Source organism: Mytilus edulis, chromosome 6, assembly GCF_963676685.1.
Source record: "Mytilus edulis chromosome 6, xbMytEdul2.2, whole genome shotgun sequence".
In the NCBI taxonomy this organism is placed as follows: domain Eukaryota; kingdom Metazoa; phylum Mollusca; class Bivalvia; order Mytilida; family Mytilidae; genus Mytilus; species Mytilus edulis.
The window spans coordinates 86,989,391-87,061,479 of NC_092349.1; the positions used below are offsets into that span (position 1 = coordinate 86,989,391).

General features: G+C 31.9%; 2 protein-coding genes and 1 long non-coding RNA gene across 3 annotated transcripts; 1 reads left to right on the plus strand and 2 right to left on the minus strand.

Annotated features, from left to right (window-relative positions):
• Window positions 1-8,874: 8,874 nt before the first annotated feature.
• On the plus strand, window positions 8,875-10,436 carry LOC139526718 (adhesive plaque matrix protein-like). Its single transcript, XM_071321881.1, has 3 exons — window positions 8,875-8,887; window positions 9,323-9,465; window positions 9,756-10,436. Exons 1-3 carry the CDS (start codon window positions 8,875-8,877, stop codon window positions 10,434-10,436), a joined length of 837 nt encoding a protein of 278 aa, XP_071177982.1.
• Window positions 10,437-11,600: 1,164 nt separating this feature from the next.
• On the minus strand, window positions 11,601-19,253 carry LOC139528775 (uncharacterized). The gene is made up of 7 exons (XM_071324978.1): window positions 19,126-19,253; window positions 18,490-18,670; window positions 15,866-15,951; window positions 15,027-15,113; window positions 13,878-13,898; window positions 12,697-12,714; window positions 11,601-11,806 (listed from the first exon to the last, which is right to left on the minus strand). Exons 1-7 carry the CDS (start codon window positions 19,187-19,189, stop codon window positions 11,682-11,684), a joined length of 582 nt encoding a protein of 193 aa, XP_071181079.1. The 5' UTR covers window positions 19,190-19,253; the 3' UTR covers window positions 11,601-11,681.
• A 22,826-nt stretch (window positions 19,254-42,079) lies between these two features.
• Window positions 42,080-44,865, minus strand: LOC139528777 (uncharacterized). Its single transcript, XR_011665675.1, has 2 exons — window positions 44,723-44,865; window positions 42,080-42,178 (listed from the first exon to the last, which is right to left on the minus strand). It is a non-coding gene; the product is annotated as an uncharacterized lncRNA (long non-coding RNA).
• Window positions 44,866-72,089: the final 27,224 nt, after the last annotated feature.

The window sequence follows — 72,089 nt, forward strand, 5'->3', positions numbered from 1 at the left end:
ACAGCAAATCAAAAATGATTATATTTGAATTTCCTCTTACGTCCCTCTTCCTGGTACATTTACTTCACTACTATTTTCATCATGTTCTGTTTATGCAGATATATTCAAATTTAAACAAGTTTTTTTTTCAAATCTGAAACAACATTTACAGATGTGACTAAGAATACAATTAGTCGATAAATGTTATTTTCCACAAAATACTGTGATATTATACTCAACGTGGCCACCCAAATCATAAGATAATAACACCAGTTACATCTGAAGTAACAACAAATTGCCAACAGTTTCACCCCATGTACCATTAATAATTCTAAGTTACCATTAATCCTCAAGTATATTATCCGTAAGAGGGCTCATCATATGGCCATCAACAATGAGCAAGCCTAATACTATATATTATAACTATACAAAACACGAAATATGTGAATGAAAAAGAAATACTTCAAAAAAAATAAAGCAGAAATATATGACAAACAAGTGTTTTGTTTTGATAGATACCAAGAAACGCTAACCACAGAATAACAGGCTCATGGGTTGGGAATGAAAACACAGAAAGGGCGGGGTTTAACATGTTTACCATTGCCTAGCCTACTATAGTGTTTAAAGAGAACAACATATGAAATATCTGTAAATCTAGTTCTGGTTGTGGTGAAAAGATTGCCCTTTCAAACTGCTTACAAATATAAAACACCTTGTTCTCAGATTGATTCGTTTTGTTCATAATATATTTTAAAACTTGATGTTAATATATGTGCATTCTCTTAAAAAGAGTTTTTAAATACAAGTTAATGGAACAATGTGTACTACTTTTACAAAATCTTTAAACATGAAAGTTGTCCTCATGCAAATAACAGGCATGGTAGTTCAAACATTTATAGTGGATTGGGAAACACGTTTTGCAACTTAAATTAATCCATTTCCACTTTGGTGCGAGTGCTGCCTTGTAGCGGCATTAGCCTACTCTTTTTCGAAATCTACAAGGGTGTCTTTTACGTGCATGAGATATGGCTCTCTCTTTACACGGGTCGGCCATTTATCGTCCCCGTCCGACGGACTATCATCGTTTCCTCAAGACCAGACTCCTAAATGGTGTCAAGGGAGAGCCGAAAATTCAGTCCCTGAAATCATCATCCCGTAACGGGAATTGAATTAGGAGTCTTTGTGTTAGTAGTCCGATGCACTAACCACTACACCATGGCTCTCCTTTAAAATGATAATAGTATTTCCTTTACAATCTTCCAACTAAGCCCTTCAGAGTGAAAATTTCATATCTTCTCTCAATTATAAAATGGTTAAGTAGAGATATAAATATGTCATCCACTACACAAAGACACTAGTCAACAAAGTGAGGAAACCATATGATGTCCATAACAGGCATAGCAATGCCACTTATCTTTTAACGAAGCGCCTTTGAAACATAACGCATTTGAAAAGTTTGATAATCTTAGCCTCAGTTTTACGATTCTTTAATCATGGTTTTTGTGTTTCGTCTGATTACAAACACTATAGGCAATACACCAAATATATCTGGTGAATGGAAAAGTTTAATGGTACATATTTCTATCCTTGACCTCATGTTAATGGTTCATTAACCAATGTTAAGTTTTGGTAAGGTCTCTTTTTAAAGATACTATAAGCAAATCATCAACTATATTTGGAGTTTGGGTTGATTGTTAGATGCACATGTCTGTTTGGCAGGGTCAATCTTTTGTTCTTTAGTTGGTGTATTTAACAATGTTTAATTGTTGTTAGGTGTGCTATAATAATATACAATTCATATAAATGTTCATAACCATGTTCATAATGTGTACAATTTGGAAATTAGTATGGCGTTCATTATCACTGGACTAGTATATATTTATTTAGGGGCCAGCTGAAGGACGCCTCCGGGTTCGGGAATTTCTCGCTACATTGAAAACCTGTTGGTGACCCTCTGCTGTTGTTTTTTATTTGGTCGGGTTGTTGTCTCTTTGACACATTCCCCATTTCCATTCTCAATTTTATCATAACCCTTCATTTCTAACGGAAGATTCACTATACTCTGCCATATTCGAATTTACATTAGCAGTACACAACCAGGCTAGTTATCTGCCTAAGTCCTCAGATAAGGCTAGCTATCTGCCAAAGTCCTCCGATCAGGCTAGTTATCTGCATAAGTCCTCAGATCAGGCTAGTTAACTGCCTAAGTCCTCAAATCAAGCTAGTTATCTGCCTAAGTCCTCCGATCAGGCTAGTTATCTGCCTAAGTCCTCAGATCAGGCTAGTTATCTGCCTTAGTCCTCAGATCAGGCTAGTTATCTGTCTAAGCTCTCAGATCAGGCTAGTTATCTGCCTAAGTCCTCAGATCAGGCTAGTTATCTACCTAGGTCCTCAGAACATGCTAGTTATCTGCCAAAGTCCTAAGATTTACAGACAGATTTGCATATGTGTATAAGAATTTTTATCGATATTAAAAAAAGTAAGCTATGTATTGCATAACCCAAAATGTTTAAACAAATGCAAAATATTTGTGTTTTAAAAACATTTTTTAACTTAGTAATTGTGAATTTCTTTTTTTATATACAAAAAACCAAGTTTGGTGACACTATTTTTCCATTGTACTTTCTTAAAGCATATTATGAAACCTATCTTTTCATATTTATCTCAAAATAATATTTTAAAGTTTTCTTTCAAATCACAGGTGTGTTTTGTTTTTGAACAATCTACGCATTCATAGTTTGTATAACTTTGGACTCGACTTGTAGCTTTAAACAATTGTAAGATGACCAACACTTATTATTATATCTTTTACAAAATAGTTCAATCCTAATTTTAGCAAAGTACAAGAAAATTCTATTTTGAGGAAACTGATACCGATGATCCATCTTAAATCAAACATATGTAACCAAAGTTTTTTTCAACCGTTTATAAAAAAACAACCAGCAAGAAATAGCTGCATAACTCCACACAATTATCCATTAAATGGAACGACGAAAAAATGTTGAACATGCATCTATTGTACATTTTTGTTATTGAAATGTTTGGTTGAATATTGGGAATTTGTGTTTTATTTTGAAATCATAATAAGTTGTATAAGATATCAAATTTGAAGAAGTCATGCATCATCTTTTATCAACTCCTGTGTATATTCTCCTTGCAAAATCTGTCAAGTAATATTTGTAAATTGTATTCATATATTTATATTTGCTATTTCTTCCATGTTATTGTGTATATCATGGAAATGACAAATTCCTATCAGAATGAAAAAATAAACACAGAGCCTGTAAATTGTTTGTTTAACATCTGCATTAAAAAAAGTCTTTAAATTATTATTTTATTTGCGATTCTGTAACACACACTTTTACATATATGTATTTATAAATAAGAATTTGAGGTATTAATCCAGGACACAACATGAATGCATGCGCAACCCAAAAAAAACCCCACAGAAACCAAAGAAACAACGTTTTATTACTGTTCTTCATTTCAAAGTCACACTGAGACCTTGAACACGGAGCAAAACATAATTCGATAAAATTTAAAACAACAAGCTATGATAGTTACAGAAAGAAATTACTTCTATCATAACAGTGAACCTCAAACACAACAAAAACGAAAAACATTTCCACTGAAATTTTCATTTTCTGTTTTCTTATTTTGCTATAAATTACACTTGTATTCTCTTTTTAAAAGACCCGATGCAGTAGGGAAAGTGTGTTTAAAAAAAAAATACCGTTTAATACCTTTTTGTATAACAGCAAATCAAAAATGATTATATTTGAATTTCCTTTTACGTCCCTCTTCCTGGTACATTTACTTCACTACTATTTTCATCATGTTCTGTTTATGCAGATATATTCAAATTTAAACAAGTTTTTTTTCAAATCTGAAACAACATTTACAGATGTGACTAAGAATACAAGAAGTCGATAAATGTTATTTTCCACAAAATACTGTGATAGTATACTCAACGTGGCCACCCAAATCATAAGATAATAACACCAGTTACATCTGAAGTAACAACAAATTGCCAACAGTTTCACCCCATGTACCATTAATAATTCTAAGTTACCATTAATCCTCAAGTATATAATCCGTAAGAGGGCTCATCATATGGCCATCAACAATGAGCAAGCCTAATACTATATATTATAACTATACAAAACACGAAATATGTGAATGGAAAAGAAATACTTAAAAAAAAAATAAAGCAGAAATATATGACAAAACAAGTGTTTTGTTTTGATAGATAACAAGAAACGCTAACCACAGAATAACAGGCTCATGAGTTGGGCATGAAAACACAGAAAGGGCGGGGTTTAACATGTTTACCATTGCCTAGCCTACTATAGTGTTTAAAGAGAACAACATATGAAATATCTGTAAATCTAGTTCTGGTTGTGGTGAAAAGATTGCCCTTTCAAACTGCTTACAAATATAAAACACCTTGTTCTCAGATTGATTCGTTTTGTTCATAATATATTTTAAAACTTGATATTAATATATGTGCATTCTCTTAAAAAGAGTTTTTAAATACAAGTTAATGGAACAATGTGTACTACTTTTACAAAATCTTTAAACATGAAAGTTGTCCTCATGCAAATAACAGGCATGGTAGTTCAAACATTTATAGTGGATTGGGAAACACGTTTTGCAACTTAAATTAATCCATTTCCACTTTGGTGCGAGTGCTGCCTTGTAGCGGCATTAGCCTACTCTTTTTCGAAATCTACAAGGGTGTCTTTTACGTGCAAGAGATGTGGCTCTCTCTTTACACGGGTCGGCCATTTATCGTCCCCTGCCGACGGACTATCATCGTTTCCTCAAGACCAGACTCCTAAATGGTGTCAAGGGAGAGCCGAAAATTCAGTCCCTGAAATCATCATCCCGTAACGGGAATCGAATTAGGAGTCTTTGTGTTAGTAGTCCGATGCACTAACCACTACACCATGGCTCTCCTTTAAAATGATAATAGTATTTCCTTAACAATCTTCCAACTAAGCCCTTCAGAGTGAAAATTTCATATCTTCTCTCAATTATAAAATGGTTAAGTAGAGATATAAATATGTCATCCACTACACAAAGACACTAGTCAACAAAGTGAGGAAACCATATGATGTCCATAACAGGCATAGCAATGCCACTTATCTTTTAACAAAGCGCCTTTGAAACATAACGCATTTGAAAAGTTTGATAATCTTAGCCTCAGTTTTACGATTCTTTAATCATAGTTTTTGTGTTTCGTCTGATTACAAACACTATAGGCAATACACCAAATATATCTGGTGAATGGAAAAGTTTAATGGTACATATTTCTATCCTTGACCTCATGTTAATGGTTCATTAACCAATGTTAAGTTTTGGTAAGGTCTCTTTTTAAAGATACTATAAGCAAATCATCAACTATATTTGGAGTTTGGGTTGATTGTTAGATGCACATGTCTGTTTGGCAGGGTCAATCTTTTGTTCTTTAGTTGGTGTATTTAACAATGTTTAATTGTTGTTAGGTGTGCAATAATAATTGTGCAATAATAATATACAATTCATATAAATGTTCATAACCATGTTCATAATGTGTACAATTTGGAAATTAGTATGGCGTTCATTATCACTGGACTAGTATATATTTATTTAGGGGCCAGCTGAAGGACGCCTCCGGGTGCGGGAATTTCTCGCTACATTGAAGACCTGTTGGTGACCCTCTGCTGTTGTTTTTTATTTGGTCGGGTTGTTGTCTCTTTGACACATTCCCCATTTCCGTTCTCAATTTTATCATAACCCTTCATTTCTAACGGAAGATTCACTATACTCTGCCATATTCGAATTTACATTAGCAGTACACAACCAGGCTAGTTATCTGCCTAAGTCCTCAGATAAGGCTAGTTATCTGCCAAAGTCCTCCGATCAGGCTAGTTATCTGCATAAGTCCTCAGATCAGGCTAGTTAACTGCTTAAGTCCTCAAATCAAGCTAGTTATCTGCCTAAGTCCTCCGATCAGGCTAGTTATCTGCCTAAGTCCTCAGATTAGGCTAGTTATCTGCCTTAGTCAGATCAGGCTAGTTATCTGTCTAAGCTCTCAGATCAGGCTAGTTATCTGCCTAAGTCCTCAGATCAGGCTAGTTATCTACCTAGGTCCTCAGAACATGCTAGTTATCTGCCTAAGTCCTAACATCAGGCTAGTTATCTGCCTAAGTCCTCAGATTTTCAGACATATTTGCATATGTGTATAAAATTTTTTATCGATATTAAAAAAAGTAAGCTATGTATTGCATAACCCAAAATGTTTAAACAAATGCCAAATATTTGTGTTTTAAAAACATTTTTTAACTTAGTAATTGTGAATTTCTTTTTTTGTATACAGAAAACCAAGTTTGGTGACACTATTTTTCCATTGTACTTTCTTAAAGCATATTATGAAACCTATCTTTTCATATTTATCTCAAAATAATATTTTAAAGTTTTCTTTCTAATCACAGGTGTGTTTTGTTTTTGAACAATCTACGCATTCATAGTTTGTATAATTTTGGACTCGACTTGTAGCTTTAAACAATTGTAAGATGACCAACACTTATTAGTATATCTTTTACAAAATAGTTCAATCCTAATTTTAGCAAAGTACAAGAAAATTCTATTTTGAGGAAACTGATACCGATGATCCATCTTAAATCAAACATATGTAACCAAAGTTTTTTTCAAGCGTTTATAAAAAAACAACCAGGAAGAAATAGCTGCATAACTCCACACAATTATCCATTAAATGGAACGACGAAAAAATGTTGAACATGCATCTATTGTACATTTTTGTTATTGAAATGTTTGGTTGAATATTGGGAATTTGTGTTTTATTTTGAAATCATAATAAGTTGTATAAGATATCAAATTTGAAGAAGTCATGCATCATCTTTTATCAACTCCTGTGTATATTCTCCTTGCAAAATCTGTCAAGTAATATTTGTAAATTGTATTCATATATTTATATTTGCTATTTCTTCCATGTTATTATGTATATCATGGAAATGACAAATTCCTATCAGAATGAAAAAAAAAACACAGAGCCTGTAAATTGTTTGTTTAACATCTGCATTAAAAAAAAGTCTTTAAATTATTATTCTATTTGCGATTCTGTAACACACACTTTTATATATATATATTTATATATAAGAATTTGAGGTATTAATCCAGGACACAACATGAATGCATGCGCAACCAAAAAAAAACCCACAGAAACCAAAGAAACAACGTTTTATTACTGTTCTTCATTTCAAAGTCACACTGAGACCTTGAACACGGAGCAAAACATAATTCGATAAAATTTAAAACAACAAGCTATGATAGTTACAGAAAGAAATTACTTCTATCATAACAGTGAACCTCAAACACAACAAAAACGAAAAACATTTCCACTGAAATTTTCATTTTCTGTTTTCTTATTTTGCTATAAATTACACTTGTATTCTCTTTTTAAAAGACTCGATGCAGTAGGGAAAGTGTGTTTAATAAAAAAAAAATACCGTTTAATACCTTTTTGTATAACAGCAAATCAAAAATGATTATATTTGAATTTCCTCTTACGTCCCTCTTCCTGGTACACTTACTTCACTACTATTTTCATCATGTTCTGTTCATGCAGATATATTCAAATTTAAACAAGTTTTTTTTTCAAATCTGAAACAACATTTACAGATGTGACTAAGAATACAATTAGTCGATAAATGTCATTTTCCACAAAATACTGTGATATTATACTCAACGTGGCCACCCAAATCATAAGATAATAACACCAGTTACATCTGAAGTAACAACAAATTGCCAACAGTTTCACCCCATGTACCATTAATAATTCTAAGTTACCATTAATTCTCAAGTATATAATCCGTAAGAGGGCTCATCATATGGCCATCAACAATGAGCAAGCCTAATACTATATATTATAACTATACAAAACACGAAATATGTGAATGGAAAAGAAATACTTCAAAAAAAAATAAAGCAGAAATATATGACAAAACAAGTGTTTTGTTTTGATAGATAACAAGAAACGCTAACCACAGAATAACAGGCTCATGGGTTGGGAATGAAAACACAGAAAGGGCGGGGTTTAACATGTGTACCATTGCCTAGCCTACTATAGTGTTTAAAGAGAACAACATATGAAATATCTGTAAATCTAGTTCTGGTTGTGGTGAAAAGATTGCCCTTTCAAACTGCTTACAAATATAAAACACCTTGTTCTCAGATTGATTCGTTTTGTTCATAATATATTTTAAAACTTGATATTAATATATGTGCATTCTCTTAAAAAGAGTTTTTAAATACAAGTTAATGAAACAATGTGTACTACTTTTACAAAATCTTTAAACATGAAAGTTGTCCTCATGCAAATAACAGGCATGGTAGTTCAAACATTTATAGTGGATTGGGAAACACGTTTTGCAACTTAAATTAATCCATTTCCACTTTGGTGCGAGTGCTGCCTTGTAGCGGCATTAGCCTACTCTTTTTCGAAATCTACAAGGGTGTCTTTTACGTGCAAGAGATATGGCTCTCTCTTTACACGGGTCGGCCATTTATCGTCCCCTTCCGACGGACTATCATCGTTTCCTCAAGACCAGACTCCTAAATGGTGTCAAGGGAGAGCCGAAAATTCAGTCCCTGAAATCATCATCCCGTAACGGGAATCGAATTAGGAGTCTTTGTGTTAGTAGTCCGATGCACTAACCACTACACCATGGCTCTCCTTTAAAATGATAATAGTATTTCCTTAACAATTTTCCAACTAAGCCCGTCAGAGTGAAAATTTCATATCTTCTCTCAATTATAAAATGGTTAAATAGAGATATAAATATGTCATCCACTACACAAAGACACTAGTCAACAAAGTGAGGAAACCATATGATGTCCATAACAGGTATAGCAATGCCACTTATCTTTTAACAAAGCGCCTTTGAAACATAACGCATTTGAAAAGTTTGATAATCTTAGCCTCAGTTTTACGATTCTTTAATCATAGTTTTTGTGTTTCGTCTGATTACAAACACTATAGGCAATACACCAAATATATCTGGTGAATGGAAAAGTTTAATGGTACATATTTCTATCCTTGACCTCATGTTAATGGTTCATTAACCAATGTTAAGTTTTGGTAAGGTCTCTTTTTAAAGACAATATAAGCAAATCATCAACTATATTTGGAGTTTGGGTTGATTGTTGGATGCACATGTCTGTTTGGCAGGGTCAATCTTTTGTTCTTTAGTTGGTGTATTTAACAATGTTTAATTGTTGTAAGGTGTGCAATAATAATGTACAATTCATATAAATGTTCATAACCCTTCATTTCTTACAGAAGATTCACTATACTCTGCCATATTCGAATTTACATTAGCAGTACACAACCAGGCTAGTTATCTGCCTAAGTCCTCAGATAAGGCTAGTTATCTGCCAAAGTCCTTCGATCAGGCTAGTTATCTGCATAAGTCCTCAGATCAGGCTAGTTAACTGCCTTAGTCCTCCGATCAGGCTAGTTATCTGCCTAAGTCCTCAGATCAGGCTAGTTATCTGCCTAAGTCCTCAGATCAGGCTTGTTAACTGCCTTAGTCCTCCGATCAGACTAGTTATCTGTCTAAGTCCTCAGATCAGGCTAGTTATCTGCCAAAGTCCTCAGATCAGGCTAGTTATCTGCATAAGTCCTCCGATCAGGCTAGTTATCTACCAAAGTCCTCAGATCAGGCTTGTTATCTGCCTAAGTCCTCAGATCAGAATATAGTTATCTGCATAAGTCCTCCGATCAGGCTAGTTATCTGCCAAAGTCCTCAGATCAGGCTAGTTATCTGCCTAAGTCCTCAGATCAGGCTTGTTATCTACCTAAGTCCTCCGATCAGGCTAGTTATCTGCCAAAGTCCTCAGATCAGGCTAGTTATCTGCCTAAGTCCTCAGATCAGGCTAGTTATCTGCATAAGTCCTCAGATCAGGCTAGTTATCTCCATAAGTCCTCCGATCAGGCTAGTTATCTGCCTAAGTCCTCAGAACAGGCTAGTTATCTGCATAAGTCCTCCGATCAGGCTAGTTATCTGCCAAAGTCCTCAGATCAGGCTAGTTATCTGCCTAAGTCCTCAGATCAGGCTTGTTATCTGGCTAAGTCTTCAGATCAGGCTCGTTATCTGCCTAGGTCCTCAGATCAGGCTTGTTATCTGCCTAAGTCCTCAGATCAGGCTTGTTATCTGCCTAAGTCCTCAGATCAGGCTAGTTATCTGGATAAGTCCTCCGATCAGGCTAGTTATCTGCCAAAGTCCTCAGATCAGGCTAGTTATCTACCTAGGTCCTCAGATCAGGCTAGTTATCTGCCAAAGTCCTCCGATCAGGCTAGTTATCTGCCTAAGTCCTCAGATTTTCAGACAGATTTGCATATGTGTATAAGAATTTTTAACGATATTAAGAAAAGTAAGCTATGTATTGCATAACCCAAAATGTTTAAACAAATGCCAAATATTTGTGTTTTAAAAACATTTTTTAACTGAGTAATTGTGAATTTCTTTTTTTGTATACAGAAAACCAAGTTTGGTGACACTATTTTTCCATTGTACTTTCTTAAAGCATATTATGAAACCTATCTTTTCATATTTATCTCAAAATAATATTTTAAAGTTTTCTTTCTAATCACAGGTGTGTTTTGTTCTTGAACAATCTACGCATTCATAGTTTGTATAATTTTGGACACCACTTGTAGCTTTAAACAATTGTAAGATGACCAACACTTATCAATATATCTTTTACAAATTAGTTCAATCCTAATTTTGGCAAAGTACAAGAAAATTCTATTTTGAGGAAACTGATACCGATGATCCATCTTAAATCAAACATATGTAACCAAAGTTTTTTTCAAGCGTTTATAAAAAACAACAATGGAAGTTAAACCAGGAAGAAATAGCTGCATCACTCCACACAATTACCGCAGTGTAAAAATCTAAATTTAACTCAACGACTAAAAATTATTTGATCATTTATAGTGCCGTCATTTAAAAGATTTTCAGATGAATTTTGAACAGGGAATAAAACCAGGGTTCACTCCGAATAAATTAGTATACTTTTTTTGTTGAGGGCTCAGTTGAACCTCGCTTCCGTCCGCAATATTGAAGACCAATTGGTGGCCTTTGGATGTTTCTTTCCTGATCATATATCGGATTGTTCACCCTAAGAAACATTCTTTATTTCCATTCTCTATGTTACTTTATTTATGTTCTTGTTGAATGAAATGGCCAAACAATAGCATTTGACGATTAAAGTTGGATATAAGAAGAGAATGTATAGCAATCATTTAGATAGTTGGCCGTACGTGTTTTGTGTGGCTCGTGTTGCTCAGTCTTTAGTTTTGAGTCTTGCGTTTATGCATACTGCCTGATATGTTCAGAGATTTTATATTGATGTTGATAGTTTTGTCAAACGATCACTTCGCTTTGTAATGGAACCTAGCCAAAATGAAGACGCATCTAAAAGAGACAGTCATCAGTTTTTTTATCCTGTGTTCAGGGTAATATTTGTTTTTAATTTGTTTCCCATGGTATATTTTGCCTCTCTTTTTTTCAATATAATCCAATCATGAACGTTTTGTTAAAAAATAGATAAAACAGACTCGTAAACTTTATTAATTCTTTTTATATTCGTATACGTATTACATCTTTGCTTTCAACCTCGCAGAAGCTTCAAGATCATGAACAAGCATTTGGTATGCTTCCATTGTCTCTACATCTACGACAGCGTCCACATTGCTGTAGTTTGCAACATTTACAACCTTTCGGTATAATACATCCAAACTTGCGTGATTGCTTAGGTGCTGCAATGAGATTTAATAAATCTTTTAAAAGCATCTAACACTTCAAATAATCAACCATACACTTTTTCTAGTAAGTTTGCGTTGTGACCCAAATAATTCATACACCAAAAACATACAAGGTGCAAGACACATTTAAATTTAAATACTTATTATAAAACATGGCTTCTCATATTTGCCAATTCCTATATTTTGCTATTTTGAAAGAGTGGACGGGTAGACTTAATACCATACAACTCAAATAAAGACATGGGGAAAAACAAAAATATTTTTCTGAAATATCGAGTAACAGCAAAGACGGGAAAGTAGTTGTTAGGCCTTTTAAGACAACAGAGTATATAATTGTCTCGGGTCAAGAACCAAGCCACTTAGCTGTAAGTTTCTTTTTTCGTTTTTGGTTTTAAAAATTCATCATTCCATTGTACCTTTACTGTTAATAAAAAAAATTTAATCTACTTCCTGAATTGCGTATCCCTATATATTTGTTTTTTAAATATCTAGTGGAATTATAAAATAAAGTAGATCTACAAAGTTAGTTGTGGTTCGTTTAGGGTGGAAACATTTTATTGATGGTTAATCAATCGATATGATAGCAAATAAGTTAATGTAAAGTAACGCCTACCAGACACAAAACCACAAGTATCATATAACAAATTGCACAATTCCGGGAGTTAATTGTTAAACACCTGTGGATACACGGTGACGCTCATGTGAATTTTTTATATTGTAATGAGTGGATCTAATAAGGTACAATAAAGAGCCAAATTGGAACTTAACTCGAATGTTTTTCAAAATATTTAGAATTCGCTGAATTAATGTGGGATATAAGTACTTCAATTGAACATTACAGATTTGTACACGCAATGGTTTCCATATAATGTTAGACTACTTACGACGTCGGTAGGCATATCCTAAAACAAAAAACAAAAATGAAATATCAGATAATAAGTGCACAATATCAAAATAAATCAAATATATGTGGAGACCATTGGCATATTGATGATGTTCGATTCTATCACATTGTAACATGATATGTATATCAATAGCTTTCTTTTTAATGCCAAATCATATACTTAAAATTCGGCCACCAGTTAAAATTTTTAACTTTGATATGAATATGTCAAAGTAATTCATTTGTTGAGACTCAGATCAAGTTATTATCTATAAGTGATACAATGGTCTTATATTGATGATCTTATCTTTTATAAGGTCAAGGAACGATAACGGAGGTATGTCACAGATTTTACTAAAACTCTGAATACACGTTTGGCTAGTTGCAATGTCAAACGGAAAACAGAAAATCGATAAAAATGCATTAATATCTTTTATTTCTTGAATTATTACTGATTGAATTTTTTGAATGAAGGTTAACATTTGTCTAGAAAGCATATAAAATTGGCGAACATTTTTCTTAATTTTTTCTTTAAATCATCAAATCTTCACTTTTGAATACATGTATATTTCTTTAAAGACGTATATGGTGTTGATACACACATTTCCGTTCTATTGAAGTAAAATGATTGAATGAGCCAAAGTTGTATGCAGATTTGTTTTTTGAAAAATCTTCGACATAGCCAATTTACCATAACTTCACCTTGAATGTCTTTTCTGGATTAATTTAATTTTTAAGAAATTAACCTTGTTGCTCACACACCTCCGTAACTAATGGCAATTCAATTTTGGTATATTCATATGCGGTAACCATGAATCGCAGGGTTTCAAGTAAATTAAAGATATCAAATATTACACGAGTGGGACAAGCTATAAGTACATGAAGGAATTTTTAAAAATGTTTGATTACCATTTGCAAGAACAAATCCTGTATGAGCGATGTATTCGTTTATTATTTTTTTTGTCCTATCATTCTTAAGAAGATAACGACGTAGCTTTTGAAAAACTGTAAACTGCAAAAGTATTCAGCAACACAATTTATTATTTGACATTTGAGCATTTCTTGGTCTTCAGATAGTCTTTTTCTGTTGTGTTATACGCGGGGTTTCATAGCGGAGAGGTATGCATTTTGCACATAGATATCTTTAACCACCAAATGTTTCAGTACAATTAAACAACTTACTGTACGAATGTGATCCACGTTCTACAAAAAATCATACACATATTGATACATATATAAAATATAGTACCAAACCCCAAACCAATCATAATGTTTAAAAACGTTTATGGAGACTCTTTCAATGGTTACGATGATCGAATTTAGATCCTATAAACAATATTTACCCCTAGATGTATAGATCAAAAGAACACGTAATATACTAGTACTTTACAATATGTCTTCCATCTGAGGTATTAAATTTTAAATGAGTTTTATTTATGATTTTTGTGTGAGACATTAGTCTAATTTTTAATTTTGATTCAAGAATTGAATGCTTCTTTTTGTAATTTCATGAGGGTGTAAAAGCGTTGACCGAAGTACATTTTGTATGAAGCGCGGAAACGTACGCTCGGTCAACGCTTTAACAACCCTATGCAATTACTAAAAGAAGCTCTTCGTACTTTATTTGGCCTTTTAAACATTTTTTGATTCGAACGTCACTGATGAGTGTTTTGTAGACGAAAAGGGCGTCTGGCGTAAGTAAAAGTTTTTAGTCCTGGTATCTATATGATGAGTTTTTTTCAACAATTATAATTACAGTTCTGCACTATGATCATGAAAAGACGATTACTATCATTTTTTGTTATTTACCTGTGTACTTTATTGTAGTAGCACGTGTCAACATGAATGTTATAATTCATTTTGAAATGAAGTTGATTAAGGAATAACGCGAGATTGTAGTTAGCCAATCATAATAACGTATTATAATGAAACATACATCTAATGAAATTACAACAGTATGTTGCCCCTTACAAAAGATTTCGGTCTGTTCAACACAAGCTAGATTAACCTCCCACTTGCATGATGATTTTTAATAGTGCCGATTAATTAAAACAATCAGGGCATAATCTACAAAGACAGATTAGGTTAAAAGCTGAACATATATTATATTTAATTATATATTATGATATGAGACTTTAAATGGATTAGAGAGCCATGTCAATTTCGACACTTCACGCTCTTTGGACTTTAAATGTACCTTAGATTTCAAGTAACATAATAATTCAAAGATCATAAATCATTAATCTTAAGATATGACGTATTGTCCGATATAGATTCCAATGTCGAGGCCACATAATAAAATATCTAAAATAACACTATTCTCGTACTTACCTACAGCTGTGAAAAAGTTCGTGCCTGGATATGCACAGACTTCGCAAATTTTAAATGCGTCTTTTTTACCTGGAAAATCTCCTACTACTGCAATGAAATAAATATAAGCACGTAATCGGGACATTACTTTTTTTAATCCGAAATTAAGGATTCATTTCCAGTGGAAGTACAGTGTTTATCATTTTTGTAAGTCATATATAAGTTATTAAGGAGATGTGGTATGATTGCCAATAAAACATACATCCAACAACGTTCAGCCGAAGTTCAACGACTTATAGGCTACCGTGTTGTCATTAACAATAAGGAAATCAGTACCGTATAGTATGTTTTAAAAGGTCATGACATGAAACAAGTGAAAAATGTTCATTTCAATTGAGAAAATAAGTTGTTGCAGTTCAACTTAGTTCTCAAAACTGTTCTAGTTATTGTAAGTCTACGTTTACATCTCTCTATGTTAGAAACCATGTCATTAGTTAATGTGTTTTGTTTGGTTATGGTAACTTTTTTTCAACCATTTTGAAACCTAAACTATTTATAAACTGTAGATGTAATGTCCATTGATAGTGCAATTGTTGTTATTCGGAAATATGCAATTTTGTGGTTTGCAAAATTTGCAAATAAACACATGAAACATTTGTATTTTGTTTAGTATTCAAATTTCGAACAACGAAATTAAACAAATTGTTATGAGGTAAAAAAAATAGTGATTCGCCAGTAGTTTTCAAGACTTGTATTCCTATATTTATCTTTCATGGTTATGTTGCTGTCTTGTTGAAGTGAACCCAACCTTTACCTAAATTCATTTATTGGTTTTGTGTTACAAATGGTCTCAAACTTACATCCATTGTGAAGTCTAAAAGTTGTCGGACTTTTGGTTCTGTCATACTGTATCTTTACACAAAACCAGTTGTCTTCTCCTTTCAATCTATATAGGACGAGAAATTTCAGTTATAAAAACCATTTTTACATCTGCATGTTTATATTAGAAATAAAAAAAACTGTTTTGTATATATTAAAAAGAAGATGTGGTATGATTGCCAATGAGACAACTCTCCACCAAAAAGAGACCAAAATGACACAGCAACTAACAACTATAGCTCATCGTACGGCCTTCGACAATGAGCAAAGCCCATACCGCATAGTCAGCAATAAAAGGCCCCGAAATGACAACGTAAAACAATTCTGGTATAGCATTTTTTGTCTATTGTAATTGGTTATCTTTTTTCATTCCCTAAAGCTTACTTCATATTCCCTCAATGATGCCGAGGAACTTAAACAAACGTCAAAGAGCTTATTAAACTTTAGATCACAAATAAAAGGTAGAACTCGGGCTATTTTCAGAATATTTGTTCTATACATATTGATTTCAAGTAATTTTGTATTCGGTTTTGACACACTAAAACGAAATATGTTTTGTAAATAAAGGCAACAGTAGTATACCGCTGTTCCAACTCATAAATCCATGGACAAAAAACAAAATCGGGGTAACAAACTAAAACTGAGGGAAACGCATAAATATAAGAGGAGAACAACGACACAACACTGCAATGTAACTAACACACACAGAAACAGACCAAGCATCAGACAAAATCCCACGAGAATAACAAATATAACATCAAAACCAAATACATGAATTTGGGATAGACAAGTACCGTGACACGTCTTATCGCAATGTCAATTTACACTCAAAAAATAAGAGAAAACAAACGACGCAACGTTAAATTGTAACACACACAGAAACGAACTATAATATAACAATGGCCATATTCCTTACTTGTAACATGGAAGCAATAAATGGTAACTCGCTAGACCACTGCATTTCAGTCAAATAGGATTCAAATGATCCCGATTTGAAAGTATCCCAGTCGTAGTTCTTAACGCTTCTGATATGGTCATTTGAGTATTATGATCATGCTTTTTGGTAAAAGTACCCTTTGCATTAGCATTGTCATGATTGTAATTTGGTTGCAATGCTCTAGTCCGTTATTGTCGTTATGAATTGGCGTTCCAACTGTTTTGATAGTCTTATAACAATTGCCATTAGTTATGAATTTAAATACGCTCTTCCATGAATACAATTTCAACGAAGTACAAAATAAATGAAGGCATTAATGCGTAGTGCTGTACATGGTTTCAATACATAGTCAAAACGTTTGGAAGTCAAAGATATGTATGCGAATGCATTGGAGCAAAAATAGGCTAAACATGATCACAATCAAGTAGTAATGGGGAGTTGCAACCAACATGATCTATGTCTGTGTACTTTGAAAATTTGTTGGAGGGCTTATTGACTAATCTCGAATACTTTACAGCCAATATTCCATGCATTTAAGTATTTTAAAACTTACCCTAAACTTATAATTATATAGTTATCAAAGGTACCAAGATTATAATTTAGTTCGTCAGACGTGCGTTTCGTCTACATAAGACTCATCAATGACGCTCATTTCAAAATATTTATAAAGCCAAACAAGAAAAAAGTTGAAGAGCATTGAGGATCCAAAATTCCAAAAATTTGTGCCAAATACGGCTAAGGTAATCTATGCCTGGGATAAGAAAATCCTTAGTTTTTCGAAAAATTCAAAAGTTTTGTAAACAGAAAATTTATAAAAATGACCACATTATTGATATTCATGTCAAAACCGAGAGTGTTGACTACTGGGCTGGTAATATCCTCGGGGATGAAACGTCCACCAGCAGTGGTATCGACCCAGTGGTGTAAATAGTTATCAAAGGTACATATGTTCAAGAAAATTGTAAGTTTAGTAAACAATATAAAAAAAAATATACAAACATAACTGGGTAACAGACATTACCCACAATGTTACACAACATTTTATCTCAAACATAGCTCTGCATATATATATAGGCATCTGTCATATGTATGTCGCTTAGCTTTTATGTTTTTGATTCATGTGTCAATGATGAGTCTTTTGGGAGAAAAAAAACACATAAGGTGTACACAATTCCAAGACTGTGTTCTTTGATAAGTTTTTTTTTGTGATATGTCTTCTCACACAAGTTACTCATTTCAATGATGATTAATAAGTAGTTTTAGAGTATGTTTTCCTTAACACACTTGTTATTTTTTCTTACGAACTTAAATCCTAGATTATCGTTTGTTTATCTGCCCAATAGTCAGCACTTCTGTGTTGACTTGAGTTATCATTGATATGTTCATAATGATAAAATTATTTTGAAATACTAAGGCTTTTCTACCTCAGGAATAGATTACCTTAGTTGTATTTGGCAAAACTTTTAGGAATGATTGGTCCTCAAAGCTCTTCAAATTCGTACTTTATTTGTCCTTTTACACAGTTTTTGATTCGAGCGTCACTGATGAGTCTTTTGTAGACGAAACGCCCGTCTGGCATATATATTAAATTTTAATCCTGGTATCTATGATAAGTTTATTTTCATTATTTGTTTTAAATTGAATCTGTAACACGACCTTAGTATTTACCTGAACACAATAAACCCGTCTAATATCTGATAACATTCATCTGTTCTACCAAATGACCACTTGATTCTCCTTCCATCCTTCGAAAACTTTCCATAGATCTCTGATTTTGATTTCCCAATTTCCCAGAAATCGAAGGTTTTCCCTCTCCATGGACATGGGAATTTACAACTAGGTGTTCTACCTGAAATCATCAACACAAAATGATATGGTATATGGTTTGGTTTTATATAAATTGTATAGAACAAATGAGTTTTCATGACACTGTCTTTCTTAAACCAAATGTATGACCTCGTTAGTTACATTATCATTCATAATTATCACAAAGATGTCTTACTGGTAGGAGAAAATGTAGAAAATGATAGCATTCTCTGTTTTAAATTTCAGCGCTTTTTGATTTATATATAGTATTATATATATATAGTTGTTTCTTTGATAATAGTCCATGTTATTATTTGCATTATAGTGATACAGTTATATCCCAATTAAAGTATTTATCATATTGCCGGTACATTGTTGTGTTAAAGCTGCATATATAAAAATGTTTAATTTTACAATAAATTTCCGATTCTGTTACAAATAGCTATATTTATTTGATATAGAACAAGACAATAATACATACATATATAAAGACATTACCTCTGTCATAATAATGCGCTTCCACCACAACAAAAACCAATAACAGTACCACTAAAACTTGCATTTTCTATTATTTTCTAGTTCTTAGAATTTTTTTCCCTTAATAACATCTGATGCAGTTGATAAAAATGGTTTTAATCAATAAAAACACCTTCTTTTATACCTCTTTGTATATCAGCAAATCAAATCATGTAACGTAATGTTTTCCTTTAAAGTCCCTCTTCCTTGTACTTTACAATTTCGATTTCATGTTTCGTTTATGCAGATATATTTAAATTTAAACAGGAATACTGGGGTTTTTTGCTTTACACAACAGTTACAGATGGTACTTAAAACACCATTTGTAGATAAATTGTATATATTTGTAAATCTAAGAACACAACATGCGGAGGTCTAAACGTGTAGGTGTAGGTGTATTTGCTATATTCACAATTTATGAAAGAGTGTAGATCATTAGTTGACTTTTTCCTAAAAGTCAAAGAATTTATCGTTAATTAAACATCCCTAACGATTCGCTAAGAAATATAAAAAAACAAACAAAAAAACAATACCACCTTGTTTTTACTATTTTGGCTGAAAACCGCATGATAGAATGGGGCCTCTATTTTATGTTAAAAAAACACGGTAAACAACTACGTGATATATAATTACTGATTCAACGTGTTTTACAAGTTAAATTCTACATGTTCAGTTTTCTATCACATGCAACCCCACTTTTGCATTTCTTGTACAACACGTTCTCAGCTTAATTTGTTTCAAGAAAGACTTATAAAAAAACATGACTGACCCTCCGGGTGCCGGAATTTCTCGCTACATTGAAGACCTGTTGGTGACCTTCTGTTGTTATTTTTTTCTATGGTGGGGTTGTTGTCTCTTTGGCACATTCCCCATTTCCATTCTCAATTTTGTGACTATCAGTTTAGGCTGTATCTGTAAATTTTCCTAGATATAATACTCCGAATTATAGTTAACAAAATAGTTGGTAAATGGGAATAACTGTATAGTTTTTTAACACAAACTTAGCATTTAAAAGTTGACCTCCGCATGTGTTCACATACCGGGCCCTTTCATTTTGTATGTCAGTCATTCCGTGCATTGCAGACATGCTTTAAATATGAAATGATCAATTTACATTGAAAGGCCACTTTAATAAAAATACTAGGGTACTTATCAGAGAACAGTATAATACATATAAACCTAAAAACATTACATATAGAACGTTGAAATTGCAGTTATGGTTGCAAAAGAGGGTAATAAGATACCAGAGGGACAGTCAAACTCTTAGATTGATAATAAACTGACAACACCCCATGGCTAAAAAAATGAAACTATAAACAGACAAAGTATAGTACCCCAGACACAACATAGAAAACTAAAGAATATGCAACACGAACCCCACCAAAAACTGGGGGTAATATCAGGTGCTCCGGAAGAGTAAGTAGATCCTGCTCCACATGTAGCACCCGTCGTGTTGCTTATTTTGTTATAAATCCGATAACTAGTCTAATTCGGTAGGTCACATTCGTGAAAAGAAAGGGTATTGTAGTTAATTTATGATTGCAACTGCCTTTAGTCAGGAACATGATATTCAGTTATTGTCGTTTGTTTGTGCAATCATAAGTGTTTTTAAAATTCTCCTTTTTTATATAGATAGGACCGTTGCATTTCCTGTTTGAATGGTTTTACTCTAGTCATTATTTGAGCTCTGTATAGCTTGCTGTTTGGTGTGAGCCAAGGGTCCGTGTCGAAGGCCTTACGTTTACCTATAATTTTATTGGCAGACATACCGCATCTTCTTTAGCTATTATATAAAGTTTTATTTAGATAGTTTTAATTACTTAAATCACTCTTACTAATTTTTCTTATTAAACAGACGAAATAGTATTGTAAGTTAGAACATTTATCTAGGAATAAGGTTATGCAGTTTGTACTGTTATACTCCATTAATTATCATAATTAAATTTTAAAGATATACTTTTGATGATTAAAAAATCGCGTGATTCTAATAACCTTATGTTATCCTAAAATCCAAGAACATTTACAGAAAACATTCATCGAAGTGACTTAACCTCTGATTTTGGCAAGCTAGAAGAGCGTATCGCTTACATATGGCTAATCCATGACGATCACACCAAATAGTTGTTATGTCAAATCAAATACATCGATGTATTTGTTTATTTTTGTTATTTGGTAAATGTGTCATGAAACACATCTGTGTTGACCTGAACTATCATTGAAATGGTCTTAACTACAAATTAAGTTTACACCTCTATTTAATTTTTTTTTAGAAATTCTAGGGATTTTTTCCCATTGAATAAGTTAGACTTGGCGCCTTCATACTTATTAACACCCATTATATTGTCATGTTCATGTTCAAAGTCAAGAGCCAGTAAATGTATGTTTGTCCTTGGTTTTATGTCTTTCATATTTTGTTTTTCGTTTTGTTTTTGTCATAAAGTAGCCCCTAAATCTTCCCAATTGCATTGTTTCATAGTGTTTTTTATGTCGTAACATTTTATAGCGGTATGTTTTTTTGTAATCGTTGTTGAAGACCCTACGATTGCCTATAATTGTTTATATTCGTTGGAACTTTAGTAGTCTCATTAACAATTATATCATGACTCCTTGTCTCAATATCATAGATGGGTTTGGCAAATAATTTCGGAATTTTGGGAACACAAATGCTATTCGTACCCTATCGGACCATTTTACATGTATATTTGTTGATTTCAACGTCACCGGTGTATGTATTGTAGATAGTACCCGCTGCTAGAGTACAAATCAGTTTTCTTAATAAAAAGGAATACCAATGAACCGTTTTCAAAAATCTCCTGTAATCATATTACATATAATTGCTATGGCAAATTTTTATTTCATACGAAATATCTTTCTATCTCTCTAGTGTACAAAATACATAAACTAGCTACATAAATTTCATAAATGATTGAGGTATCTAAAGATAGCTCATAATTTTGAAGCAAACAGCTAATTTCATTCGACATACAATCAATACAAACAGGCATATATAAAAGTATAGAAATTATCGTCACGCTTGTTCTAAGATACAAATACAACACAGTGGCATAGAAATATCCCGGATATTTTCATTTTAGAATATTCACTTCTATTTTATTAAAGGAATGGTTCTTATTTGTTAAGATTAAATTTGATAGATTTAACTGGAAAATATAATTCACAGTACATTTTGTACCTCTTTGTAAATCTAGCCAATCAAAACAATGCTGTTTGTTTTCCTCTGAGACCCTCTTCCTTGTTCTATCCAAAATAATTTCTGTACATATTATTAACATCTGCTTTGTTTATGTATAACATGAAAACGTTTACAATACAAAAAAAGGTGTTGTTTAGTAGTTGTTGTTTAGTGAAAAATTGCAATTTAAGTAGCTACTCCATGTAAAAAAAAGAAGCTAAAAGTCATATATCGACGCTTGACTACGAATTTAACTTAAAAAGGCAGGCGCCTTATACATGTTACAAGGCTATAACAAAGATGATAGGGTATTATTGCCAATGAGACAGCTCTCCGCAAGAGAACAAATGACACAAAAATTAACAAATATAGGTCACCGTACGGCCTTCAACAATGAGCAAAGCCCATAGCGCATAGCTATAAAAGCCCCAGAAATGAAAATATAAAACAATTAAAACGAGAAAACTAACGGCCTTGTTCATGTACAAAAAAAAAAACGAAAAACAAATATCACCAGCCCAGTAGTCAACATTTCGGTGTTGACATGAATATCAATGATGTGGTCTTTTTTTGTTATATAAATTTTCTGTTTACAAAACTTTGAATTATTCGAAAAACTAAGGATATACTTATCCAAGGCATAAATTACATAAGCTGTATTTGGAAAAACTTTTTGGAATTTCGGATCCTCAATGGTCTTCAACTTTGTACTTGTTTGGCTTTATAAATAGTTAGATATGAGCGTCACTAATGAGTCTTATGTAGACGAAACGCGCGTCTGGCGTACTAAATTATAATCCTGGTACCTTTGATAACTATTTACACCACTGAGTCGATGCCACTGCTAACGGACGTTTCGTCCCCGAGGGTATTACAAGCCCAGTAGTCAACATTTCGGTGTTGACATGAATATCAATAATGTGGTCATTTTTATAAATTTCCTGTTTACAAAACTTTGAATTTTTCGAAAGATAGGATTTTCTTATCCCAGGCATAGAATATCTTAGCCGTATTTGGCACAACTTTTTGTAATTTTGAATCCTCAATGCTCTTCAACTTTGTACCTGTTTGGCTTTATAAATATTTTGATATGAGAGTCATTGATGAGTCTTATGTAGACGAAACGCGTGTCTGGCGTACTAAATTATAATCCTGGTACCTTTGATAACGATGTAACACATAAACAAACGACAACCACTACATTACATGATTCTTACTGGAGACAGGCACACACATACAGAATGTGGTGGGGTGAAACATTTTTGTTAAGTAAATATTGCGTGAATAATAATAATATACTTAAGGTTAGCAACAGTAAAAAACAATAAAAACTTCTAAACAATACATAAGATCTTAACTGTTCTTCAATTCTTTAGTGGAACTATGCCGACTTTCAACAAATGCACTGATAAATGGTGTATAACCTGTCTGAAGAAAGGTTAGTTTATTTTATAAATGGAAGAGTATTTTAAAGTAAAACAAAACTTATCTTGTAAAACATTGTTTTTACATTTTTCTTTTTCTAATAATTAACTTGTGAGGAATTCTATATCGGAGAGGCAAATAAAATATGAGCTTCAGACCACATTGACTGTTTATATGCAGGAACAGATCATGAATATTTAACACGCGCTTAGGAAAACGAACAGTTCCATAGTTTTTAATAGATAATTTAAAATATTCCCAATGTGAAATTATGATCAAATGTTGCTCAATATGGGGAAATTGCTATGAGGATGGATATAAACAAATTCTTAAAATGCAGAAAAGAGCTGCAAGGATTATACTTGATGCACCAATACTAACACCTAGTATAAATTTATTTAAAGAGCTAAATTCAAATCTCTAATTTCATATCACAAACTTATTCTTGTTCATAAAATTCTAAACGATAAAGCACCTGATTACTTAAAGGAACTCTGTTGTCCAATTGTTAACCTAGTACATAGTAGAAATCTAAGGTCATCTGCAAATAATAATTTAGCTGTTGTACGACCGAACACAAATTCAATGAAGAAATCTTTTGCATATAGCTCATCTATACTTTGGAATAAACTACCAAATGTAATAAAATGTTGTGAAAACCTGGACACTTTTAAACAAAAATGTGTTGATTTCTTGTCTATAAATGATTTATAACAACTTACTCAAATATTCTAATGATTTGAATGTCATGTATATATATATGACCATATATATCAATGAATTTATTTTTCTCTTGTTCTACAGACAGTTTATAGTTAGTATGAATAGTGCATTTACATAATATGTTAGAAACTGTAAGCTTTGTAATATTTGTACTGTTTGTTCTTTGTGAGGGCCTCAAGGTAGATTAGCGAAAGCTAATTGAGTCACCCTCTGTAAATAAAGTCATTACTTACTTACTTATCAATAGTCAAAAATGGTTTTCTCCGTTTGTCTCCGGAAGAAAAAAGAAATAGTTACAGTTTTACTAAAATAACATAACTTGCCTATGTATATGAACGCTAATATCAAATATGAAGGCTGTTTACCATATCATGCATTTAATTTCATCTTATTCGTACATATTTGGTAAGGTGTATCAGTATCTTTAATCTGGATTATATTTTACTGTTTGTCCAGCGTCTGTCATTCAAGATGATTTGGAATCTATTGATGTTGCCTTTTGACGATGTATAAAAATTATAATACACACTATCAATGACTGACAATTGACCACCGTGTAAAAAGGCAAAGACCTATAGCGACTGCCAGACATGTTCTTATTTCGAACCAATTGACAGACCATATGGTGTTGAAATATCAAAGCCACTGATCATGAGTACAGGAAATCATTTTCATCCCTATCCATTTGCCTTTCATATGTTGTATTTTTAACAGTGATTTAACATTTCTCCAAAACACATTGCTCCATTGAATATTGTAAGATTATGCAACAGTTTCCGAGCTTATAGGTAATTTATTTTAATAAAAACCAAAGACATATAGGTAGACACATTTTTCTTTTGGGAATACGTTGGTACATTAATAACCTTTAAAAAAATAAGTATTCAGGAGAAGGTATATTTTAGATGAACAATCCATGTAATTTTAACACATGTACGGTAATTACTACATTTTATACTTTTTATTTAAAAAACATGTACAAAAATATTCGGGTAGTCGGCTCTAGTTTGACGACACGGTCAAATTACAGAATTAACCCTAGACTTATATTTTCCTTTATGTAAAGGCCTATAAACAAGAGAATTTCTTATAATTGATAGGACAAAAAGGTGAAAAGTATGTACTTGTTTTCCATCTCTTCGTTAATCAAGGTCGATCCACAACGGGGTTCCATAAATTAGAACGAAAGAATTTAATAACTAAAACTGTAAAACAAAATAATTAATAAATTAAATGTCAACATTTTGTTTTATTCGAAGCTCTCAATCATTTTTCTTCAACATTTAGCATATAAAGGTATGGGGAAAATCTAGATTTCGGACCAAATGATGATTCATTTGCTTGACCATAATATTTTTCTCAATAAATTGGTTTAAAAAAAGTTCCTAAAAACTCAAACATTGAAATAGTGACTAGACCTAACAAATGGTGAATAGGTGTTTTTAATACAGTACCAAATTAAGTGTTTAGAGAAAATGATCAGGGAACACATAATTAACATTGGAATAAAATCACTCCATTAAGACTCTTTTGGTGTGTACCAGCTTATCTAAAACAATAACTGACTGAGACATAACACAAGTATATATACATGTCGTAGTCACACATATTAGACTAGTAATATGTAAGGCCTAAACAGTTGTGTAAAAGGAAGAATTAAAAACGAACACAAATATTATAGATATTACAAGATCTAGGTAATCGTTTGAACGTAAAATGCTCAAATATTTAAACGTGATGCTCTTGAAAATACCCAACATATCACAAAACTTGTAAACAATTCCCTTGAACGTGGAATAAATTCTGAAGACTGAGTGATCATATTTCTCAGAAAGATTTTTGTTTTGTCCAACGTTAATGTGATGTTAGACTTAGAATTTTCTTTGTGTATGTCTTTTTCGTTAAACAGTTGTCAACTTATGACAGGACTTAACTCTTAGGACCTACAAGTCCTCTGCTTATTAGTTGAAGGTCGTTCATAATAAATGCATTAAAGGGAATTTCAGAATTGGTTTACGTTGACTAAAATGGCCTTGTTTGCATGTCATTAAAAAAGACTGTATACCTTCGTTATAACTCAGAATACCTTTCCGAGTACCATGAGACAAAAAGTATATTTTAGACAGACAATATTTGAAAAAGACCAGTAGGTAAACGCAACCCAACTAAGTTTTTCTATCTAAATTTTGCTATGTATGTGAACAAGAACAGTGTAAAGTAACCGCTTTTCATTCTATTGATTCGAATTTTAAGCAATATCAATTGATGCACTACTTTGCGAAATGATATGACGAATGTACAATTAAACGTATAAACAGAGGTTATATACGAACTTAAAGTTTACTATTTAAAAAGTCTCGGCAACGCATTTTCATATTAGCAATATGCACTATTTAATCACCCTTTTCTAGGTAAATAGTCGAACACTACACAGTTTCTTCCATTAAATATCCACATACATTTTGTAGTTTAAGTTTGTTTGTTTTTTAAAGTTTCTTAGCTCATCAGAATAAGCCAGCACGTCCCAGGTAGAAGATTATTAACAATTGTTTAGTCGCGTTAGAAGAAAAGCTTTCTTGTTTTTATATGCGTAAAGTCTTGAACTTCTAACCATTCATAGCTCTGAGACCATGTCTTGAAAACATATGCATAACTGCGCATTGAAGAGATACATTACTTTCTTTTTGTATTGAACACATATCTAAGTATCGTTTTGCTGTTTACAGGACATGACAATAATCTGATATGTCGAAAGTCACCAGGGTCACCATAGAAATAGATGGATATATGTATAATATATTTATAAATGTACACGAAAGAAACCTGTCAATGAGAAAACTCTGCACCAGAAATAAAAAAATGTTAGTACTATATTGTTATGCTTGGTATATACATATTATCATGTTAGTACTATGTTGTTATGCTTAGTATATACATATTATCATTTTCATGCAGTCTGCATGGTTTTTATAGTTGATTTTGAAAGCGTACGCATTCGACTATCTGAAAGAATAATTATTATATTGTTTACTGCCAACCCATCTGTACCTGATTTTTTTTAAATATCTTGCACGAGCTATCAAATACAAATGTGAAGTGTGAAATAAGTTTTGGCAAAATAAACTTACAAGAATAGCCTATAATGAAGCTTATTCTTTCGCCAGTTTGGGAAAGCTTTCTATTGGTTTAATGTCCTTGGAAAGATCAGTCAGTACAAATCTCAACATACGATATATCGATTAATGATTGAGCACATTCAAAGATATACCGGTTTACTTTTTTAACATTTTGACAGTAGAAAATTTATGTTCAGATATTTGACATATCGTTTTTACAATATTTATATTCAATACAAACTAAAATTAATGTCACTTATGTTAACTTACTAATGCTCCTTGGCATTATATATTGCTCATTGCATTGTGTAATGCTTCGATATTATTTATATGTATGGAGGCAAGAATAAAAACAACACTTTTTGGATAATATTAAACAATAGTTTAATGCAATATGAATTTCAAAGATTTAAATTCGAAGTTCTTTTGGTTAATATGCAGTCTTTCTGGAATCTGAAAAACAGGAAAGAATATCACCATATTTTCTCTAATAAAAAATAAGATTAATTTCAATGACTTGCTATATTTTTTTATTCAAAACAGTGTTCTAAACGAGGATATTTTTTTTTACTATATTTCAACCCGAATTTTGCCATGTTTTGTATAGTTAGTATCGCTTATTATTAAGTTTTGTAAAAACTGATTTTTTTGGGGATTATCATGTTTCGAATATGTTTTTCCTTTATCTGTCGAATGCTTTACGCTGTCGTTCTTCCGTTTATATTCCTTGATTTTCCTCTCTTAATGTATAACATTGCGTCATGTTCATGGGAGCAAAAAATAACTTCATTTTCAAGCAATATTCAATGTCATGGCTGCTTTATACTTGTTGTAGCAATTATTCACGCTGAAAGCGTATTGCTGTTAGTGACGACATCACAAAATCAATGAAGGATAAAAAACTTAATTCAAATAGTTTGAGGTTGGGATGGGGTGTTGGGCGGGTGGCGGTCAACACTGCTGCAAGTTTTTGTTTAATTGTTATCGATTTTATTTATAACATTAGTGGTCAATGATTTTTTCCAAAAATTAAGTGGTGGGTAGGGGGTCAGTGTTAATAAAAACTTTATGAATTAATTTTTTTTTATCCTTCATTGAACTTTTGTTGTCGTCCCTTACATTTGTGAATAAATTATAATAAAAACAACTGTGGTGTTAGAAAGTGGCCGTTCAATTGTGTTGTCTCAAATAAAACATATGAAATAAATCGCTTATCATAGCTTTTATGTATAACAAATATACACACTCTTCTCATTATGGACAGGTTCTCTGACATGCTGAAAGAGTTTCAAAATTGTTTGCATTTCCTCCACAACCTCCATATTCAAATCGTTCACACTGTGAACTTCTCTTGTTGTAATAGTACCGTTGTATTGCTCGGTTACATGGTCCTTTGTCGCTAGGAAGCTGACATATAAACCCTGTCATAAAGATATACAATACATTGAAGTATACAGTGCAAAATAGAAATAACAAATATAAATTCTCTTGAAAATAAAGTATGCAAACAAAACAAACACACAACCACGATGTTACTTTGTTTCCTCGGTTTTAGTTCGTAGCCCGGATTTGTTTTCTCACAATTTATTTATACCTTTCGAACAGCGGTATACTACTGTTGTCTTTATTTAGACTACCGTCGCTGTACGACTGTTGTATTGTTTCAAAACATCACAATATTAATTCAGAGGAGTTCTTTTTACAAAATAGTCTTACACTTTTGACAATTCATGTGATAATTCAACAATAAACAGAAAAAAAATACTGTAGACTTTGGATCGGTATTGAAATACTTTTTTATGTTTTTCGAAAACCAGTTTGAAATCCGTTACTAAATTTGTCTAAAATATATTTTTGTTATTTTTTGTTGTTGAGAATGATTGGTCCATTAAATGAACGTTGTACTTATTGAATGAATGATGAAAAGCTCTGGTTAAAGAAATATCAAATAACTATTGGTGAAATATATTTGGTGCAGGTTTAAGATGAGATAAAATAAAACCTGACATTAATTAAAAAGACTGTTCCGATATGATGGGTGTATTAATGGCCATGTAAAAAAGATGAATTCTTAATCCAAATAATGCTATTCAATACAACAAGCATGACTAAGGATATGCAATCAAATAGAATAGATATATAAAAAAAGTAAAATGTCCCTCAGTTTTAGTTTAAAACACGGACTTGTTTTCTCTAAATCGATTGACGACTTTTGAACACCGGTATACTATTGTTGTTGTTATTCATCCCTCGGTGTTAGTTGTAAGACGGATAGATTTTATCTCAATTCATTTATTTATGACTTTTAAACACCAGTGTACTATACTACTGTTGCCTTTTTTTACATTGCCTACATTTTGATATGTTTGTCGTGAGTGTTCTAAATGATAACGGAAAAATTAAGGCGTTTGTCGATTACTTTTAAATATCCATTATAGACTATCAATAAAACAAATAAGGTTTCATGGGATTACAACAATATATCATATATTAAGTAGTGACATTTGCCTGTTTGCTGTTTCAAATAAACCTTTCATTAAAACCAGGATTTAAATTTAATATTTACGCCAGACACGCGTTCCGTCAATACGAGATTTATCAGTGACGCTCGATTAAAAAAAAAGTAAAAAAAGGCCAAAATAAGCACAAAATTTTAGACCAATAATACCTAAAAGTTTTGCCAAATACAGCTACGGTAATCTATTCCTGAGGTAGAAAAGACTAACTATTTAAAAACAACTAATTCATAATTGTATCCATATCAAATGCACTTACCTTCTGGTAAAGCCGGAAATAAAAATCTTGCCTGTACTGAGACAAAAATAAGACAGAAACAAAATATCATTTTACTGTAGCCTCTCATTGTGTGCGATAGAAAATGATAAACCAACTTGTTAACTACAAGTAAAATGGTTATGTTAAGTTGCAACACAAATCAATCGTTTTTATATTGTTATTAGGATGTATATGTAGATTAGTTAGTATATGACGAATAAGATTTGCATTTATTTGTTTCTTCTTGGAATATTTACATCGTATTTTTAAATTTAATAACAGATGTGTTTTACATATGTTTGTATGTAACTTGTAAAACAAATATTCAATTGTATAACCAGAGCTACATGTACTTTTATTAGAAATTAAAAACGAAATTTGTATGACTCCATAACAGAAATTAAGATAACGAAATCTACAGATAATAAAAAGTGGCTATTACATAAACTACTCTTAGAAAGCAACTGTCATCCACTCTGATGAAACACCGTAAATTTGAACCAAATTCAGCAGAAATTGTGTATATCAAACGTTAGTTAATTCTTAGTATTTTGTGGTTATGGTGATCGGTCGAAAGAAAATTCTGACAGTAAGATTATTTTTATTCGGATTATCAATTTTTCAATCTGATTTGCAAGAATGATATTTGGGTACTTAGATATAAAGTCACCATACGTCTAATCTAAAATCGTGGAAAGTAACTTTCAACAAGAGGATTGATCATGTTAATTTATTCCAACAGATTTAATTTTAGACCAATGACGTATTTTCAATATTCCTACTGCTTACTGCTATTGAATCGCTGATTTCAACAAGAGTTTTTAATATTATGAAAGATAAAACAAAATTGTGTTGCCTCAAAATGACTCAAAACTGAAATGACGACATGTTATGTAGAACCTTTAGTTAACTCGTTAGATGTCAGGAAATTTAAAACCAAATTAAAATCTATTTTAATTTATAAAGTCATCTTACTTTTCAATGGAAAGACGTTTTTGTTTTCTTCTGATAATTGTCATTCCACTTTTGCCATGAAATACCTTTTATTATTGTTTCGATTATTAGGTCTTTCAATTCCTTCGTGGGAAGAACTTTTGCTTGTATTCTGGTTAGGAGGTATTTCCACCTTTCCGTGGAACAACCTTTAGATTTGAGGTCCTCGGTCAAGCAAAAGAAAAATAAGGTCAAGGTCACGTTTCAAAGTCATGTTCTAGCGGGTTTTTCTTCTTCTCTGCTCAAACAAGATAAGATGTCAACAACAGATTTTTGCTAAACTGTCAGTTGCGACATGTCGCAAAAAGTAAAATCACAAAAATACTGAACTTAGAGGAAGATCAATTGGGAAAGTCCATTATCACATGGCAAAATCAAATAACAAAACGCATCAAAAACGAATGGACAAAAACTGTCATATTCCTGACTTGGTGCAGGCATTTTCAAATGTAGAAAATGGTGGATTAAACCTGGTTCTATAGCGCTAACCCTCTCACTTTAATGACAGTCTCATCAATTTCCGATATTTTTACATTGATGCGTTAAATAAACAGACACAATAAATATAATAGTCAAAATATGGGTACATCAGTCATCATCGTTTAACAATTTTAAAAGGAACAATTTAACAGAACACAAAAACATCTACTATCTACGAACACATTTATTGATTTGAGTGTCTGACGTCAGAAAATTTTATACGTCACATAAATTTGTCGTTCAATGTGCGTACAAACAATTTTAACATTTTCATGGGAATGTTAGCATACAGGGTTAAAAAATCAAAAGTATGTAAGAATAAATTTAAGAAATAGACCGAGATTTAAGCTAGTTCAAAAGTTATATATAGAATTTATAAGAATCCAAAAATAGTTAATTCCACTACGCGATTGAATGATTTTGACGTTTGTGGTTCAACGTATATTGTAATTCATAATAGAAATATATCATAATGACATATAATAGAACAATATCATACTGACGGGATCTTTTAAAGTACAGAGTCACGTTATAAGAACAAAAGAATTACAAAAAGTCGCAAATACAAAACAAACCACAAAAAAATGAAAGCCAATACAAACACATTGACGAGATGTATAAGTACCGAGCCACGTGAAACGGATATCACATGAAACCATTCAACAGTAAAAGTAATATTAATAATAGAACAAAGACAAATGAAAGAACTATAAAACACGTTGTTAAGATGATAAACAACATCAGTACGAAGAATCTATACATCAAGACCATCGTGTATTATTTCAGAAGTTGATACGAAATATTTATCAACAAGGTCTTGGTACCTTCCGATGAACTTTTTTAGAAAAAGAACGAGACGTTCTTTGACATACCCCTGTTTCATCAACTTTATACTCAGACACTGATGACGTATTACAAAGTCTGAGTAGGAGCTGCAAGCTCTTGAATATCGAATAAGTTGGGAAATATATATCCCATATGCAGGTGCAGTTGGTACATTGCTACTAAGGTGAGGGAATTTATGATTTCAAAATTAAAATCGTCTCGTTTGTCATAGATTCTGGTACTGCGATGACTGTGTAAGTCAAATTCGAGATATAAGTCTAAAAATGAGGCGGAGGAAGCCGTGTCTGTTGTTTCTTTAATCTCTAGTTCTGGGGGATATATTAATGGAACCCAATCAAAAAAGTTCGGATTGTTTATGGAAAGAACATCATCAATATATCTGAAAGTGAAATTAAATAATCTAGCTTCTTTGATTCTCTTGTTTTTTACAAGTGTCTATAGTATGTATATATATATTCTGATTATAAAGGTGTTTTGCTATTTGATGAGAGTTTCATCACCTGTAACGATTGAAATACGCTGAGTTGGGATGAAACAAATCAATCATTTATAGTAAAGACTAATGTTATTTTTTTTATTTGAGGTCCTTACTTAATGACTTATGCAATAACTTCATATTGATACATTTTTGAACCATTTATCTTTTGCATTTGGTAGGAAAACCTAAAGTAACCACAAAAAGCTTTCATCTGATTCCAGAAACTTCTGTTTAAGCATTATCTTATATCTTAATATTACAGACACGCGTTTCGTCTATATAATTAGCGAATGATAATAGAGGACTAATGATATTGAAAAGGGCAAGGACATGTCCTCAAACCATAATTTAAGGATTTCATGCACATATAAAATCTTAAGCCTTGACACACCTTTTGCGTTTATGTAGCGATATATTTGGAAAAAGGCAAGTACTTCAATTGAATTTTTTTTTATTAGATAAAACTATGAAAGCAGAGGTATTGGAGCCTTTTTGCTCTTTTGAAATTATTTTGTGGGCCGATCCCCTTAAGAAAGATCATAACGTCACATCCTTATGTATATTGACAATGATACGATAATAGGGGGAAAAAAGTCAAAACAAATTGTACAACATTAGCAAAAACGAAACAAATAAATAAAAAATAACCATAGCAAAATGACACAATGATATGATATATGAGTACCGAGCCACGTCAAATGGAAAATACGAAAAATAGACTAAACCGTAAACGTAGATAATTATCAATGGTAACAGGTTTATAATTTAATTCTATGACACGTTATTCAGAGATATAACAGGTTTTTATTTACTTTTCATTTCCTTTTCATTATAAGCAAAATATACCGTATGATATCTTAAAGTAGTACATGTACAGCGTATGTTACCATTCGACGGACGTGAAGTTAAAAGATAATAGAGGCTCTTATATAAGGTCATGTCTATGTGAAAAAAAGACACCAGTCAACAAAGTGAGGAAACCATATGATGTCCATAGCAGGCATAGCAATGCCAATTATCTTTTAAAAACGTGCCTTTGAAACGTAACGCATTTGAAAGGTTTGATAATCTCAGCCTCATTTTTACGATTCATTGATCGTAGTTAAGTTTTTGTGTTTCAAACACTATAGGCAATACGTCAAATACAACTGGTGTATGGAAAAGTTTAATGGTATACATTTCTGTCCTTGACCTCATGTTCATGGTTCATTAAACAATATTTAGTTTCGGTAAGGTCTCTTTTTAAAGATACTATAAGCAAATCATCAATTATATTTGGAGTATGAGTTGATTTTAAGATGCACATGTCTGTCTGTCAGGGTCCATCGTATCTTTGCCTACTTTACATGTTTCAATGATCAATTTGAGGCTTTGCGGGCTTAGTTTGTCTTTCAGGAATATAAGCAATAAGGTCAAATAGATTTGAAGTATGTAAAAGATTGTCAGGTTTGCCTGTCTATCTGGCATACATAGTGCGACCTTTACCTCATTTGTATGTTAATTGGTCGATACCTACTTTAAATGGTTTGACCTTTTTCTTTTTTTTTTCTTTTTCCAATATCTCAACTTATGTTCTTTAGTTTGTGTATTTAATTGTATCTAGGTGTGCATGTAGGTCTGGATTGAATTCTATGACAATGATTTCATTTTATTGATCGATGGTAAATGAATTCAACTTCACTGTCACAGTTTGCTTGTCACATCCTCAAGCAAGTGTCCTTAATGAAACGTTGATCTGTTTATTCCCTTTGTTTGTGTAAGCATCAACACCGTGTATTCTTTATACTTATTTTCCTTAACTGTCTAGAGCCTATAATGAAAGAAGCACGAAAGATACCAGAGGGACTCATAAAACATGTTAGTACATTGATATAATCATTTTTGTAGAATATTCGACAAAAAGTTGGTGAGAGTTATTAGAATCTTGAACTCATTGGCATTATCACATTTCGACACTTTCACAAAAACAAATTCAAATCTTGTTTATTTTCATAACTCTATAATGACATGATACAAGGTAAAATGTTTGCCCCATCACTAAAATTTATCTTTTTATATAAGTCTTAATTGCTTATAAACATCATTTATCAAAATTTTTGCAGATTCCAGATTTTTTATTATTAGATTTTAAAATTATATCTCAAAATTTTCTTTCTAATCACAAGTGTGTTTTGTCGTGAACAATCTACTCATTCATGGTTTGTATAATTTTGCACACTACTTGTAGCTATCAACAATTGCAAGATGACCAACACTTATTATCATATCTTTTACACAAAAGCATACTTCAATCCTTATTGTGACAAAGTACATGAACATTCTATTTTGGGTAAACTGATAATAATGATCCATTTTAAAATGAAACATATGTAACGAAAGTTTATGTCTAGCTTTAAAACAGAAAAAACAATGGAATTCAAACCAGGAAGAAAAAGATCCACAACTCCACATAATCAACCATAAAACGACGAAGACATGTTGAACATGCATCTTTTGTACATTTTTGTTATTGAAGTGTTTGGTTGAATATTGGGAATTTGTGTTTCATTTTGTAATCATAATAAGTTGTATAAGATATCAACATTGAGGAAGTCATGCATCATCTTTTATCAACTCCTGCGTGCGTTCTCCTTGCTAAATATTTCAAGTGATATTTGTAAATTGTATTCATATATTTATATTTGCTATTTCTTCCATGTTATTGTGTATATGCTAGATATTACAAAGGCGTATCAGAATAAACAAATGTACCATAGGACCTGTACAAATGTTTGTTTAAAAAACTGGATCGATAAACGTCTTGTTTTAACAATCTATTTTCGATTATGTTACAAAGAGTTATAACAGAAAATACAAAGGATATGGAGTGTTAATCCATGAACAAAACGAGTACATGCGCAGCTACAATAAACACAAAACGTATCTGTTGCTTTGCTTCTTTTCAGAGTTAAAATGACACTTTCAACAAAGAGCTAAAGATTAATTTGATGAACAAATCAAGACAATAAGTTATGGTAACATATAGACATAACAGTGAACTTCCAACACAACAAAAATGAAGAACATTTCCACTGAAATTTACATTTTCTGTTTTCTTATTTCGCTTTGAATTACATTCGTATTCTCCTTTTACCACATCCGGGGTAGTGGATGAAATTGAGTCCAATCATTAAAATACCTTAGTATACCTCTTTGTAAATATGCAATTTAAAATGATTATATTTGGTTTTCCTCTAAAGTTCCTCTTCCTGGTACATGTACTTTACCATTCTCATCATGTTTTGTTTATGCAGATACAGTCAAATATAAACAAGTTTTTTTTTTTAATTGAAATAACATTTACAGATGTGACTAAGAATGCGATCTGTCGATAAATGTTATTTTCCACAAAATACTGTGATATTATACTTAACGTGGCCACCCAAATAGTAAGGAAAAAACCTAGTTACATCGGAAGTAACTAAAAATGCCAAATGGAACCCATTAATAATAATAAGTTTTCATTAATCCTCTAGAATCTTATCCTTAAAAGGGTTCACCGTAAAGCCTTTAACAATGAGCAAGCCTCATACCATATAGTAGCTACACAAAACACGAAATGTGTGAATGGAAAATAAATACTTCAAAAGAAAAAAAGGCATAAATATATGACAAACAAGTGTTTTGTTTTGATAGATAACAAGAAACGCTAACCACAGAATAACAGGCTCATGAGTTGGGAATGAAAACACAGAAAGGGCGGGGTTTAACATGTTTACCATTGCCTAGCCTACTATAGTGTTTAAGGGCATACGATACAGTTACAGGGGAGGTAATGACGTTGCTAACGTAAAATGTTATTTTCGCGACGTCAAACTATGACATATCGTGTAAAGATGCATTTTTTGACTGATTTTATCATTCAAACTCATTTAATTTGAAAACGAGAGCATGGACCCCTATTTTTTAAAACAGCATTTTTTTTATTTTTGCAAGGAGATTATGTGACCCAAATTTTATAAAACTGTAAAGAGCGGATTTTTTTTTAATTTTGATAAACATGCAGCAAAAAATGACGTTTTTTCCTCTATTCATGACCATTTGATAAATATGAGTCATTTCTGAATAAAAATTGCATAATTTTTTATGATACTTATAAAAAAACAGAAATTACCGATTATTTAATAAAAAACAATTTGTGTTTATCTTTTAAAACAAAAAAGTTATGTCTTTCTTTCGAAAAAGAAAATACGGACACAAACCTGAATTTTGAGCAAATATACAAAATTTCGACCTTATTTTACTCAAAAAGTAGAACATGAAGGTATATTTTTTATCACATATTTGATTTAATCAGGTAAAAAGTAGCCTATATGCAAATTTTCATCAACTTGTAAATCTCTTATTTTTACCTATTTGGGAAGTACAATTTTACGCTTTAGAATAAAACATTGACATTAATAGTTCTATTAAACTTTTTCACATGTCTTTAAGTCAACTCAAGACATTTGTTTTATTTTGAATCATTGAACTTTATAATCGGGGTCAAATATGGTTCTTACCGAACTTACTCCTCTCACGAACAACTTCTGCGATGACTTGCAATGTTATAGAGATGGTCATAACTAAAAATTAACTGTTTACAATTTTTAATTGTGGTGCAATACTAGGGATTTTCTACCTAAGTAATAAAATAAACTAGGCACTTATTCCTCTACATTCTGCATGTGTCTGGCCCAAGTCAAGAGCCTGCAATTCAGTGGTTGTTGCTGGTTCATTTCTGTCGTACTTGTTTTATCGTGATTAGATTTGTTATAAAATAAGGCTTATATTTTCTCATTTGCATTGTTACTTATTTTTTTATGTGTGTGCCTTGTACAGCCAGTATATAGTATGAGTTTTTTATAATCCTGACGGCCGAACGGTTGCGTTTATTGCTTTTAATTGTTCATCTTCACTTATTTTGATCTTTAGTTTATAGAATTCGAAGAACCATAGAAAATCATATAACATCTCTTTTTTGTCATACCTTAGCTGAAAATTGGGAATGTTGGGTCCTAAAATCCATTCAATTTTTTTTAACATTTGTTGACTTCAGCGACACTAATGAGGTTTTTTTTTGTACTGGTGATTTTTTCTTAATATACGAAACGAAAATTTTCAAGTTGACAATAAAAGTAGAACTGAAATCTGTACACGTCAAAACCATAAAGAAACAAGAGCAATTTCTATGTTTTTCTACAACGTAAATTGGCTGTAGTAGTAGGGTGCCCTGTATCGAAAAAGACGTCTAGTTAACGAGTTTAAGTTAACGGACGGCTATATTTATATGCAAACTATTGGAAAATCCTTACATTTTCCAATCATGAATGTCGTCGTAGACTACCGTGGTTACGATTTTCAGAATTTTGTGCTTTCTAGGGGTACCCAAAAATACTTACTCATACAGGCCATCTTCAACACGAAAAATAAAATTATTGTTTTCTGTGTTATTTGTTCAAATGATACTGATCATCTAGCTTAAAAATAAAATTTATCATATAACAGAAGCTAAAAAGATTTATATAATTTAAGTGAAAGTACTTCATGATTTTTGTAAGACTATTTTTTTAGCTGAAATTTGTCACATTTTGAACGAAAGAAAATATATTGCGTGTAACTTTCACAAGATTTTTACTCTGATTTCATCAATAAGACATGGTTCATATGTGTGCCAAATATATTTCGTGTAATCTTACTCGGTGAGAAGAAAATAGCAATTTAAAACACAAATTTAGTGATAATTCTGTCTTGATTCAAACACGCCTTTACTCGTGCCGTTAATTGTTTTGTAGCTTACACTATCAGGTCATTAACTAGGACAATTGTCACTTACTTCATTTCTCTTTTTACTTGTTGTATGGTCGATATGTATGTTTTGAATAGTCGAGTTATTTTGAAGATCGTTGTTTTGTTTTAGGAAATATTTTTTTTTGTTGGTTTTTATATTTTTAATTGTTTTTTTTAATTGATTTTTTGTTATAAATGTAATATACAAATCAAATCTTTCGGTCACGTTTCAGACCCGGAATATGGCACACAGTCCTGTTAAACAATGCCCATCAAACCCTAAACAAAGTAGGAATGAAATACGTGTGTTATTTGTCAGGGTTCTTAATAACTGAATTGCTTATTAATAGGCGAGAAATTAGCACAAACAAAAGCTTTATCGAGGGTCTGGGAACACGTAAAGATCATGTATATTTTAGTATATTTCAAGCGTCATTTATCTAGCTAGCACTTCCAAGGACCCCAATTCTGTTAAGAAGGAGTATTCAGGTTTTGAGAATCATTTTGTACGCCCGATGAAGTAGATACCTGCATGATTTTACATGCTATTCATGTAGATAAAGAGTTCGGTGTAAAAGGCATATAGGGTAGGATAATAATAAAGTCACAAGATACAGATGTTCTGATCGCATGCGTTCATTACTTCCCCTCCATGCAGCATACGCTAGAGCCATGTTTTCAAACAGACACTATAACTTGCACACAAGATTTTCGCCGCTATATGCCTGTCCACGAAATATGTAAAAGTCTCGGGTTGGCCCTCTGTAACATTCTACCAGGCGCACATGTTTTAACATGATGCGATACAACGTCCTGTTTAGGATCCCTGTTTAGGATCGGTAAGCGCGCTGTTTTTTAGTCTTAAAGGAAAACCCAGATGATTTTTCTGATTTGTCAAACCTTTCTTATTGTGACATCGATGCATCTATGGACGCAGCTCGAGATCATGTTGTTACGCTGAATCAGTGAATGATCTCAAGTCAAAAATCAAAATAGATGATTGTGACCTAAACAAATTTAGCGTAATATTGGCTAAAATTGTCTGTTCTATGTTCGGGTTGTGGTCTCTTTGGTACATTCCCCATTTCCATTGTCAATTTTAACTTATAATTTCTCCCTTGTCAAACTTCATCCTTGTAAATTTACTTTTAAACAGTATGTAATAAGAGCTTCACTCCAGACATAAATTTGATGTTTTCCCATATATAGCAAAACTATACTACATTCTCCTCTTAAGTTAGGATGGGAAAAGAAGAATGACTTCAATGTTCCTTTCTATCTCGAAGGTCAGATGTCATATGAATTTCTGCAAGATTAAGTTTGCATTTGTTTCGACGACGAAAATCTATCATGTACAGATTAATGCCCATGTCAGGCAAATGACATTTGTCAAAATGCAAATACTCGTTCTGGTTGCAGTTAGAAACATTGATGACTACGAAGATGTAGATGTATAAGATTTCATTTTTCTGTTTGTATCTTATGAATCATTGCTAGCTATTGAATGAAAATAAAGCAGTCCATAATCTTTTCTAAACAATAAATATAACATCTACTCAATTTTGAAATCGTTGGAAATATAGTAATAATCTATCTAGTGGGGAAAGATATGTAAAAAAAAAACTGCCGTATGGTATCTGACCTTGCCGTGGTTGGTGGGCTTAAACCACAGGAGACCATTCAACGTAGTAGGTAATACCAGCTTCGATCATAATTTTCTATTTGCATTTGTTCTTTTTTTCGTGTTTTGCAATGATGTTGTCAGCCTGTCTTTATTTCATAATGTCCCTTCGGTTTCTCACGCCTTTTTTGTTTACAATTGTTTGTAAAATACATCTCACGGTGCTGTACATAACCCTCATTTTATTTTTGGAATACTTGTAAACAGCATAGCCAATTGTTGCTCATTTAGTCATCTGTATATGTAGGATGGGGTGTTTTACCTATTTCTAATTAACGTTTTGTTTTTATAACTTTAACCTCCCCTTTTCTCCGTATGCATTAACTTTTACTTCTGTAAAGCAAAGCTATACGCATAGCTTCATATTCAACCACGTTTGACGTTAATGTTACACAAATTTCAAAACAAATGATTTGTATATACTCTTTCACAACCAATAACAGAAGTTTGGTATCTACCTAGAAATTGACGAACACCTGGCTATCAAAAGACGTGAAAAACACATTTTGTTTTCGACAAATCATTACAGTTAAGATATAAAAAACATCTTTAGATGTAACTTGTAATGAATTAAATACAAAAATTTTAAATTTAAAATTTGAAAAAGGTCAAGGTCACTGTTATTTAACAGCTCTTTGAAAATTTAAAATTTGCACCCTATATGCAAAACCGTCAATCTAAAGTCATTTTTGGGGATAAAAATATAAAATAAGTTTTAAATGTAGATACAAAAGATATATTTCTATAAATTGGTTGTTTTTATTTTGCTCCAAATGCATATATGTAGGAGAAACCAGCTATCTAAAAGTGACTGTGCATTTTTCTGAAATTTTTGCTTTGACCTTTGACCCTGATTTAAAAAAAACCGTGACCACGGCAGACAACGACGACAACAATATTTCGATGAGGTTTGTTCTCTTCTTTTCAGTGATATTAAATATAGCCGTGTGTTATTCCGTTAAAGCAAATGTTGATTGGGCACCCTACTATAGAGTAAGGGGATACATTTTATAGAGACAAAATAAAACACCATTATACGGTAAACGTAAGTCATTTACTGCATCTTTGCGGTCGAATTTGATCTCATTTCATTTACGATTCTTTACTGTCTTAACTAAATTAACTCATTTCTGATAAATATGAGAAACAGTTTTTTGAATGACGTCATTTTTGCGGGCTGTTCAATATAGTTTTGATAAGAATTCTTCGACTGTTTTATAACTTGTTTATATTTTGGTCTTTTATGGAGAGTTGTCTCATTGGCAATTATAGCACATTTTATTTTTTATAGTCTTTGAAAAGAGGAAGATGCTCAGCTTCTTACAGTGTCAAAAAGAACATCTATATCAACTAATAACGTACTTCTCATTGATTCAAAGGGAATACACGGTTCATATGAACGTGGACCAAAAAATAAGTACAAAATGTTTGTGTTTATTCTATGAAGCAATAGTTTAATTAGGTCCACAAATTGAAGTAAATTTGAAGTTCCAGTGTATATCCAATATTTCTGGAATCTGTAAAAGAAAGCATTGTTATTGTATATTTTCTTCTTTACAGAATATTTGTTTCATTTTAATTTACTTGGTGATTTTTAAATAAAAACAATGTATCAAATCGTATCAAATGCACACATAAAAGAAAAGTAAACATAATTACGCTCTGTCATTTTTCTTTGACAAATATAGCTAATTATTCGGTTCAACATTAACAAGAGAGGAATCTTTTGTTCTTATTACATTACAAAGGCACCCTCTCTTTCTTGTCGCTCATTCGTTAGTTCTCTGTCTTTCTCTGTCTGTACCAATTGTGTCTTTAACCCACTCGCATTAATTTACTCCTTTCTTTTAAAAATAAGAACATTTTTTTGAAGGAAAACATCTTACTTTTTGCAAATTATGTCACTGTAGTGACTGCCTATCCCCTACTTGTAACATTTATTGATGAACAGCGGATACATGTATATATTACATTTGATTTTTGGTATTTAATAGTTATCAAAATTACCAGGATTATATTTTAGTACGCCAGACGCTTAAACGACACTTTTGAGCACCGTTTAGGCTATTTCGTGCGTGACGACCAGTTTTAATTGTTTGAGGAATCCGGAGTTCCCGGGAGAACCACCGACTTCTATATGAAAACTGACAATCCTAGTCAATTAAGATTGTAGTCGAGAGCACCCGTATGAGTGGGGTTCGAACTCACAACATACGGGTGCCACATGTGGAGCAGGATCTGCTTACCCTTCCGGAGCACCTGAGATCACCCCTAGTTTTGGTGGGGTTCGTGTTGTTTATTCTTCAGTTTTCTATGTTGTGTCATGTGTACTATTGTTTTTCTGTTTGTCTCTTTCATTTTTAGCCATGGCGTTGTCAGTTTGTTTTAGATTTATGAGTTTGACTGTCCCTTTGGTATCTTTCGTTCCTTTTTTAACTGGCTAGAGATTATATTAATAACTTATGTTAAATTTGTGAATTACATATAATATTTTTTTAAGACACAAAAGTAAACCATGATGCATTTTAGATGACTCATGTTTATATGACTCTCAAGTTACAGCAACTAGCACGTACTCACTTATTATTGGCAGTAATCCTCACATGCTGATAGAGTAAAAAAATTGTTGACATTTCCTTGACATCCGCGGTATATAAATGTTCTACACTCCCCGTGCTTCTGACTGTAATAATATCTTTGGAAGTGTGCTTTACAGGGTCCTGGGTCTGCAGAAAGATGACAAACATTTGTTCCTGCAAACAGGTAATAAAAAAATGTATATTTTCCCGATTACTCATTACAGATCCATAGAGGGTAAGTGAAATTGTAAGGGGATTACGCCGAATCCTAGTTGATTTTACGTACACTCTACGCATCCGAAGGGGGTCAGAAGTGAAAGTATCGCAAGTCTATTTTTTATTACATATTTAATTTAATCAGGCAAAAAATAGCCTATATGGAAATGTTCATCAAACTGTAAATACGGGATTAAAACTGTATCGCATGCCCTTAACACTAATTGAAATGTACAGTCCGAAATGGAATAACAAATAAAAATCATTTGGAAACAAACAAAACCAATGTGCTTGACTAAAGGCAGGATTAATATTACACCACTTAACCATATGTTATTTTTCAGGCTAACAATGGCTGTACAGCCTGTTTACTTTGGTTTAGTTAGAAACGCAGTGGTTAATGAAACTAAAAGTACTTCTTCAAAAAAAAAATAATCACGAACTTTTCAAACAACCTCCCTTATGCATGTTTTGATGAATAACAATAAGCTGATAAAATTAGCTGTACACTACGTTATTGACATAATTAATGCAAAATATCTTTCACATTTTGAAATATGTATTTGTCTAGGACTGTTTAATGAAAGAAATGCTTATACAAGTGAAGACGACAGGTCTGTGTTTAAAAATAGAAACGAACCTGTCATACAATAAATGATATTACGATTGAAATATTGCAGTTGAATCAATAACAAGTGAGATATATTTCACGCAAGTCTTAGATGTCTTAAAAAAAGACATCGGAGCTTCGGGTTAATGCACATCTGATTTCAAATTCCTCATCAACAACCAGAATTAGCTAACAATTCATGCATCACACATAATGAAGCTGACTACTCTCAGCACCGGCCTTTTAACCAGATATCACAAATAAAAACCCATGTTTAAAACATTTTCTTAAAGTATCTAAGGTGCAATGATTTACTGAATTTTGATTTAAAACAAATATTTATATGGGCAGATATGTTCAGAATGATAATGCAAACATGAAGGAATTTTCCGAGTTAACTACTATGTTCCTAAAAATAAACGAATTCTCATGGGATGATACTTTGAAAAAAAACTACGATGTTCATGAAACTTCAGATATAAGACAATTATTTTACAGGGAGAATGCTATTCAAATACCTTGTTATGTTCCTTATACTTTCGGTAAACGAAACGGATTTGCAACGGATCATACTATTCAAATAAACTACTATGTTCCTGAAACTTTAGATAAAAGACACGGATTCTTGAGGGATCCTGATATTCGAATAAACTTACTTTTTTGTGAACTTGCAAATGATTGCATTCCTTCCTGCACTGAGACAACCATAAGACAGAGACAGAAAAGCAATTTACTGTAGTCTCTCATAACGAACAATTGAAAATGACAAACAAACAAACAAGTTAACTACAAGTAAAGCAATTTAATTCACTTGCAACGACAGGTGCAACACTAAACAATCGTACATATATTGTTTTGAGTATGTATTATTATGAAAATTGGTCAATATTCAACGAATACAATTTACATCATTTTATTTCTCCTGGAAAAATTATATTATACATTGTAACAACAGCTGTGTTTTACATATTTTTGTATGTAATTTGTAGAAAACAATTGTTTATAATTGTTTAATCAATTGTATTACGAAAGCTACATGTACTTTCAAATATTAGATATAAACAAACAGATGATGAAAATATCATTATTGTTATAGTCGACAAATATCTTATCTCAGTATCAAGCAGCTATAAATGCACAATACGTTCATTAAAAATTAGTGAAGCTTTTTCGAAAATGTAAAAACCAGAAAAAACAGATTCAAATTACGAAATCTCTTGTTATTTAAATGGCCATTATTGTGGCAAATGTAGCACATACTACCCGTAGTAAGCATATGCTAATCCCACTGACATCCTCTTTTAAACAATGTAAATGCAAAATAAAACTGCAGAAGTGATGCATGGTTATCTTAGATTAATTCTCATTGAGCATTATGTGTTAATCGTAAGAAACAAATGAAGCTGCTAATAGAATTCATTTTTTATTCTGAATATTCAATTTCAATAGGTTTCACAGGAAAAATGTTTGTGTTGTTTTTAACACAAAGGTTGCATTGTTGTTACGATGAATAGAAAACGTTGGTCGATAATATGATAAATTTCCACATTGTTCCACCAAATAGTGTCTTACCAATGTAATTTCTTGAATATTCTTTTACCTGACTACACCACGCGGAATTAGGTTTTAGATCTCATCTGTAATAAAGAATGTGGCGTATATCAGAGTATTTGACCAAATTATTATGCCTAAAATGATTGAAGTAGTATCTAAACAATCACTTTTTCAAGCTATGTGTGATTTCTGAACTATTTGTGATCAACCAAGGTAGTATAGATGAGCAGTGGATAAGATATATCATTTCTCAGCGAAAATGAGTGTTCATCAGGTCGAAACTTTGAAAAACTTGACAGAATAATCACGACACACATGCACAACACTGATGTGTTTTCGAACAAGTTGAGGTATTTAATTAATATGAAGAGTGCACAACCTTTCCCTCGTACATTTCAATATTCACCACTTAATATTGAACAGCAACAACAGCTTTTGAACAATGTATCTTAATGTAGAAATACAACATACAAAGACATGTTTACTTTAAGTTTCGGTTCAGGGAAGGCAATAATAATGGCATGTTTGTTACTGATGATCTGCAACAGGTGATGTTCACACTTAAATTCAAGAAAAAAAAACTTAACAATAACAACATTGTTTCTATAAAAAATAACATGAATTATTTTTTATGACATTTTTGGGTACAGTTTTTTTTATACATAGCACATGCTATTACCATCTTTGGTAGTAAGAACTTCCTAATCATAATACATTATCTGACATAAAAACAACATATATAATAGTATTAAACAAGAGACTGACAAAAATTTAAAGGATAATCTTCTTTTTTTTTTTATAGACCATCAGCAAAATTGGTCAATATGTACGAAATGTGCTCTAACATTATATTTGAATATACAGACTACATGATATCAGGTCAGTTTTATGTAAAATATGGCAACAATAAACTCAATGTCAGGAGTATAACATTTGTAACACTCCTGACATTGAGTTTCTGATATAGTTTATTTCAAACAAAATTCAACATAATTCCTTATAGCATCAATTGTATAATCTTAACAATGTAATGAGAAAGTCAGAGAATAGTATATCTGTCTTGCAAAGTATTTTTTCTTGACACTTTTTATCTACGATTCTTAAAAAATAAAAGTGTTATACACGTTAAACATGTTAAAAGTTTGCTTTTCGCTTCGAAATTAAAAAAAATGTGCCACCAAGTGACTAAAAGGTTTATTTTTTTGTGAGATTGTAAATTTAAAATTGATATCACTACTAATTTTCTATACATTCAATTTAAAACAGTCTTAAAGTTACTGAACAAAATATGTCAGGAGTGAAACAAAAGGATCAACAATATATGTTTGTATTTTTTAAATGAAGAAAGCTTAAATTTGACAGAAGCAATTGGTGTGAAATTTTCAGAGGATGTAATGAGATCATATAGGTTTGATTTCTTGTAATTTTTATATAAAGTTTAAACTTTTGCAAAGAGATTCAAAAACCCTTGTTAGTAAATATTAAAGAGTACACTAAAAAATTGTGAAATTTATGTATTTGAAAAATAAATCCTTGTATATTAGGGAAAACAATTGCAGGAAAATCAGCTATTACCTCTATTGCATCAAGTAAAAAAAATACATTATACTTAATAATGTTTGTGAGCAACTTGATGATAGTATGCTGTTGTTCGCTTTGAAAAATTGATAAATTCTTATGAGTAAAATGTTGTTAAATTTTTTGCTTTCATTTCTTTGCATTAACCCATGGTAGTTTTGTAAACTTGAATGTCTCTAGATTAAAGAAGAATGATAGAATGAAAGATTTGCAATGACTTTTTTTCCATGATTGTCACACTTTGGCATCATTTTTTTTTAGATAGCCCATACATAAAAAAAAAATATTTTGGTTTGGCTTTTTTTTTTTGACATTTGTGATATAATCTATCCTTCAAGACCGATAAGGATGACAGCAGTAACAAATCAAAAAAGTAAAATTCCAAGGAAAATATAAAACGGAAAATGTATAATCAAATAGCAAATTGAAAAGCTTAAATACATCACACGAATTGATAACACACGTCATACTCCTGGTGTGGTACAGGCATTTGCCTATGTAGAAAAGGGTGGACGAAACCTTGTTGTATAGCTATCTAAACATCTCACTTGTATGACAGTCGCAAACAATATAACAGGTTACCTAGTTGATACACATGAGTGTCCGAAATCGTCTTATAAAATACGACCTCCATGGGTTATGAAATCGATCGAAAAAAATTGTTTCCATTAATTTTCAAAGAACTTCCATTTGTGGAAAAGAATCTTGGAAAAGAATTTCGGGAACCGATAAATAGCGTCATCAATACATAGATAGATATCAACTGTACGTAAACAATAATGTGAAAACATACTCACGACACATTAACAAAAATATTATGGCTTCTATAAGACTTGACTTTCTTATAATTCTAAAATCGCAATTAGTATCCATAAACACAACACCATAATTCCAATTATGTATTCAAAGTTGTCCATTGTACAAAAACATAGATCCATTGAAATGTTTATATAAATGTCGTATAATGTATTAATAACATTAAGATATCGTTGAATTAAACACTTAGATATTGATAACGTATGATCACACAGTATGTAACATCTTTATTGATTATATATGAAGTGAAAAAAACTTATTATCTGTCATTTTACTTCACAGGTTATTGTCACATATTGTGTATATCTTAAACCTATCATTTTCTTATTAATATACTGTAAACCCATACATAAACTTCAAACACTCAGTTTGCATTATATTCAGGTGAATAATCTACTTGTGTTTCATCACTATTTGTTAGATACCAGTTTTCTTGGACTTGTGAGGTTACAAATGACCACAAAATCAATTTCTACCGAAAGACAAATTGTATATAGGCTTATATTCAGACATCGAGAAAACCAAGAATTTGAATATCAACAAACACGTAAATTTTTCTCAATCGAAGATAATAATCGATTTCATAGTGTTTGCGAAAATTCATTTTGGTAATATTGAAATGATTTTGAATTGATTACATTGAATTTATCTATCACTACACATAATTGTGCATGCCAGCTTCTAAAATAAAAAATGGCAAGCCATTGCAAATGGCTTTAACTAGGAATATATTAATGACATTATAAGCCATATCAAGTCAACGTTAAACAGTTGTTATCGTTGCAGTTTGATAGCCGTCTCTTTAATCTGTACCAGATGTTTAGTTATTTACGTCGCCGAATGGGTTATACATATAAGTGTTCTCATTATCGAAGTGTGCGACTACAGCACACTAAAATGACATGTGTGCGCCAGCAGAGATATGAAAGAGGGACGAAAGATACCAGAGAGACAACCAAACTCATAGATTCAAAATAAACTGACAATACCATGGATAATAATAAAAAGACAAACAGACAAACAGTATAGGAGACACACCATAGAAAACTAAAGACTAAGCAGATGCTCCGGAAGGGTACGCAGATCCTGGTCCACGTGTGACAATCGTCGTGTTGCTTATGTTATTACAAATATGAAGGTAGTAGCAAAACACCAATTTTTTTGTTTTTGTTTTTAACTAACAATTTTTAGAATTATTAGCGGTTTTGTATTAACATTTGCCAAACGACAGGTGCTACGTGTAAATCAGGATCTGTTTAAATTTTAAGATCATTTGAAATCACAACAGGGTTTTGGTGTTGTTCGTGTTACTCCGTCTGTCGTTTTTCTATGTCAAACGAAGTGTATTTTTGTTCGTCTATTGATCGCATTCTTGCCTTGGCTTTGATATTTTGTTTTTGACTTATGATTTTTAATATCCAGTTGGTTAACAAGTATTTCGCTTCTTTTTGTGTATCTTTTGGATTATATCTTAGAGCTTTACGAACTGTTGTGTATCATTGTGACATTAAACTGCAGATATTAGAAACGAAATGAGAGACATCAGTATTACGATAACTCGTATAACGGAAAAGGTCAAAAATAAGATCGTTATGGAATACATCAGAGGACAAGCTAATAGCTTCTTTGTTACATATGTGTATGTTTTATAGTGATTACGACTGTTACAGTGTTCACTGCTGTACCCCAATCGTTGACATTTTCACCTACCGTGTCAGTTTGTTTTGTTCACGGATCGTTGTTAATATAATCGAATTTGATTCGAATGTCATACAAATGAAAGGTTTAGCTAGCTATAAAACATAAGAAAATGCCTGTTCCAAGTCGGGAATATGATTGTTGTTATCCATTCGTTTGATTTGTTTGAACTTTTGATTTGCCATTTGATTAGGGAGTTCACGTCTTGAATTTTCCTAGGAGTTCAGTATTTTTGTGATTTAATTTTTCAACACAGAAAAGTCTTCGAAATTTTACTGGATAGCGACAAAATGAACGTTCATTAAAAGTTATTGACACCAGTTCTAACTATTATTTTCAAAACATATATATTCGGCTTTAGATGTGATTCATTCTAACTTTGTAGTGTTATCTTATTATGTATTTGAAAATCATTTTCGAGATTGTATTTTCCACTTTCACAACTGCCATCGTTACTTACTTGGACACATTTACGTCTCTCGGATTTCAACAACAACCAATATTTTTTTTTGTAGTTATAGTAGTTTTGTAGTTGATATTTGTTTTGTAGATAACATACTGTAGAAAACCAATTGTCCTACATGATAAAAAAAAAGCATTGACGATTAGTAACTGGACGATTAGACATGTTATTGAAAATATTTACCTGCAAAATATAGACAAACAGGAACAGTGAAATTGAAATACTAAAAGACCAAAGATGAAAGTAGAAGTAACAAGAGTTTTATTAACTGCTAATTTATCGATAAACGAATGAGATCGGTAGTTATGTGTGCTTTACAATCACTTGCAATATAAACCCAAAGTCATGTTAGCCATTGTAAAATATGTGTAACAAAAATGCACATATGAATCCGTAGAGTAATTGACGAGTTGATTTTTCAGGCAGAGTCGGACATTGCTTTGAAATCAATTCTGTTGAATTTTGCGAAAGAGTTCTTCATCTTGCAGGTAAAATGTCTACATCCCACGTGTGAGATCAGGAATCTAGTATGGAGCGTTAACTTTGGACCCGTACATGAAAGGTGACACCGAAAAAATAGAATCAGGAAAAAGGGACTGTCTGAGGATCACATGAAAATCAAGACACTCCAGACACTCAAGGAATAGATGAAAGAGGTAAGACTGACGTTACTCTACAACATAACTAGCTGTTGATCCACAACACTATCTCACCTCAATTAATCCAAGAAGAAAAATTAGACCATCACTTAAATAACTAGACTGTATAGTAAGCAATGCAGTTCAAAATACAGTGGGAAAGCCACGGATCAGTTCTGCGCCTCCTTCCATTTTACGTAACGGCCAAAAAACCAAGGGCGACAATCCCGATTTTTACATAGACGGCGACAGTATCGTGCCATATCGGTAATTTGTTTACATCGTGTACGTGTGGTCTTTCAAGAAATATACTATTAAAGACAATTAAATTTGTGTCATTTCATCATTAATTAGTTATATAGGTAAGTTTTACAGGTGACTATGATATATTTTCTTCTTAGGAGATTTTATTTTACAAGAAACAAACATCTGAAAATGGCATGAGACGTTGTTATTTTTGAAGATAAAAATATGGCGTGTGTTTTCCGCTTCTGAAAATAACTGACACATTCGCATCCTATTGGCTAATTAAATATAAAATGACCAAAAATAGTATCTATGATGATAGGAGTCCCTAAATATTTGCATAAATACCCATCACTCCTTGTCAAATTGTAACTGAGGCTGCAAAAAGGAAGCACATAAATCGACGCCATTTTTCAACAGATTAAGGTTTCTGAGCTCACGAAATCCTACTATTATTACTTTTAATGGTTAGTAGAAAGATATGAACATTATCCATAACATAATTTATTGATCAGATCGGGTTATGGCTATATGTTTGCCTCTTTTTTGATGCTTAAATCCATTAAATTCCCACAGACCACACGAAATAAACGCCCCTTTCTCAGCCCGAGACTTCAATTTTGATTAAAACTTGAATTTTGTCATGTCAATGTTAGCATTTGAATTTTAATTAAATTATAACGGTTGTGTAAAGCATTTGTGATGATTTGTTTGGTTGTCTCGAAAGGTAAAAAGGTTAATTAAATGGTTTTATATTATTATTTTTGGACCCAAAAAGTGTGGGACAAAAACAAAAACAAATAAAAATAAAATTATAGGAAAAATATAACAACTTCATGTACATAAGTACAGTTTAATTTTATCCTAAACCTCTATCCATCATTTCTTACAGATAGTACAGGGTGAGGGTTCACAAAATAGGGAACCAGGTGTGGATACAGCCATTTTGAAAAGGGGGTTCCCTACCCAGGATAAAGGGGGGTTCAACTAAATGTCCCCTTTCAAATGTATTGATTGTCCATAAAAGGGGGGATTCCAATCCCGGAACCCTATCCCTGGATCCGCCACTGGGAACTATGGCTAAAAGTATAAAAAATTGGAGAACTATGACTAAAGGAACAAAGAATAGAGAAAATTGATTGAAATAAGGAATAGAGCAAATGATATGCTAGTCAAAATAATTATGACGTCTGACAAGGCTATTTTATTTTTTATCTGGGACGCCTTCCTACGCATCCCAGAAAAAAATTATAAAATATCCTAGCCAGAAGTCATAATTATTTGAACTATTGATGTGCTAATTTATATATTGAGACAAATGAACGTAAAGAATAAATGATAAAGTAATGGAAAACACCCCATCCAGACCCTTGTTTATCTGAACACAATACTATTATTTTTGCTGAATAGTGCTTATTAGGCGAGTGACTTTAACTATAAAATTAAATTTTTAATGCACCTACCTAACACACGGCTAAATTGTATATCATTTGAAAGCTACACATCTGTACTATCTGTTTTGCCCGGACATAACAAAATCGTACGGTGCAATTTCCGTCAAATCAAGATCAAAGGCCAAAGACGAATAAGTGCATATTTTCTAAGATTTCAGCCTGATTGCATAAGATGACTTTTATTTACTAAATTCACATATGCAAACAATTTAAACTTTTAGCAGAGAGATAATCAGTCATTATTCAAATGCATATTTTAATATTTAAAGCGTGTTTTTGACAGAGAGCACATGTTTCCTGAAATTCGAGTAAAAGTTAACAAAATGTGTGAAAACCCAAATTTTTCTTTCTGGTGCAAATGCTAATCAATTAAAACTAAGTACAACCCTGTAATGACTATCAAAGAAGTTTTTGACATCATAAAATTTCCTAAAATTATGCTTACTTATAATCAAACAGCAAATCATAACAACTCATTCAGTTGCCCAAAATACCGCCATCTGCGAAAAAAACAGCTTTTAAGCTTTTTTTCCTATTTAATCATTGTATGTGGTCAATATAAGATTTAATAAACAAATTCTTAAGAATCTGAAAAATTTAGAGTAAAAAAATATGTGCGCGAATCATCTTATTTCTTGAAATAAAGGGGGTGAAACTAAGAGATTGCAATCTGCATTGTAACTACCAGACTGAAATAAACATATTTAGACTTTTCTAATTGTTTAATTTGTAGCTTCATTATAAATATTGATGTAGTGAAAAGACCTTTTATTTATTTAATGTGAATTGAAAATTTAGACCAAAATAAATAGAAAATAAATTAATGAAAATTGAAATTTCAAAGAATTTCAAAAACTAATAAACACATTATAAAACTTGACAACTTGATTGCTTAAATTGCGTTGTTCATTGTTTACATGCATTAATTCATCAAATCAGAATAATTTTGAAGAAAAAATATCCATTAATATGCAACGATTCTAGTTACAACTAGACTTCCTGAATAGCTTGAATGACTAGTTTATTTTTCATACGTGGATGACTTCATGCAAGAGTTTCTGATGACGACTGAAAAGAAGCTATCACTATCTTGAACCTTCACTTTCCATTATATAGATGATGTCATCTCACTGTATAGTGCAAAATTTGTGACAATGTTGGACTCGTATTTTCCATTGAAATTGAAAATAAAAGACTTAACAGATATAGTTTACTCTATCACGTATCTTGAAATCGATGATGAAGGTTGGTTGAGAACAAGTTTTACGACAAAGCATAAAACAACCCATAAAAACACCCCTTACTACCAAATTATAAGCTTTTCATTTCTATGTAACAACATTATAGCAACGTCTGCATATCTATACTACTAAAGGAGGAGACCGATTTCATTGAGCCTCAACTCCTCTGAAATAAAGGCAACTATAGTATACCGCTATTCAATAGTCATCAATCGATTTACTAGTAACTGAAATAAATCCGGGTCACAAAGCAAAAACTAGTAAAATGCATCAACTTGAGTTAAGTCTGCCAATTGATATTTTATCGTATGTTTTTCTTTGTTGTGATGTTATGCTATTGTTTCAGAAAAAGGGAGAAGGTTTGGATCCATTAAAACGTTTAATCCCGCTGCAAATGTTTGCACCTGTCCTAAGTCAGGAATCTGATGTACAGTAGTTGTCGTTTGTTTATGTAATATATACGTGTTTCTCGTTTCTCGTTTTGTTAATATAGATTAGACCGTTGGTTTTCCCGTTTGAATGGTTTTACACTAGTAATTTTGGGGCCCTTTATAGCTTGTTGTTCGGTGTGAGCTAAGGCTCCGTGTTGAAGGCCGTACTTTAACCTATAATGGTTTACTTTTTAAATTGTTATTTGTATGGAGAGTTGTCTCATTGGCACTCACACCACATCTTCCTATATCTATCAACTATAAGAGGAACACAACGATATAACAGAAACACAGAACTGCTATAAAAACAAACGCCAACATACCAAGAAACAGATTATTCGATACCAACTGCCATTTGCCTGACTTGGTACAGGACATTTGAAGAAAAATGGTGGTTTAAACATGTTTTAAACCAGAGTTCAAATGCAAAGTTGAAATCATCCCTTTGCAAATTTCATGGACGTCACTACGAGTTGGTTGACAATTATGAGATATCTGTTTCGCCAGATGACGACTGATAAGTTCCATCGGCGTAACCAAATTGCTGTCATTTCTGCCGTGAATGTCACCAACTGAATAAGGCTTGGCACCGAGTTCGGAAATACATGAGCCACAAGACGGGTAAAAGAGAGCAGTGGTGTAGTGGTTAGTGCATCGGACTACTAACACAAACGTTCCTGGTTCGATTCCCGTTCCGTGATGAAAATTTCAGGGACTGAATTTTTGGCTCTTCCTTGACACCATTTGTGAGTATGGTCTGGAGGAAACGATAAAAGTCCGTCGGAAGGGGACGATAAATGGCTGACCCGTATAAAGACAGAGCCATATCTCTTGCAAGTTAAACACACCTTTGTAGATTTCGAAAAAGAGCAGGATAATGCCGCTACAAGGCAGCACTCGCACCCGCAAAGTGGAAAGCGATTAATTTAAGTTGCAAAACTTGTTTCCCAATCCACTATTAATAAATATGTTTAAACTAAGACGGGTGTCACATGTGGAACATGATCTGCCTACCCTTTGGGAGCCCCTTTGGGGGGTTTGTGTTACTCAATCTGTAGTTTTATATGTTGTGTTTTGTATACTGTTGCTTGTCTTGTTCGTTTTTTGCCCGGCTTTGTCAGTTCGTTTTTAATTATGAGTTTGATGTCCCTTTGATATATTTCGTCACTATTCAAGTAGTAAAAGGTTTAAAAATTATAGATCAGTGTAGCTAAATGTATCATGATAACGATTTGGTTCTATATATATATATCACCGTGAGCAAATTAAATTATTTTCGCGGATATTTGTCTTATTGCGTTAATCTTCTTCACTTTTCTTTGAGGTGATTTTTTGGTCGATTTTCATTACTGCAAGTTAATGTCTTTAAAGTAAAATAATACCAAAGGGACAATCAACATCTCAAACCAAGAATCAAATAAAGTTAATTAAAACCATGAACAAAATAAAATTAAAGTCCAAGAGACGAACAACAGTCCACAAAATACCATGAAAACGAACACTCCTAAAATAGCGAATGATCTTATGAGGTCAGGAAGGGTATTTGACTTTTTCATTTTGTTATTTCACAACTGCTTATAGTGTTTTACATACACAATGACATGCATTTGTATTTTTAAAGCTTATGTAGAAAATACTCAAAGTATCTTTTATTCAAATAATTAAAGCGATTAAACTTCCAAACACATTTAATATGACTTACTATAACACGATTTTAAACTAAATAAGAAACAGCCGCATTATATTTAGTTCGCTTACATCCCGCTTTAGACAACCAAGTGTTTCTAAACAAGGTTACTTATTTCAATGTTGCCTACGATTTAGTCGCAAAGTAATGTTTGCATTTAAACATGATTACAAAAAGTAACACAGTTTGACTTCGTAAAAAACATATTTTAACCTCAATTATCCTGCATATATTCTTTTCTTACTTTAAATACCCCTTCTTTTATTATAGAAAATCATTCTCCTCCATGATATCACAGTTAGCATTGTGCTATTTTAACATAGATTAACAAAATGATCGCTATTTGCAGATGGCAGATTTTTGGGCAACTGCAAACACTTCAATAGAAGGCTGTTCCATGAACAATAATTAATAATTGCATCTTAAAATTACAAAACAAATATTCATTGCCCTAAAGCATTTACATTTATTTATTTTTTTAGCATACTAATATCGATTCCCCAAGATATATTTTGCTTTTTGAAAATTTTTTAATTTTTTTAGGATTTGTGATAAATTTCAATTTTCGGGAATTTTTGCGCATCGAAATCTCTTATTTTTTGTTTGATTTGGAAATTATGTATCATGTTTTATAACGTTCATATGATCTTTTGGAAAATTTTATGGTACAAGAATTAGAAAATGGCGTTTTATTTAGTAATCGCAAAAATTGGAATGTTTTTTCATGACCTTTGACCTTGATTTAACAAAAATTGCACCGTACGATTTTTTTTACGACCGGGCAAAACAGAAAGTACAGATTAACAGCTTTCGAATGATATATAATACAGCCGTGTGTTAGGTGGATGCATTAAAGTCGTTAACTAAGCGTCGTTTTTAAATAAGTCACTCGCCTATATAGGCATTTCCCATTTGAATGGTTTTACACCAGTAATTTTAGGGCCCTTTTATGGTTTACTTTTATAATTTGTTATTTGGATGGAGAGTTGTCTCATTGGCACTAACACCTCATCTTCCTATATCTATGTAAAATATCTTTTAAAGATTTCAGGTAAATGAAATATTAACCAGTAGGACAGTATAAATTCTGCCCCTCCTTCCATGCAAAAAAAACCCAACAAATTATGTGATTTATTGTTGAATTTTATTGCCACATTCAGTATTGGCTAGGTGTTGTGGCCAGATCTTATTGGTAGTGGATACATTTAATATCAATTACTGGTATGAAGAATTAAAGATATGAATGATTGAATGAAAAGTTACCTTTTAAATAACAGATACATGTCAGATAATTTAATGTTACATATTAATTTATACTTTATTTAAACATTATTTTATATATCTATTTAAAAGATTGATATGTTATTATGTTGATGGATTTAAGGTATTTAAGTAAATGAATAAATAAATAGAAAATTTGTGTTGCTGTATATGATTATTAACTTTTCTTGATGGAGGGCAGGACTTTTTCGGGACGTCTGGATGGGGTGTTTTTAAGCTCAGGATTTTGGGATCCAGGATTTTCTTTTGTGATCTTTTTTTTTTTTTTTAATTTGGGACCTCAGAAGATCATGTTTTTAGCCCGTGATTTTGGAATCAGGACCCCTGCAACATCCCCCACCTCCTTCTTTGACATATAATATAAAGTCATTAAAAATAAATCAATTATTTACATCAAAAGTCTGAAATTATTTCTTTATTTTTGTTGAATCATATAAACCTCCTTTTGATTATTTAAGATAAAAATAAGAAGGATTTCAATTTAAATGAAATGATAACAAACATATGAAAACAATCATAGTATATGCATTATGGGGTTTTCTCATGTTTAAAGGCTTTCATGTAGCAAAACAATGCCTATATACCCACTCCAAATGTGTATTTTTGGATAGTTGTCTCATTGGCAATTATTCACATCTGATTAGTTTTCCATAAGTGAAATTCAAATAAAAAACATTCAATTCCAATTTAAATGTGAACCTTTTAATTCTTGGACCACATAGAAATTTGTAGACAATTAAAATATATTATAATTTCATATAACAACTGTAGAAAAGTTTATTATTTTCATTTGATAATATCATCTGCATATATTATATATTTTAAGATAACAATAGGAATAAGAAGAGCAGGATTTCTATTATGAGGATTTACATGTATGGGACAGAGGACTATTTGACTTGATTTTACTTTTAACTTGGACTTTTTAACAATAATACTTAAATTATTTAAAATATTTTTTACGTATGTTTCATTTTAACATTATTTGTATGACTGTATTTATTTATCATTAAATAAACTTTTATTTCTAAACATTTTTATATTCTTAAATATCAAATGAATATACAATGTGAAACACTCAACCATTTTATATTGATAACGTGGGGTAAATGTACATGAGACAATAATGCTGCTGCAATGCAATAAAACTTATTGTCATTGATTCATAGATGCAAAGCTATCATATTCATTGTGGTTGATTAAATAGGGAATCACTGGAGCGGGCCCCTCTTAAGTCAGTCAGCAGCCCCCTAGAAATTCTGGATCCGTCACTGAAATCAGGCATATACATGTATGTACTGTAGTATTTGAGACATAAAAAAAAATCAAAGATATAAAAAGTCAACTTGATGGTCTTTGATGATTGATAAGGTGTGAAGGACTGAAACAGAAAGGTTTTTAAATCGTTCAGTTTTCCTAGACATAGTTAAGTATCCTTGAGGTCTCTCAAATGGCCTATCATGACAACTTTTCACTGTTTTTCTGAAGTGTGGTAACCCCTGCACCTAAATAAATCATTTTCAGTAGTCTCTCTTTTTTCATACTTTTTTGATGGAAAGTCTAAACTAATATTCAAATTAGAAAAAAGAGAACTGAGCAACTTGAACCCACAACATACAATTGATATCAGGTGTTCTGGAAGAGTAAGTAGATCCTGCTCCTTGTGTAGTATTAGGAATGAGATGTCCTGGTGCCCTTTTCCTATATGTTATCACATGATTTTGCAAATTATTGCAATTGTGTGCTTTTAGAATGGAGTAAAATGTGTGAAAAAGTATTATATTGCAGAAAAAATCAGCACACAGATATAGGAATGGTATGATTCTGATTAAACTATAGATCCTGTGTCCAAGCTTTGTTTTCTTTTAGATTGGTGTAAAATAAAAATGTGGGTCAAGCATTTATATCAATGCAACAAAACAGGATCACCAAAATCAGAGTGAGACTTTCATATGCCAATTTCAAAGTAGACCTTAGAAGTAATACAGCATTTTGTTAATGCTTTAAATGGTCATATAGCTCTAACATGTATTAAGAATTGGATGTACTAGGCATTGGGCATTCCTATTGAATGTTAATCTCAAGTTCTCAAGAGTTAAACATGCCCCAGAGCCCCAAAACACTCAAACATGAATGGTTAGTGTACACCATGTTGCTTGATATGCATGATAAGGACAGGACAGACATTTATAAACATGTGTGAGTGTCAACTTCCAACTTGCTTAGTTTTTTTTAAACAAAAAGAACGAAGACTAAAAATCAAGTGAACATTATTGATGCATCAGATTAATATTTGTTGATTGGTACTTTTTTAAATTGACAAGTTGATTTCAGATTAATATTTACAGAATCAGGGAATGACTGTAACCATTACCCTAAAAATAAATGGCTTAAAACAAAGATTAACTGAGTGCTTACACTTTGCACTTGCGTAGGCTTTCTATCCAGACAATAACTTTTGACTTACCCCTTGCTGAAATTTTTGAAAAGTTGGGAAAAGTTGGGGGGCTTCCAGACAACTGAAGTCATTTATATGGACAAATTCTGTCATAGATTAACCCAGTTTCAATGTACTACATACATCTGTTACACACTGCAGCATAATTAAATAACTACAGAAAATGTACTACGAGGAGTTTGAGCAACATGAAAAACATCAACAAATGACGGTGTAAAGCCTTCAATCCATCATCATTTGTAAGTAAAATATATTAAAAATCCTGGAAACATCATCACCCTTCATTGTCTCAATCAATTTCGTGGTTAAAAACTGTTATATATGACATAATTTGCTTAATTTTGCACCGAAATAACTCCAAAAACTTTGAAAAGTGTTGAATTTTGACCTCCGGTTGAAGTATTTATTATGTAAACAAGACTCAGAGTGACGGGGAATCCTATACATAGTCATGTGCCCATATGTTTCTGGGTCACATTTATTTATATCTTGACCAATGAAAAGCTTTTGGATGCATTTGTGTCAGTTCCTAGCAAACAGGGGGATTACCTGCGTTTTTTTTGGAAATCTACGGAGGACGTCTTTTGATTTATCATATTTCAGTAACGCAGCACATATTTTAATACCTATTTTGGCAGTCGTGTGACAAAATCTATGCTTATGCAAAATTAACCTCAAATACTGGTGGATATTAAGTTGTTTTAATAAATTTATTGTCTGAACCACAGGCTATGTTTTTGTTTACACGCTGGTTACAGCTGCCACCTCGAAATTTGTAGATTATCTCCCCTTTCCCGCGTGACCACCGGAAGGAGCTCTTCAATGTCACTGGCTTTCCCACTGATAAACATATAAACAATCTAAGTGCTATAAAACTATTGACACAACCAGTGACATTTACAATCTATAATTGTTCCTGAGACATTATATTGAGTAGAACCACCAGGCGGAACACCAAAAAGTGGCGGCTACCCTGAGACCCTCGGATCGACCCTCAAAATCCAGTAACTGTGTGCGCTATCATTTCCATTGAGCATACCAAGCTTTACGAGAACTACAATGTATTTTAACAAAAACAGATTTTAATTTAAAGTATTTCCTACTCGTATAAAAGATTTTGTCAGAATACATCTATATCACATTTGAACTATTTAGGCTTTTGAAGAAAATAAGTTTTTCAAACAATCGATTTAAAAAAATAGTATTCCTTTTAGATACATAAAAAAAAATAATTCATTATAAATGTTGCATCATTTTATTTGGTTTAAAATTTGCTGTCATCTACATTTCTTCCTCGAATCTGAAAACGAAAACACAGGTGTAAAAACTTTTTTTTAACACATAACGAAGTTGTTTATTATCTCATATGTATCTTTTCAATATGTGTATATGAGTTCAACTTTTGTTTTAACCTTGGTTTATGTTAACAATCTACCAAGAAAATCCAAAGAAAATTCTGTGTTATAATTAATCTAACAGAAATATGTCATTTGTTAACCGACGTTCCTAAGTTACTTTGCATGATTAATAAAGACTTTCGCTGGAAACATATAATATTTCCATCTCAGAAAGTTTTAAGTACCTGTATAAAATGCTTCATAATGCAAATATATCAAAGGACGTATATCATTGCTACTTTGGAAGAGTATATGATAACCCTTCCGGAACAAATTAGATTGTTTTTTAGGGGTTCTAGTTAATCAGTCCGAAATGTTCCATGTTGTGTTTGTTGTTTGTCTTCAGTTGTTTTTATTTATTCGATAGCGTTATTAGTTTGCTATTTATCTATGCCTCTGAATATTCCCTTGGTTTCTGCCGTCTTTTTTAAATATGTCAAACTAATTAGTTATTTTACTGACATGAATATCCTGTCTTGTCTTAGAACTATCCTTCCGAAACAACAAAGGTAAGCAGTATTTAGTTTTTCATGTTGTGTTGTGTAAATCGTTTGTCTGTTGGTTGTATTTCGTTTGATTAGTAGATGGCGTTGTTAGTTTGTCATCGACTTATAAGTTTGTATATTCACTTTGTTTCTTCAGTATCTTTCAAAATGTCAATGTAATTGGGTACTTTACTGACGGGAATATCTAATTTTGAAAAAAAAAAATAAGGGCTTTTCTTACTTTATCTTATTTTAAATAAAATAAGGGCTTTTCTTACTTATATGTAATATGACTTTACAATTTGTAAGCAACCTTATTTTAAATGTTAATAAAACCATTAGATATATCTAATAAATATTACAATCCTTGCGTCTTAATCATAAGAACTCAAACTTTCAACCCAAATGTTTTCATTTTTTTCAATCGATGTGTGACTTTCGAACAGCGGTATACTACTGTTCCCTTTATTTTTCTCTTAAATTATTTATGTCAGATATTTAGAGCTTAATACCTCCAAATATATGAATAATAAACGGATTTAGTCATACCATACATACACTTATGTTAGGCACACGTAGCCTGGCAGTCATCAATACTTTGAAAATTGTTCCCATTGCCATCGCACCCACCGTATACAAATGTTTCACATTGTTCTGTTTGATCTTTGTAATAGTATCTTGTAAAGGATCCCTCACATGGACCGGGATCGGCCCTTAGATTACAAACTGCAAACAATGATGTATTGGGGGTATTAACACCACTAACAGAAAATAACATACAGATAACAGACAATAATGTGGATGATTTATGTCTGATCAAGGGACTTTTTATGTTATAATTTTCAATGTGGGGATCATGTCCAGTTACATTGTATCCTTAGTTTTTTTTTGTCATTTATTTTATTTCATCTGAATATACACCAAGCATTGTGATACATAAATATATAGATAATTCATAAAACATGTATTGATATTAAATTTTTCAATAACAGTCTAAAATTAAAAAAAAATAGATATACTAATTGTTATAAATTTTCTACTCGATCATACACATCATTTATCACTCTGGATTAGAATACCTCCCTATGCTGATAAGGTTAATGATGGCATCAGCCTTCTCCTTTAGTCACATGCATCACTGCCTATACAATGATGTTGAACATGAGAGGTACCAGGAGATGCCATCAGAGATCATTAACAGATAAGGGTCATACCTGACATGTTGGACAGAATCACATTATCAATGTCAACCTAAGTCAAGGGGAGATAATTCAAATACAATCAAACAACAAGTATATCAATATATATATATACCAATAACAATAAACATAGATAGTACTTTTAAGATGCACACAAATCACTGTCCAGTTGTGATGTGCATCATCATATTATCAATTCTACATGAATTATTATAAAGCCTTAAGTAAGTACAAAATAGAAAGATCTCTCATCACATGTGAACTAAGTTTTGAATTAATTCCCATTTGCTATCAAATTTCTCTCTTGCTTAAGGGGATCAGTAAAAGGAAGTAGATATTTTTTCTATTCGGTAGGAATGTTTAATCATAGCTATGACACCTGTAAGAGTCGGTAATGAAGTATTAAAGCGACATGTATAAATGTAATATTTAACCAGAATAGTGAATAAGTTTAGGGAAACATCCCAAGACTCTGACCCAAGAACAATATTTTCCACATTAAGAATTAAAGTTAAATTATTTTCAACTAGAAAAAAATCTGCAATTTCTAACCACAAATTTCTAACTAGGGTACATTCCCAAAAAAGGTGACTTATAGTTTCTTTAGTTTCATTACAGAAACTGCATAAGCTAGTTTCTTTTAACCCATATTTCAGCAATAATGCATTTGTAGCTCGAGTTCTATGTAAAATCTTAGACTGGAACATACTAAATTTGTTGTTTTTAGTGCAACAAAAGGGTAAACTATAAATGAAATCCCAATTTTCTATATGAGTGCCTAGTTCCTTACACATTTTGTTTTCTTGTTTTGTAGAACGTTCTGTATACATTGACAAGAAATATTTATAAAAGAACTTACATGACTTTTTATTGATTTTTATAAATTCAAATTTATCGTAAGATATAGGCATACTTGTCTCTGAAGTAGTGATAAGATCTTTCCAGTCTTTTGGTATCATATGAAGTAAAGAATGATATTCTAAGAAATTAATGTTAAGATTATAATTTTCGCAGAATTCTTTTAAAGTAAAAAAAATACTGTTTTCATTAAATAAATTGCAAAGAAAACTCCTGATTCAACCCACCTCTGGTAAAAGACAGTGTTATTATTAATTTTCAAACTCTTGTTTAGCCATATGGATTGTTTCAGGATCCCTTCAGCAGTGCCATTAGTTAATACGGTTATGTATATCAACATGTTCTGATTCCCGTTACACACTGACACGGATATATATATATTTAAATATAAACGCCTAAAAAGTGTTCAAAATAACACCAATAACAAACATTAAATGTAATTCTTTATAAATATTTCGAACAACAGATATCCTTCATTAGTATGATTATGATGTATATTTATGTATATATATATTTATATATGTAAACAAGTCTTAACTGAAAACAACTTTCAAACCTATGATTGAGTTGGATAAAACCGCAATTTTTCTCCGCTCTTTTTAAACATTATTCGTCCCAAAAACTTACCACAATGTTTAATGCACACTTGTTTTGTTCTAAAATTGTTTGAATTGCCTTCACAGCCACCACAGGTAAACTCTTCACACTGCGCTGTCTTTGAGTTGAAGAAAAATCTTATATCTGTTTCACCACATGGTCCAGAGTCTTATCGATGGTTACAGACTTAAAACCAAAATATTACATTTACATTTTGCCACTGCATGGGGTGTGGTGCAATATTCTTCTCTTGGGACAGACACATTTCTAAGGTCTGCTGAACATGTCATATACTTTAACTGTCGATTGGAGAAATGACGTATTGCATAAGAATTGGCAAAAGAATAAGATTCTCTAATATACTTTATCATAATTTTCCATTGATGCTCAACAAGATGTGTCCTTTTAATATGACGTTTGCATCTATAATACTACTACCCTAAATATAAAGTTTCACCACAACATTCATCAACATTAATTATATTTTTAATGTATTGATGAGTCTGTAAGCAAATAACAAAAATTGAAACACCTTTTACAGAGAGTCAGAACTCATCAGCCTAAATAAACTGACAACGCTAGGAATAAAAATGAAAGAGAAAAAGACCAACAGATAAACAACAGTACACACAATACAACATAGGAAACTGACGACTTAGCACTAACCTCACCAAACTTTTGAGTTTTCTCAGATGTGGTAAACAGATCCTGCCGCACATATGTCCGCTGTAGTAACTATATATACACATTTAAGGATGAACATGCAATGTCAGGTGTGTTATAAAAGTGTGCACGACTAGTATATACAATGTAGTTTATGTCACCCCTCTCCTTTGCAAAAACAAATTCCGGAAATCACAGATTTTGTTTTCATCTAGTAAAACCTGAAAAAGAGTTATGGAACTTCCCTTACAACCAGAGATCGACCCCAGTCTTTGTGTTACTAAGACTTTAGTTTTCTATGTTGTGCTTTGTTTACTATTATTTGTCTGTTTGCCTTTAATGTTGATCTTAGATCTTTGAGTTTGACTTTCCTTCTGGTGTCTTTAACCCCTCTTTTAAAGTTGTTAAAGATAACATTATATTTTAAAACGTCCGGTGCACGTGTAAAGACTTGTGACTGCACGAACTGATATGTTAGAAATTTGTTTTGTTAGTGTACCGTAGTATATAAAACTCACCTGAGAGAAATACACCAATATCAAACTGTACTTACCATTGTTCTTTATTGTACTTACACCTACACATGCCTGAGCACCGTTCACACCAGACTAAACAAGAACACTAATTACAAAAAAAACAAACATGAGTATTTTAAAACGGCGTCTTTGGCTAAAATCATATATCATTGACAAATTCGCATGTTTGTTTAATATTTAGCTAACACACCAGCTGCGATATTAAACGCGTTGTACTCTGAAAGAGGAAGTAAAGTACAATAACGATTGGTTAATATTCAACATATAAAATATTAGTTTTCATCTTAGGAAGGAAGACTATTTTTTTACTTACATTATTTTAATTCAAACATGCTGTGTTTGTCAATTGGTTTTGCCATGCCGATAAAAACATATATCAAAATGGAAAATATGACACAACGAAGAGGAATCAGTCAGTTCTGCCCATTATGAAACTAGCTAGGTGGACATATTTTAGAAATCAGGTCATTAAATGTTTCTTTGAATATATTTGTTTATTCCTGTACAGTGATGCAGTAACCTGAAGTTGTACTTGTTTTCTAAATTATTAATACCAAAGTATCTTTTTGAAGTTGTTTGTTCTGGTTGATTCCATTGGCATTGAAAACATCTACATTCTTTTTCTGTTGTTGTACGGTAGTTGGCTGGTTGACAATTTTACGGCTTCATATTAATTTGCAAATGAATGTGTTTTTTTTGTGAAACGGTCATTTTGTTTTTCTTTATTCATTATGTGGGTGATATCATGGTAATGGTCCGTTGTTATTTCGGAATACTTATGTTGGATACTGGTAGTATGTCTCAAAAGGAGATGTTACCCAAGCTTTATCGGTGAAATATTCTAAACCAACAAGTGTTGTATAACCCCTTGTTTTGTAATTTGGGAACATTCATTTGTCTTTATCAAAAGTAGAAAAGAAATTAATGCATGTGTCCCTTGGTTTTATACAATCAGTTTGTCCACAATAACTGCATTTTATCATGAGCATGATGAGATTGTTATGCAACTATTGACAGTATTATTTTGCATGTTTTTGCTAGATTTACTTAATAATTTGTAAATGTATCATCACACCAGTGCTAATCAATGCAGATATGTAACAATAGAGATCTAGTAATGCATGATGAACTCTTGTGTATCACTCCATGTCCTGCCTTACCCAATTGACTTACAAATAGAGAGATGTGGTAGGATTGCCAACGAGACAAATATCTGCCCGAATCCAAACAACATATTTCAAAAAGAAAAGTCATCCGACGGGTCAACAATGAATACCATGTGTAGGCTATGAAAGGCATAATATATTACAATAACCCTAGAACAATGCTGTGTTCAAAACAGTAGTAGATTCAAATTATAAAATTCTTTATCACTTAAGAGGCCACTATGGCGGCATGTAGGTCAAATATCATTCTTTGAAATCATATGCTTATCACATTTTTATTTTGGAGGTCTAAGTAACAATATGTAACCAAAACGTAACAGACTTCATTTATTTAGAGTTATCTTTTATTCATTCATCGTGTAGTATAGTGTGCTGATTGAAGAGAAAAAAATGTTGCCAGTGTGCATTTTTTTCTTGAGTGACCAACTGTTTATATACAAAAGGGAGGACGGCGGTTAAAAAAGAAGTATCCGAAATATTCTTAGATTTGTTGACATTTGAAAAAAAAACAATTGGCCAAATAGGTGTAGGTAATCTTTTACACAGATTTATGAATTTTCATTAAGGGATATAAATGATTTCACAAATTAATTCTACATCAGAGTAATTCAAAATCCGTCTTTGTTTACTACACAGGAATAGTTTGCTTACGTGCAAATCGTGAAAAGTTTATGATAAATTCACCTCAAACGAGCCTACTCGTAAATCTCACTTGAAATAAATTCATATGGGTTTCTCGTATTACCTTTATATCATTTCAAATTTTGAATTTTCAAATTCCAATTAGTTGGGTTTTTTTTGTTTTTTTTATCCTATGAGCAAACCAAATGTCCTGATCTTTGAAACTATGAGGCAAATTGTGTTAAAAATTGTTTTAACTAATGATTGATTGGGGAATTCTCAAGTTGCAGTTTTAGGTATAAAATGAATACACATATGCCCGACATAATAAAATAGTTGGTGCTGATTAACCAGATGTTTCTTGTATGAACCGACAATGCTCTATGCTTTTAAAATGTTTACAAGTTTGATGATTATATTTGGGAGACACTTTTAACTATTGCTCACTGTGTAGGGAATTATTTTTGTCTACAACCTTTACATCAGTTACTTTTTTAATTGTTTAAATAGTCAAATAATGAAATGCAAGAAGTGCATGAATTATTTTCTATTGGTTGTCTAGCAAAACCGAAAAATGAATCTCTATCAAAATTTATAAGAGCTAGTCCAAAATTAACTCATTATATACAGAACGCTGATTTGATACGACAGACACGCATAAAGAGTCAGTAGCATGTTAATTAACTCATCATAGATAACATTATATGATTCAGTTGTGTGCGCCAGACGTGCGTTTCGTCTATAAACATTAGCGACGCCCGATTCAAACTTCCCCAAAATAAATAAATAAAATAAAATGACAAATAAAATATGATTTTGTTCACTTACGATTAATCCTCCTTTTTTTAAATAGTTATATTTCCATTGATCTGCAGTTACAAGCATTAACCTATTTGATTAATCTAAATTGGAATGATTTTGATACAAGTCTTTAAATTGATGTTATCTATATCCTTCAAGATCAACAGTCATGAAAGCGTTCATAAAACAACTGGTTCCTTCATTTGTATACCGAAGGGTCTTTTCCTGACCCTTAATACAATATACATCGACCACGATTTTTAATATTATTTTTTTTTTTTTGGAGATGCCAACAGCCAGGTAGAACTTTAAGACCTAAATATTTGAAAAACATTCCGTAAACCGATAAATAAAGTCACTCATAAATGAATTCAAATGAAATGAACATAAACGATAACTATACTCATACTCACAACAGGTAAACAAAAATATAATACTTCTCTTCTTTGATACTTGTCATTTTTATAATTTCCAATTTGGCAATTAGTATCCATAAACACAAAACCATGAATCCAATTATGTATTCAAAGTTGTCCATTGTACAAAACAAAGATCCATTGAAAGGTTTATATAAATGTCGTTGAATGTATTACTAATATTCAAATATAGTTAAATAAAACAATAAGATATTGCTTACGTATCAATGCACTATGTAACATCTTCGTTGATTAAATATAAAGTAAAAAAACTTATCATCTTTCATGTCATTTCAACAGCTGTTGACAAATATTATTTATATACTTATTTTTTCTTATTGATAGTAAAATCTATTATATTTTAACACATTTTAGGTCAAATTATCTACAGTGGATTTTATCCATTATTGTTAAATACTAAAAGAGGGGCGAAAGATACCAGAGGGACAATCAAAATTATAGATCGAAAATAAACTGCGAACGCCATGGCTAAAAAAGAAAGAGACAAACAGACGAATTATAGTACACAAGGAACAACACAAACTACGCCATAATACGGGGTGATTTCAGGGTTTCCAGAATTGTAAGCAAATCCTGTCCTCCATGTGGAACCCGTCGTGTTGTTCATGTTATGACCAAACTAGTAAAAAGTCCTATTGGTAAGGTACCATTCTCGAAAATGGAACGGATTGCATTTACGACATAAGGAATGAGGGGCAAAAAATACCAGAGGGACAGTAAAGCTCATAAATCGAAAATAAACTGACAACGCTAAAAGTGAAAAGACAAACAGACAAACAATAGTAAAAATGACACAACATAGAAAACTAAAGAATAAGCAACACGTACCCAAACCAAAAACTGGGGGTGATCTCAGGTGCTCCGGAACGTTAAGCAGATCCTGCAACACATGTGGCATCCGTCATGTTGTGCATGTTATTACATTTTTTGTTGAAATCATAAAAGAAAAAAAATGATAAATAAAGAAACAAATGGAGACAAATTACATTTACCTCAAGTTAAGACTGTTGTGTCGTAGTTCTCCTCTTATATTTAATGTGTTTTCCTCAGTTTTAGTTTGTAACCCGGATTTGTTTTTTTCTCAATTGATTTATGACTTTCAAACAGCGGTATTCTATTGTTGCCTTTATTTACCAATTTAACATCGTATTATTCTTCTGTCATTATCTCTAGTTTCATTAATAGTTTTATGTTTTATGTTTTCTTTTATAGTATTTAATACGCCTCTTGATTGTGAATTTCCAAACTATGGTAAAGTTTCCCCTTTATCTCATTGTTTATAACATTTTCGTGTTTTTCAATAAAGTGTGATTCTTGTATGAATAAAATATTACACTTTTGGTTTTTGCACCATAGGTTTAATCTTTCTCTTTTTTCCCTAAGCCTTGACAGTTTAGGGAACATATATTTAGTTTTTCACTCATTATAGAGGTAATTCGTTTCTATATTACACATATCTTCAGAATTATACAACAGAGACAATAGGTTGAGCTTAAAAAGTAAATAAATTGATGTCATATTGTTAATACACACACTTAAATTGTTTACATACACATATAAATTATACACATATAAATCACATAGATTAGGGTTGATTTCTAAATTACATAGTATGTTTGATTTTTGGCTTTAGCGTCTCCTGATTTTTTCCTTGGTTTTGTTGATTTCTTTTTTTTTTTCTTTTTGGGGTTTTCTTCTTCTTCCAATGGCTCTATATTTTTCTACTTTGATAATTCTTGGTAGGGGTTTTTCTAATGGGTCGCAAAAAAGAATGCGATCTCCCGTTTGGCAATTTGTCAGCAACCAATCTACTCGAAGTCGTTCTCTATTTAATTTGTGAACATTACATTTGCCTTCATTTTCGATGGCCTTAAAGATCTGAAAATCGTCTGCAGAACAAAGGGACGTCTTTGACTCTAACACGTAAGTACAATAGGGCTGAGAAATCGCTTGATTTTGGGTTGGTACTATAAACAATAATTAGCTTGCTACGTACAGTTATGTTTTTGGTGATGAGAGTTTCTCTGTCATTCTCAGAATCTGGGTAGATGCGACATATACCTCTTACTCGCTGTATGCCTTTCAGATGGCTCTTTGGTATACATGAGTCAATGGAGTTGTAAAGTTCGAGGTGTGTAAGGTATTGATCTGGACTTGGTTTCACCTCACCAAAGAGGTCAGTTTCCAGAATGAATACAGGTTTTACAGAGCTGAGCGTTTCGTTAATATTGACATGAGGTTCACCATTTAGATAGTCTTTATGTATAAGACCTGCTATAACTGCATCAGTGTAAGCTTTGACTGAATTTGTTGTATGACTGATATCACTGTCATTTTGTTGTTTACCTGCGGTAGCCATATCGAATTGACTGTTTTTTTTACAACGTAGTTTTGTCTGAATTACACATTCAATTTAACTAATTAAACAGTATAATTACATTAGATGTATGTTTCATTATAATTCGTTATTCTGATTGGCTAACTGCACATCACATGTTATTCCGTAAGCAATTGCATTCGACAATAAAATGTATCATTCGTGATGACACGAGGTCTCACAATAAAGTGCACAGGTGAATTCAATAAAACCTGATAAAAATCGTCTTTTCATGATCCTAGATAAAAAATGTAATTATAAGTATTGATTGCTTCTTTTTGTAACTTTATAGGGTTGTAAAAGCGTTGACCGTGCGTACATTTTTAGCATGAAGCGCTTCCGCGCTTCATACAAAATGTACTTCGGTCAACGCTTTTACACCCCAATAAATTTACAAAAAGAAGCATTCAATTCTTAAATAAAGCACATCACTACATTTCATAGGTTTGTTTTGTCTAAAAAAAGTCGTTTGAAATCTTGTATTTACGGTTCTAATCACGCTTAGGGAAGAACAACAAAAACATGCAAACGCAAATTTAATCGTACACTGTTTGGTTTATTTTGAGACAAATAATCAATAAATATTTTATGTTGTTAATCCTGTTTGACCACGTGTCATCCGAAGAAAAATATATCTCCAGCGCATTTGACCACTCGACCACTTAGGCAACATAAATACTTATATATATGAGTAAAATATGTAAAATATGTATGATATGATTTTGATCCTAATTCATTACATTTCTGAAATGCGTTTTAATAAACCAAAGCGATTTAATATCACTGTCTGTTCCCCGGTTTTATGTCGTAAGTAATCAGTAATATTCAAATGATGGTTATCATCATGATTTTATTTTTGCATTCCGTGTCTAAGCAGTGCCGATTTGTTTCCTGAACGACTGATATTTCTTAAAACTGATCTTTAAAGTCATATGAAACGAGTGACCGGTGACAAATAGTGTTAATCCAATACTTGAACTAATGCAACATATATCATGAACTTAGTCTTCTGTACACGGTTTTATCACTTTTATTGCATAAATTTCGTATAATCGTCAAAAAATATTTCATTCGGTCAGTGTTGTTGTGAAAATATGGAGGCTAATAAATAGTCGTGTTTTGAAGCCTAAGTTTGACGATTGTCATTCGTTTGTAAACCATCAACAAAGAAGCATGGATATCCAGGTAAGCACGTGTATAACAGGTACAATAAGATATAGTTTATCTTGATGCCGGAGCGATGTTTACGTTTGGTTTTCCATTCGCACTTGCGATCACCGGATTTTTACAAGAAAGGTCACGCTGCATACGGAAAACATGTCGGCGAATTATTTGCTGGAA

Bases quoted from the DNA above. Each gene is read 5' to 3' on its own strand.
- LOC139526718 (XM_071321881.1), top strand. The intron at 9,466-9,755 runs GCTAGTTAACTG...TATCTGCATAAG, and splicing joins TGCATAAGTCCTCAGATCAG to TCCTCCGATCAGGCTAGTTA.
- LOC139528775 (XM_071324978.1), bottom strand. From the start codon at position 19,189: ATGCAAGTTTTAGTGGTACTGTTATTGGTTTTTGTTGTGGTGGAAGCG. The intron at 18,671-19,125 runs GTAATGTCTTTA...TGATGATTTCAG, and splicing joins AGCGCATTATTATGACAGAG to GTAGAACACCTAGTTGTAAA. The intron at 13,899-15,026 runs GTAAGTACGAGA...GATTTTTTGTAG, and splicing joins GAACTTTTTCACAGCTGTAG to AACGTGGATCACATTCGTAC.